General features: G+C 41.0%; 4 protein-coding genes across 4 annotated transcripts; all 4 read left to right on the plus strand.

Annotated features, from left to right (window-relative positions):
* Window positions 1–6,166: 6,166 nt before the first annotated feature.
* Window positions 6,167–11,190, plus strand: LOC149275794 (natterin-3-like). The gene is given in 4 exon segments (XM_089504302.1): window positions 6,167–6,187; window positions 7,401–7,524; window positions 9,932–10,036; window positions 10,039–11,190. Coding segments are annotated over 4 exon segments (1,182 nt in total). The 3' UTR covers window positions 10,971–11,190.
* Window positions 11,191–19,748: 8,558 nt separating this feature from the next.
* LOC149275795 (natterin-1-like) lies at window positions 19,749–21,981 on the plus strand. The gene is made up of 2 exons (XM_089504312.1): window positions 19,749–19,862; window positions 20,434–21,981. The coding sequence occupies exons 1-2, from the start codon at window positions 19,766–19,768 to the stop codon at window positions 21,483–21,485; spliced, it is 1,149 nt and encodes a 382-aa protein (XP_089360438.1). The 5' UTR covers window positions 19,749–19,765; the 3' UTR covers window positions 21,486–21,981.
* Window positions 20,567–35,547, plus strand: LOC149275796 (natterin-1-like). Its single transcript, XM_089504311.1, has 3 exons — window positions 20,567–20,593; window positions 33,613–33,736; window positions 34,293–35,547. Exons 2-3 carry the CDS (start codon window positions 33,613–33,615, stop codon window positions 35,324–35,326), a joined length of 1,158 nt encoding a protein of 385 aa, XP_089360437.1. The 5' UTR covers window positions 20,567–20,593; the 3' UTR covers window positions 35,327–35,547.
* Window positions 35,548–40,781: 5,234 nt separating this feature from the next.
* On the plus strand, window positions 40,782–48,557 carry LOC149275797 (natterin-4-like). The gene is given in 4 exon segments (XM_089504329.1): window positions 40,782–40,964; window positions 46,201–46,267; window positions 46,755–47,507; window positions 47,510–48,557. Coding segments are annotated over 3 exon segments (1,047 nt in total). The 5' UTR covers window positions 40,782–40,964; window positions 46,201–46,263; the 3' UTR covers window positions 47,800–48,557.
* Window positions 48,558–50,885: the final 2,328 nt, after the last annotated feature.

A 50,885-nucleotide genomic window follows, 5' to 3' on the forward strand; every position in this document is an offset into this window, starting at 1 on the left:
GCCCTGTGGCTATTATTTATGTATATAAAAAGCTATGATGTGTCGTTTCTATCCATATTGCTCTCTTTTCTAATGAAACAAACCCAGTTTGGATTTTGTCCAGTCTGTGTTAGGGTGCATCTGTACTGCAGAAATAATGCTGTTTGAAACCACTTTAATTGCCAGGGCTCTGTCCTACAGAATACTGTGATTTGTAGTTTTGTGACATACCCAAACTCTTTGGCAGAGAAGGCTAATACAAATCTCAGTATTCCATAGGATGGAGCTACAGCACTTAAAGTGTTGACCAACAGCATTATTTCTACATATAGAAATAATCATATATAAGAATCACTTAAAACAACATTGAAATCAATTTGTGAAGGAAGACAGAAAGTGTTTACATGTCTGTATGCATGTGTCAAAATAGGGACAACTGTTTGTTGGGAGGATTCATATACATATGGAACCCCCAGCATCTCCCATCAACACTGCATACAATCCTTCAACCAAAAAATGTTGTCACTGTTGGTCTAGATAATTCATCTTCTAGTTACTGTCTTATATATAATTCTTTTCTGCAAAGAATTTACATGGCACTCTGCAGATAAAGTTGCTCAGAACTGCTCCAACTTGGGTGCTACAGTTGATACAGTGCCAGTGGATGTAACCTTGGCACCTGTCTGTCCAGTGTTAATGGACACTTTTCAATTTGTGCAACCTGATGATGTAGATCCTTGGAGAGATGAAAGCCACTACTTCTTGGCTTATAAAACAAGCCAGTTGGGAACTTGCTGAATGAATGAAAGGGGTAGTCAATGCCTCCCTAAAATAAGGCAGCTTTCCAACTTGCCTAAAGGATGCAGTTATGAAATCTTTATTGAAAAAAAAATCTCTGAATCCCACTATAATGAATAATTATCTACCAGTGTCCAACCGACCATTTTTAGGCAAAGCATTGGAATGTATGGTGGCTTCCTAATTCCAAGGATTTCTGGATAAAACATATTATCTAGATCCATTTCAATCTGGTTTCAAGCCTGGCTATGGAACAGAGACAGCCATAGTCACCTTGGTGCATGACCTACACAAGGAACTGGACAGGGAGACTCAAGGCTGGGAAGACACCGGAGGAGCAAATGCTCCTTTTTCAAGCCTCTTCCCAGCCCGGTTGCTTCCAAAGGGGACAGCTGGGCTGGGAGGATACAACGTTCACTCCCCAAGCTTCTTCTCAGCCTGGTTACATGCCCTTCAGTTTTACCCTCAATTTATCCACAGGTCATAGTAAAATCCAGATTTGTGTCTTCAAAATCTACCCTTGATTTATACACCAGGTTGATCTATGCACAAGTATATACAGTACAGTACTTCCCTTGATGTAGACACTATACTTCTATTGATGCAGCCTTGAATTGCACCGGCCTTTTTAGCTGCTGCATCACACTATTGACTCATGTTCAACTTGTGGTCTACTAGGACTCCCAGATCCCTTTCACAAGTAGTCTCATTAAGCCAGGTGTCCCCCATACTATATTTATGCATTTCATTTTTCCACTCTGGGTGCAGTACCTTACATTTCTCCATGTTGAAATTCATTTTGTTAGCTTTAGCCCAGGTTTCTAGCTTACAAATCCATTTAGCCAGTTTACAAATCCATTTAACAGTTGCATTCCCAGGGAAGCCAGAATGGTCCCTTCCTTGTTGTTCTTCTGGCAGCAGGCCTTCCTGTTCAGACAGGCATTTAAAATAGAAAAATGTTAAAGAATGGGCTGGAGTGTTGTTTTGTTTTGAAGTGTTTTAACCATATGCAAGTGTTTTAATATTGTAATAATCTAATTCTGTTATAAAGTATCATTTTGTATGCTTTTAATTGTACTGTTTTTTAAATATTGTAAGCTGCCCTGAGTCCCAGTTTTTGGGAAAGGGTGGGAGATAGATAGATAGATAGATAGATAGATAGATAGATAGATAGATAGGTAGGTAGGTAGGTAGGTAGATAGATAGATAGATAGATAGATAGATAGATAGATAGATAGATAGATAGATATCATACCTTTACACAGATTGTCTGTACTGTATATGCAAAGGCATGTTCCTTTATCAAGCAGATGAATTGTAGAGTTATGTTAAATGGTGTAAGTATAAAAATCTAATCTTTTTTTAAAAAATTGTTCCTGTTGTTCTAGTTCATTGTGACATTGTTTATAAAACAGAAACCTCAACTCTTCTGTTCGGGATGTTTCACCTTATCAAGAAACAGTGTGGTCTCAAAACAATCCAATGCAAGAATTGCTCACTCTGAAATTAGTCTTTGCAAAAGCCAAATTCTAGCTTCTATTGAGACCTCAAGTCAGCAACTAGTCTCACCCAAATTCATGACCACAAACAGTTTATAAAAGCATTTCTAATATAATTCTTTAACTAGGCGCCAAAGTCCCCTTCAGTGCCCTCAAGTAATTTCTGATTTATGGGTATCCTAAAGAGAACAAAATTTTTCAGAGGCAGTTTGCCTTTGTATCCCAGTGAGGCTGAGAGAATGTAGCTTGCCCAAGGTTACCCAGTGCACTCCCATGGCCAAGCAGGGAATCAAACCCATGTCTCCCAGTGTCTTAGTCCAGCACTTAAATCATTACAACATGCTGGCTGGTTACATTACCTATGTTACACTACCACTTACATATTGAGAACAATCATAAAAGCAGTGCTTCCACAAGTTACTGTGTGCTGAGAGTGAACCATCAACAGTTAAAACAGGTGATCAAACTATGGCCATGGTGCCAAATGTGGCCATCAAGGCTCTTTTTGTGTGAAGTCGAAGGCTTTCATGGCCGGCATCCATAGTTTTTTGTGGATTTTTCGGGCTTCTAGAACATGGCCACATAGCCCGAAAAACCCACAAAAAAGCTCTTTTTGTGGTTCGTAATCTTCTTCAGACCCCAAAGACCACCCTTTGGCTAGCAAAAGGAGTGAAGTGCACCTCCTGGGAAACTTTTAAGTAGATGTCCCAGGGTCTCAGGACATAAAAATGTCCCCTAGGTTCACCCTTGATACTCACTATTGACACACAGCACTGCAGTGTGGCACTGACGATTACTCTGGGACGGTGGTATTAGTCAGAGCACACGCTACCAGTCTAGATGGACATTTGGTTGTTGTTGTTGTTGTTGTTTTGTATGCCTTTAAGTTGTTTCTGTCTCATCCCAACCCTAAGGTGAATCTATCATGGAGTTTTCTTGGCAAGATTTGTTCAGAGGAGGTTTGCTATTGCTCTCCCCTGAGGCTGAGAGCATGTGATTTGCCCAAGGTCACCCAGTGGGTTTCGTGGCCAAGCAGGGAATCAAACCATGGTCTCCAGAGTTGTAGTCCAGCACTCAAACAACTACACCACACTGGACATGAGGCAGGTTTATAAAATGATGCAGAGGATGACTAAATTAGATTGTCCAAAGTGCTGCTTTACTCCCTTCTCATACTCACACAGAATGGGGCAGTGAAACATACCAGGTTTTAATCCAACTCAGGGACATGCTGTGACATTGCTTGGCAATCCATTTATGTGAGAGAAAAGGAAACAACATTTTCTAGTGTGTTGTTTTTTTCACAGAATTCTCAGTCAGAAAATGTAATGATGGCCAAGTGTTTGAATTGGTTTGAGGAAAGATTAGACAAATGAACAGGTCTGTTTTAAGTATTGGCTGGTGGATCTGGTATCAGTGGGGCAGTGAAACATACCATGCTTTAATCCAAGCTATCAAAGCTGCTATGTCTACTTTGGGAGAGATGGTTCAGACCTTGGAAAGCTGTTTTAAAGTTTGGGCTAAAGATACCCCAGAGCAACCATATCTTCTCCACTTTAGAGCTGTCAACTACCATTGTTGTTAGTCAAGATGGGTTGTATGGAGCCTTCAGGATTGAGGTTATTGATCACTGAATATCTTTTTCCTAGGGAGCAATACATGGCCCTTTCATTTTGGCCTTGCCAGTAAAACCTGCTTAGTAACTGTGGGAAATGTGATACTGGAAAAACACCTGCAAATTATGCTCAAATATTAGCTTTAGATTGAGCATCTATTTGAAAGGCCTTCAATAAATCATTTCCAACATATTGCAAGAGGAGGGAGGCTTTCCTGGAACTGGGTGTACAGTCTGCCCTTGCCATATGTGGGGGATCCATTCCGGAACACACACACACACCCCTCATGTAAGGCAAAAAAACACGAGTCCCATTTGTATGAATAGGATACATTCTCGCGCACCACACAGCTCAGGCATACACCCCATTCATTCTATGGGGGCTTGCTGTCTGCATGAACTTGTGTCCACATATGGCAAGGCCATGTATGGTGTAGGCATGCTGTACTAGGCCTTCCCAGGAATTCTTTTGGTACCAAATACTGACACACGTTACTGCTATAAGATAAGCTTTATTGGTGGTAAATGATGCTGCAGATGGTTTACAGGAGAGAAGCATTCAAGCCCTTGTGTTCAGAACCTCTCACAGCCAATAGTAGAACTGAGCTCCTAAATTAATTCTACCTGGACTATCCAGGTAGACCATTGAAGGGATGTCATATTGAGGATGGAGCAAACTTGTTTTCTGCTGATCCAGAGACTAGGACACAGAGCAATGGACTCAAACCACAAGAAAAAAGATCCCACCTAAACATTAGGTAGAAATTCCTGACAGTAAGAACTGTTCAACAGTGGAATACACTGCCTCAAAGAGCAGTGGAGTCTCCTTCTTTGGAAGTTTTTAAACAGAGGCTGGATGGCAATCCGTCGGAAGTGCTTTGATTGTGTATTCCTGCATGGCAGAATGGGATTAGACTGGGTAATCCTTGTGGTCTCTTCCAACTCTGCGATAGTATCATTCCAAGATCCCCTGAGTTTGCAAGACCCAGAAGATGTCTAGAGAGAACACTTTGTGATTCATTTCAGGTTAAAAAATAGTGTTCCAGATTATACACAAAATTCGTTATACATAAATTGTCCTGGAACATATTCCTCATGTTATATTTACTGTAATGTCACTGATTTTGTCACAACCATGGCTAGAAACAAATAATTAAACTCATCCACTCTCCCCAAAGCTAGCAGTTCTTTGGGAGTCTACATACATATACACACACGCTTGTGTCCAGAGAACTGACATAATAAAAAACTGTGCAAGTGAATTGCTTTTAAGCAATTAATGGTCTGTTACAGACTGCCAAAATAAAGCTGCTTTAGGTCTCTTTGGAGGCATGCTGTTTAAATGATGCATGCATCCTAAGAATCCAAAAGCTGTACCAAAGCTGCACTCCAGTGCTTAGGAATGGAGTGTGGCATTGGTGCGACCTCCGGACTCTTAGGACCCAAGCATCATTTAAATAGCATACCTCCAAAGAGACCCGAAGCAGCTTTATTTTGGCAGTCTGTAACAGGCCAATGCCACATCACCTTCAGAGGATGCAAATAGAGATTTACAAATACATTTATCTTTCTGTACATATCATGTGTTCAGTGTGTTAATAATTTCATCAAAGAACAAAAGTGCACAACTCATAACACAGGATAAGAGTTCTGAGTACCCAAATTTCAATAGCCAGAACAAACAGGAAGTATGAGATTATCAAATAGTCCATGTTTGAGCATCTATAAATAGAACAGAGTCAAAGCAGTTGAGGTGAAGTAGTCAATAAACAGGCTGGGAGTCAAAACATCTGCACTTAGGAGAGCCAGGTGTTAAACTGAAAGTGAAAGTTTGGTTCCAGGAATTCGAGAGGAAGAACCAGTTTCTTGCAAGGGTAGCCCACCCAGCAAATCCCCACTTCACAAACAGTATTTAAGGAGAGCGTTTCACAGGTGTGCATGTGGTTTCTATCTTCAAGGAAGCGTTTGTGCCAGGCATCAAGACTTCACATTTCCCAAGGACTTGGAGATCTTTCTTCAACCTCTTCTTCCAGCTCTGAATCTTGTTGACTCGGCTGAGGCTGAGGCTATGGCTGCAGTATGTCTGTTTCATCTTCCAACTATCTCTCCATGCAGCGGGGGGGGGGGGGGGGGAGATAATAACAAGTAGATCTGATCAGAAATTTCCTAATGTCACATCTTGCTTTCAACCTTTAAGGCTAAATGGGAAACTGTGGCAGTGTCTGGGGGGGAGGCATGTCAGTGGGGTGGCAAATCTGCCCAGATTTTACCGTGAATGGTCAAGGAGCTATCCCAGGTGCTGAAGCCTATTCCCGAAAAAGGCCACTGACTTTCAGCCTTCCAGATTTTGTTGGGCTCCAGCTCCCATTAGTCCCTCCAAACATAGCCACTTGTCAGAGATAATGAGAGTTAGTGTCCAACAATATTTGGAAGACCATGGGTTGCTCACCTCCACTTTAAGCAAGGGAAGATAATATTTGGCAGAATAATTAATGAAGATAATGTGATTAGCAAAAGGATTAATGAAGATAATGTGATTAGCTGGCATATTGTTGGATAATCATGATGTTATAAGTCATAAGGTAGACTTGACAACTACTTATGGGGCCATCAATCATGCCATGACCAGTGCAGTGCAGCCAACACATATAGAGACACAGACAACCATTTCCACATTGCTGAAATGTGTGAGAATGAGCTGTTTCTAGTTCTCTTATTGTACCTTGGACCCACTGCTACAGACATCTGCAGGTACCATTGTGACCTAATCCTAAATTTTCATTGCTTACTTTCTAGACTTTATTATCTCTATCTACAAACATATTGATTGTTGACCTGCACTCTTGGCAGGCCTTTCACTTTTATAAATAATGTAGCTTAATTGATATTGCTATCCCAGCCAAAATGTATGCCAGGTTTTTAACCAAAAATTAGAGAGAAACAAAAGTCTATGATTTCAGAAGAATAGCCATGCTTTAGACAGGGAAGTTCTGCAATTAGCAACTGCTTTATTTTACTCAATTTTATAAAAAAAAATATACAGCTGGAGTCAGTCAGTTTGCTGCTTTTATTCATTTAAGTTCAGCATTTGATTCAATACATAGAAAAAAATTATAGAAAAAGCTGTAAAAAAGAAGCTTGCAGACTGCAACCTTCTTTTTCTTATAACGGCTTTTTATGTGACACAAGTGTAAAAGTCAGACCTGGTGGAAATAAGCTTGCCACAAATAAAGGATTGAGGCAGGGCTGTATTTTACCTCCATGTCTTTTTAATATTTGTATTAATGATTTCCCTGTGCATCCTGACATGGTAGTGGTTGGCATGGTAGCAGAACATGCCACAAACCATCCTGGGCATAAAATACTGTTTGAATACACTGAAATTCTGGGCCATGCCAAGTATATGGTAGGTGCATATTAAAAGTACCAGAACAAAGCTGCTGGAAATATGGCATATAATTTCTGATTTCCAAACTGTTTCTAAATTGCTTCCCTATTTTTTGTTCCAGATAGATCTTTTGTTCTGTGCTCTCTTCGTGTCTCTGATTATGGATGAGCATGGTGTCCATGGCAAGGAGATTGTCCTCACAGTCCTGGACAGAACCGTAGAAAAAGGCCCTCTAATGAACGTTGGTAGGTAATAAAGGATACATCCCTGGAAATGTTGGGCAAAATCTTGTGTCAGACACATAGTCATGATGAACTGTCCCCTGATCTGATCACTGAAACTTTAAAATCCAGCCAACTACCCCCAAGGGATGGAGTTCTGTGGCAGTGATGAGTGGGACACTGAAAGAGACACATCCAGCTAGTGACAGTAAACCAAGCAGAAGCACAGACTCCTATGGGGTCCTATCACAATTCATCAGAGCATCACTGAAGCAGGTGTAGGGTGCAGGTTGGGGGTCAAATGTTCGGCAAACCTCAGATTGTTGTTGTAAGTCATTTCTGACTTATGGCAACCCTAAATCAACCCTACTATCTGGTTTTCTTGGCAAGATTTCCTTGAAGGAGGTTTGCCATTACATTCCTCTGAGATTGAGAATATGTGACTTGTCCAAGGTCACCCAATGAGTTTCATGGCCAAGTAGGGAATCAAACCCTGATCTCCAGAGTCATAGTCCAACACTCAAACCAGTATGCCACACTGGCATGATTACCCATTATCCCCAGTGGTCATCAACAGACCTGAAAACTGGTGCACATGAAAAATAGTGACAAAGAAAAATAAACTAGAAGTGACCAGATATCCATTTCTAGTTTTCATACTGCTTTTGGTTTTGTTTCTGCAAAGGAGTTATCAGGCTCACCCCTCTGATCTGTATAAATTTAAAATCCTGCATCCAGAGCCCTTCAGCAGAATAAGCCAACTTGGTCGGGGGGGGGGGAATGGTGTGGGTGAGGTATTTGGGTTTCCAGAGGTCTCAACTCAGAATCATTTTTTAAAAAATCTTGGATTTTTAATATTTCTGTAAAGCAGGGCTCCTCCAGACAGGACAAATGTGTTGGGGGCTTGTAACATTTGTTACTGAAATTTTCAAACTTTTTTTTTAAATGTGCAAATGCTTGCCAGAATCCTGTATCATCAATTATGTTACACAACCTTATGCATATTTAGCTGCATAGCAGAGATGCTAGAAAGTCCTACTAGTGAATTATGAAGGTGCATCACTGAACATCAGCAAGAATGCCCGATATACACTGGTGCCCAATGCATATCAAGTCTGATGCACATTGGGACCAATGTGAGGCACATTCTGGTATGCATCAGCCCCATTGTGTAATGGTCACTGTGAAGGTGCATCACTGAAAAGATGCTAAAATGCAAAGATACACAACTGAGCACAAAAGTTAGAATCACACAAGCCATTCCATTTCCTATTATGATGTATGCATGTGAGAGCTTGACAATTTGGAAATAAGATAGGAAAGAAATCAATTCATTTGAAATGTTGTGCTGGGGAAGAGCATTGAGAATTCTGTGGATAGCCAAAAAGACAAACAAGTGGATCAGATCAAGCCAGAAATCTCTCTGAAAGCCAAGATGACAAAATTGAGGCTGTCATAATTTGGGCACATCATGAGAAGACATGAATCTCTGGGGGGAGGGACAATAATGCTAGGAAAGGTGGAGGGAAGTAGAAAGAGAGGAAGGCCACATGCAAGATGAATGTACTCTATTAGGGAGGTAATGGGTGTGAGTTTACAGGAATTAAGCAGAGCAGTGAAGGATAGGAAGTCTTGGAGATGTCTCATCCACCGTGTCGCCATGGGTCAAGATCAACTCAAAGACAGTTAACAAAAACAACATATCACTGAACACCAGCAATAGTGCCCAATGTGTACTGATGCCCAATGTACATCAGGACTAATGTGAAACCCATACTGTTATGCATTGGACCCATTGTTTAACAGTCACTTTGCTGACTGCTATGTAGTATTGTAACAGCAGCCCAATACTGAATACAGATATTACAGAACTGCCAGATTCTAAATCTCACAAACGTAAGCTAAGTTACAAAGACGTAACTTTTCAACAGCATCCAGCCAACATTTTTCTTGTCCTAGCCTACTTTCTGTCAAAGCCTAGCACCAATTTATTCCCACCCTTAAGGAAGTTTTCTTTTTAATTCCAAGACATATTGGAAAAATATGTTCCCTTATGGTCTCCTCCTTTCTTTCTTGGGTTATAGTGCTATAGTGGGTCAGTGCCTCAGTGAAGTGACACTTTTTTACTGTAGCTCTAGAATTTTTTTTAATTCAAAAAGGAGCAAATTTGCCTTTTAAATTATAGGAGGTCATCGGCAGGCCATACCTCAGTTTCGTTGGGTGTTTTTTAAAACAAAAACTTTAAAAGCACACTAGAACAAATGTAAGAAATCATTACAAAACAGGCCCAACAACTGCAAAAATCCAAGGAGCTGTGTTGAGGAACTCCTTGTTCCAGTTTAGACCAATATAGAAAATGGCTCAGTGAATTTTAGAGGGAAATTATTCTCAATGATTCCATTTTTTTTCCTGTCTTGTCTTGTACTTTCAATCCAAGGTGAAGACAGCAGTGCTTCAGTGAAACAGCCCAGAAACAAACAATATTTCAGTCGGAGTGGAAATGTTTTCTATGGAACAACCTTGAGCTGGGTTTTATTTGATGGATTATTCCCAATGGAGCTGTATCCATCTGGAATGACTATACTAACAGGCAGGACTATACTTGCATGGAAAGAGGCTGTGGTGCTGGTTACTACCATCCAAGCTATGGCCCTTATTGTTACTATCCAGAGAGCAATCGAGAACATGGCACCTCAGTATTCTGGCTGTTGGTGAACGAATACAACTTTGAATCCTTGACATGGAAACCGGGTTCCAACGGTTATGTTCCACACAATTCAATCAATACTTGTCCAGGTGTAGATGTCTATGTGGGGAAAAATCATTATGGTTTAGGAAAGGTAGTTACCAAACACAGTGCTTTCTTCCTTGGGCATGATGGAAAGGAATACTGGTATAAAAACTATGATGTCCTGACCATTAATAAAGATTATCTATCTCAGAAGATTAGCAATGTCAAGTATATAATAGAGCAGGGGACCTACAGCAACCAACAACTAACCTTGTTTTTCACAAAAGTCACCAACAATCACTGTGCCTCAGTAAAGAAGAGCACTACCTTATCAAAGACTGTATCTTTTGAACATAACTGGAAGTTCGACATTACCCTTTCAATGAGTGTGAGCACTACCGCAACACTGGGGATACCTGAAGTCATTGGGATGTCTTGGGGGGTTTCATCAGAAAAATCCTACAGCTGGACAAATGGTTTTACACAGACTGAAACTAATGAGTATTCTGAAACGGTAGAAGTTGAAGTTCCACCTAACCACAGCTGTGAAGTAGCAATGGAAGGCATAAAAATGACAGCCAAGATTCCCTTCACTGCCACAGTAACTCGTTACTACAACAATGGGGAACAGAAAAGTGCCACCACTCGAGGAGTCAGCAACAATGTGGTTGTGGCACAAGTACACACAGTAGTGAAGCGATGCGAACCCATTGAAAGTGCAGTCCCATGCCAATCATAGTTTAGTGGCACGTAATCACAATTCTCTATGCTACTCTTTAGCAATTCTCTATCCTGCAGCAGAAATCAAGAAGAGAAAAGGTTCTGATTGGTAACAGGAAGTGAGTTAAGGGCTTAGCTTTGATATGCAAAGACCTACTTCATCAGACAGAGGAAAGAGTGACCTGTCTGATGAAGTACCATCACACTAGAACACATGCATGTTACCTGGACCTAAATAAATTTACTTGGAAATAAATGTTGCTTATTTCAGTGAAGCTTGCATTGTGAGTATTTCTTTCACAAGATTGAAGCTGAAATTAACAAACTAAATCCAGAAATATCTGGACATAGCCAAACTTGCACATAGATCTCATTAAACTCAATGGGAGAAGTCTGTCAAGACTGAAGTCTTCCCGCTCCAATATCTCCTACAGCAAAAGTGATTGGTGAATCAACCAGCACAGGGACAATGGATCTACTCATCCTGTACATCTGTGTTGGCAAACCTATGGAACACGTGCCTTCTCTGACATGCGAAGCCATGTCAGAGGGCATGCAACAGCCACAGGAAGGAGGGGCAGGGAGCTGTGCATAGCTGGCCCAGCTCCTTGCCACACACTGGTTCTCCCATGGAAAATGGAACCGTGGCAAGGAGGGGTGGTGCTTGGCCCTTCTGACCAGAAGTACCACCCCTTCCAGCCTGAGGGACCACCTCCTCCACCTCCTCCCAGACTTGGGAGAGTGTGTGTGTTGTGTGCTTTCAAGTCGTTTCTGGCAACCTGATCACAGGGTTTTCTTGGCATGTTTCATCAGATTGCCATTGCCATCCTCTGAGGCTTAGAGAGAGTGTGACTTGCCCAAGGTTATCCTGTGGTTTTCTGTGACTTCATGGGGAGTTGAACCCTGATCTCCCAGAGGATTATTCCAACACTACACCCCACTGGTGTCCCAAACACAACACACCTGTTACAGGTTTTTGTTAGCAAAAGTTGTTCAGAGGGGTTTGCCATTTCCTTCTGAAGCTGAGAGAATGTGATTTGCCTATATCTGTATAGAAAAAAGGGGAACAACAAATGATACCTATTACTGCTTAAACATGTCTTATTTTCAAAATATACAATACTGTATACAAAATGACAAGACACAATGGTAAACTACAATCAACAATGTGCATATGACAAATCAGGGTAATCGAAGTCCATGTAAACAATGTCTACAGTGTTGGCAGTGAATATATTTCTACTGCATCAACACCATGAATAACTCACAGTCTAGAAAGCACTCATAGATGGTACTTGAAGAAACAACACATGAAGTTGGAACCTGTAGTTTTACTGGCAGCACAGTTCTTTACTGGTGGTATTCCAGTTGTATCCAGTATTCACAGTATTAAGACGGCTACCTTCGGAGTACTCTGTGGCCATTTCGACTCTACAGAAGTCTTCATCAGCATTTTTGAGTTATTTTGCCGGATTAATATTTTAAGTTATGCATTCCATTCTTCCACAACATTCAACAACTTGGCTTCAATAATAATAAGAATGCTGTATTGTATATTTTGAAAATAAGACATGTTTAAGCAGTAATAGATATCATTTGTTGTTCCCCTTTTTTCTATACTGTTGAAGTGTAAGCTTGCTGCTCGTTTTTTTGGATTTGCCTATATCTCCCATATGGCACTCTGAGTGGCTGAAAAGATGAGTGTTTTTGACTCAGGGTGACCAGACTTGGTCCTCCCTTTCCCAGACCTATCCTCCCTTTCCATTTTGGGCATGGCTGAGAAGGATGAATTTAATATTTATATGAATGGGGTTTTTTATGTTTTGTTTTGAACCTTTATTTGGCCATGTCTTCCATTTTTCCTTACGTGTTTTCTCCCAGAAGCCCAGTCCCCTGGAATTCCTACCCCTCTGGAAGTCCAACTCCCAGAAGTCCCGTCCATGGCAGCCGGTGACAGCCGGTGTGGGAATGCCACTGAGTTTGGGCACTCAGTCTCTAAAAGGTTCGCCATCACTGCAGTAGATACTCCCCATCAAAGAGGAGCTTTGTCAGTGCTGGACCTTAGTTTGGCACGAGTAGAGCCCCCTTTTAACTCTGAGTAACTGTAGAAGAAGAAGCAATGTAATCCAAAATTCTCCACCTTCATGGTGGCAGATGCACCAGCAGCCTCTGTCCTCCAGATTACCCCCTGAAAAAACCCCTCCTACCAAATGAATGCAGTATTTTCATATTAAAACCAGATCCAGGGTTTTGCCTTGTATCCTAAATATATAGTGCCCTAGTGCCAGGGTATTTGTTTGCTTTGAAAACATAACTTTACTGAAAATTAGTTGCACTGGATTTTTAGACTCAGTTAATAAGATACATAACATGTTCCAGTATGGTGTAGTAGTTTGAGTATTGGACTATGAGTCTGGAGACCAGAGTTTGAATCCCTTCTTGGCCATGGAAATCCACTGGGCCCCCTTGGGCAAGTCACACTTTCTCAGCTGCAGAGGAAGGCAATGGCAACCCCCTCTGAACAAACCTTGCAAAGAAAACCTCATGATAGGTTTGCCTCGGGGTTCTCATAAGTCAGAATTGATCTGAAGTTAAATAACAACAACAAGAACAAATATATGGTGGACCTTGATGATATCACCCCATGATATTTTGAAATTGAGGTTTGGGAATTCCATAACACATCTATTTTTTAAAGTGAATAGGATTTGCAGGTATGGACACACTAACATCCAGTAATAATATTTAATCATATGTATTCATACACATAATTTCAAGATTTAAAAAAATGCCAGTTCTTGATAGTTGAACTGTCTTGAGTCTGAAAAGATGGGGACTGGGCAATAAAGGACTGCTCCCCAGCAGGAGTTGGCAGAGGCTGCAGATGGCATGCCCCTATCCTTTGTTGAGTGATAACAAGTAGATCCAAAATTTCCTAACATCACGTCTACCTTTTAGCCTTTAAGGCAAGAAATGAGAAACTGTGGCAGTGACAGCTGTGGGGCCCATGCCAGTGGGGTGCAAATCTGCTCCAGATTTTGCTATGAACAGTCAAGGAGCTATCCAAGGTGCTGATGCCTATTCTCTAATTGCCCACTGACTTTCTGCCCTGCAGATTTTGTTGGACTCCAACTCCTATTAGGCTCTAAGCCACTTGCCAGAGATAACGGGAGTTAGAATCCAACAACATTTCGAAGGCCATGGGTTGCTCACCTCCACTTTAAGGAAGGAAAGATAATATTTGGCAGAATAATTATTAAAGATTATATGAATAATCAAAGGAGGACTTACTAAACTGTTATACTGTTGGGTAATTACAATGTCAGTAAGTCTATATTACGCCATAGCAACTATTTATGGGATCATTCATCATGCCATGACCAAAAATCCCTTCAAAATCTGCCTTTTCAGCAGAACAGACACACACACACACACACACACCTTTCCATGTTGCTAAAGAGTGTGAGGATGAATTTTGTTTAGTTCTATTCATGTAGCTGGTCCCAATATAGGCATCTGTAAGGACCATTGTGATCTAATCTTCATTTTTCATTGACTACTTTGTAGATTTATCTAGAACTTTTGGAGAAGAAATCTCTGGCTTTACCAACCATAAAAAAATTTAAAGTGTTTAGAACCATTTTTTTATGTTTGAGATTGAGAGTGTCATGAGTCTCCGAAGCTCATATAATTACATCTGAATTCGGAACAACAGTTGCTTCAGATCTAACAAATCTCAGATTGTTTATTTGTGTAAATTGGGGGGGGGGGGGGGAGGAGTAAAATGAGTGAACACAAGTTCCCTAAAAAATATTTAAATGAACAAATAATCAAAATTCTTGGCCTTCTTAAATTATCTAAAGTGTTATCAAATTATGGTTGGATTCAATTAATTTTTATCTCTCTATTTACAGTTGTAATTGAAATTATGAAAGGTCTAAAGCTTATTCTCCCAAACAGAAGAATGGAAAAAGAGGAGGTTTCTCAACCCCAATGTTAAAAACATCACAACTGAATTCATTATAGTTTACCTGACTTGCTTTAAATGCTTGCCACATCCCAATGACATACACGTATCACCTAGGAAAAATATCTGGGGTTGCTGTGTTGGCCATATAGCAAAGGACAAGAACATCCAAAATCCACAAAACAGTGATACCTTTTTGGTGCCATTCAAAATGCACAAAATACATGTTGCAAGCTTTCGAAGCTCCACTGGCTTCTTCATCAGGTGTTAAAAATCATACTCAGAACAACACTCACAACATCTTCACAAAGTGTAGGCCAACAGTTAATTATTTTCCCTCTCCAGTATGATTTTTAACACCTTTTGTAGATAGAAACCCACTCCTTCAAATACAGTACTGAGTGGTATTAAGGTCTCAGGTATAAAGTAGATTTATACAGCATATTTATAAAAGTGTTTTCATTATAATGAAGAGACTGTCAGGTACAAATTTTGTAAACCTTCATTATTACTATCACACTAATAGATGTCTTTGTCTAGACTACTTATAAATAATAATATAACACTTATCTTACAAGAGAACAAGCAGACAGCATATTCACTTGAAACATCTTTGCTAGATCAATTTAGAACTAGATAGGTAAACTAAGCCAACATGGTGTAGTGGTTTGAGCAATGGACTACAGGGTTCAAATTTCCTCTCAGCCATGGAAACCCACTGGGTGACCTTAAACAGTCACACTTTCTCAGCCTCAGAGGAAGGCAAAAAAGGCCCTTCTGAAAAAAACTTGCCAAGAAAACCCCATGGTAAGTTCACCTTAGGGCTGCCATAAATTGGAAACGACTTGAAGGCACACAACAACAAAAGGTTCACTGTTGGTCTAGATAATTCATCTTCCAGTTATTGTCTTTCTCATACACTATATATTTTTATTCAGATCCCTTCTTTACACATATTATCTGTGCATATTCCTTTATCAAGCAGCTGAATGGTAGAGCACCTATATTTCCACTAGAGCCTAGGTTCAGTCCTGAATATCCTTAGCATTCCCTTTTTTAATTAAAAAAAAAAAATCAGGTAATGGCAATGTACAGTAAAATTCAGCAGAGTTTGATAATATTTAGTAAAATTCAGTCAAATTCATAAAGAGCAAACTGAGTACAACGTGCCCTTCCCTTATGCAGGGGATCCGTTTTTAGCCCCAGTCTGCTATTGGCCAGCCTCAGGAAGCTTCAGTGGAGGAGGAAGTTTCAGATGAGGAGGAGGAGGAGGAGGAGCACTGAGAGCCTCTGGCTCTGAGCCAGGGGATGGGAAAGGGCCATTTCCTGGCGCCATTTGGTGCCCAAGATGAAGAGGAAGAGGGGAAGGAGGAGGAAGTGGAGGTGGGTGGCCATTTCTACAATGTATGTTTTTGCCATGTGTTTTTCTTGTGTGTTTTGTGTGGTTTTAATGCCAACAAGTCTGGCTTGTTTTAACAATAATAGTGGTGATGATGATGATGATGATGATGATGATGATGATGATGATGATGGTGATGATGATATCAGCAAGCCTCTGAGGCATGCGCTCACTCTTTCTGAAGCTGAGACAGTGTGACTTCCCAAAGTGCATTTTTGTGGTTTTAATGCCTACAAGTCTGCCTTGTTTTAACAATGATGGTGATGATGATGATGATGATGGTGATATTGATATCAGTCAGCTTCTGAGGCTTGCGCTCACTCTTTATGAAGCTGAGACAGTGTGACTTTCCAAAGTGCGTTTTTGTGTGTTTTTTATGGTTTTAATGCCGACAAGTCTGCCTTGTTGTGACAATGATGTTGATGATGATGATGATACCGATACTCTCTGAGGCATGGACAATTTAAGTTGCTCTCATTTTTACAAACTCATGCACAGTGAAGAAAAATCAAAATGCCTTGAGCAAGTACACACTTCTGAGAAGTACAGTAAGAAACCTGAAACTGAGGGCAAATCCACTTCTTGTTAAACCACCTTGACATGTCCAATATGCATGGCCATGTTTGTCCTACATTTGTCTTACATTTTTTCATTTGTCCTGGTTTGGAGGTTGACAGTTATGGCAACCCTATCCGCTCTGGACCCCCTGAATAAGGGAAATTCTGTGAATGCTCAAACCCATTGAAAACAATGGGGTTCATGCACACAGTGTGCATGCCATTGTTGTTTCCTGCATGTGGCTTCCCTCTGGAGGAAAAAAGGCCGCCAGCAGGCCGCCCTTTTCAGACAGTCTGTCCCAGGCCATACTGCAGAAGCACACAAAGAAACCCCCCTTCTGTCAGGATTGTGCAAGCAAGTTGCTAAAAGAGCAAATTCCCGACCCCTAGTTCAACTTTTCCAAGCCTCAAATTGCCAGGCTCATGCCAAAAGTATCAAACACTGTCACTAATATAAGTAACCTTTTCTATACCATTGGACAACTGTTAATACTTGTCTGTGATACCAACAAGGCCTCCAAAGCCTTGTTTCAGTGGCTGATGCCCAACACTACAGGGGGCATCCAATAACCTATATGCAACAGTCCAAAAAGGCAAACCATGCACCTACCCTCTAGTTGCCCTACAGATTGTAAAATTACCAAAAAATCCTTAGTAGGAACAAAACCAGCTTGTTTCCCTTCAAAGGTTGTTTCATTTACAAACAGGGACAAGTCTCCAATTTCTCCTTTTATAGAGTTACCCCACCTTTGCTGAGAAGTACCCCCATTTGCAGAGAACACCCAAACACAAAGTGTCTGATTGTGCTAAAGTAAATAGTAAGGAGATATGGTTCTGCCAAAGCATACAGAGGTGATGAAAAAGGAACTGCTGTTTTTTTCCCCTTACTAACAGAGAGGTGGGAAAGTGCCAGAAGCCAGGACATATCAACAAGAAGCCACAATGGATTTCAATTTAAGTTGCTTCCATTTAGGGTTGCCATACCTGAGGACCTCCAAACCGGGAAAAATGTAGGACAAGGTTTAAAAATGTAGGACCTTCCCCCCCCCCCCGGCCAGGAAATTAAAAAAAAAGGTCTTACATTTTTAAACCTTGTCCTCCTTCCCGGCTTAGGAGGAAGCCTTGGCCTCCTCTCAGGCCGGGAAGGGGCGCGGGGGCCACCCGTCATCGCGGCCACCACCGCGGTGGCAAGCAGCCTCCTCCTCCTCCCAGGCCCCGGCGAGGCCTTGGAGGACTCCGCGATTGCGGAGCCGCCTCCAGGGCCTCGCTGGGGGGGAATCCTGGGGGCAGGGCCAAACCGGGCGGGACTGTGCGGACCCACCCCAAACCGGGAAAGTCCCGCCCTCAGGCGGGATATGGCAACCCTACTTCCATTGTAACTATTTGAGTGTCCTACTGTGTGACCATATTTGCACCAAGATAAAGCTAATGCATGAGCTAAAGAATCATAGCTTTTGGGAAGACAAGAGGCAAAGTGATGATTTCTGATCATTACTCTTTGTCTTTTGGTCAGCACTTTTCACCAAGCAGTCTCTATTTCATCTCTGTTAATAGAAGACACAATATTAGAAATTAGATTAAATATTATATACTAGATTGGGGCAGAGTGATTTGTCTAAAGCCAGGGAGTCACATGGCTTTCCCACTATCTAACCCAAATGCTAAACTTGATCAGCATCACAGCCTGGCTACAACGAGCAACTACTACTAGCAACTAGCAGCTAGTAACAACTAGAAACTACAGTATTCAAGGTTACTAATTAACCAGTAGTAGGTGTGCCTGCCTAAGGTTTAGTCTTCATAAGATGGTTGCAGCACATGCTCACACCTTGGAGACAGTAGAGTTGTTTCTCCATAGCTTACTGGTAGAGCACATATTTTGCATTCAAAAGGTCCAAGTTTTAATACCCAGTATCTCCAGTCAAAGAAAATCAAGCTGCAGGTGATAGAAAATATCTGTCTTTTCAAAAGAACTACTGCTAAAGTAGACAATACAGGACTTCATGAACAAAGAGTCAAACAAGGTACTTTCTCATTTTTTTTCCTATTTATTTAAAGTACATATCACTTTATTCTGTTTTGTTTTGTTGTGCTATGATGTTAATGTTTGCAATCTCACCTGAGAACCGTAGCTGGGCAGAAGGGACAAGTTACAAATTATTATATCAGTACATTAGTTAACAAGATATAACAATGGGACTCAAACTAATATACAATGCATAATGTTATGAAATGCCCAAGATTAACAAACAAGCTACACCAACACTTTAGGATTCAATTATTTTAAACCAGCATATGGTCTAAATTATCTCTGAAAATACCAATTTAGCTTGCAATCCTATGCAAAACTATCTCAACATAGACAATCTCCCATAAATATCTGGCTTCCTCCATTTCTGTAAGTCAAGTAAATAATAAAGCTATAAGAGCAAAGCTGGAAAAAAAGATGCTATGGTTTCTGATTATGGGGCGAAACAGACCGGCCCAAAGGAGCAGCTTGCTGCCATCCCTTAGAGCACTGGATTGGGGCCATGGCAACTGCAAACCACAGCCCCAATCCGGCATTTTTCCGGGCCAAAAAGAAGTGGCAAAATGCTGCTTCTTTTTGGCCTGGAAAAAGAGGGGCCTTGCCGCCACCATGGCACTTTTCTGCACCCCTTTTGGCATGTGGCGTGTCAACTCAGCACCAAAGGGATGCCATAATGCTGCCTGCCATGTGGTCAAGTGGGCGCTGTGACACCGACTTGAGGTGGCAATGGGGCGTGCAGCATCCAAATGCCACATCCCCACATCATCACCAAGGCAGCGCTTACTGTACAGCCTGTAAGATTCTAAACGAAACACTTTCCTTCATTTTGTTCCAGATGTATTCTTTGCTCTGCATTCTTGTCATGTTCCTGACTGTGGGTAATCCCTGGACCATTGGGAAAGAGATCAGTCTCACAATTCTTAAGCAAACAGTAGAAAAAGGCCCTCTAATGACAGTTGGTAAGTAACACCATACCACCATTAAATGCCTATTTTGAACCAGTAGCTCTCTTCTGCATTCAGAACATACCTTTATGAAGAAATGATTGGGATGCACATGTCAGCCCCAACTTCTCCAGCTCCCCTCTGTCCCCTCCAGTAACCCAGGGTTGACATGAAAGTATAAAGAACAGTAAAAATGCTTGGCGTTCAGGTGAGTCTTTCCCCTCCATCACTGGTTTGAACTTCCAGTTAAAAAAACAGGAATACAAGAAATTTCCTTTTAAAACAATCTTGATTTAAAAGTGTTTTAAAATAAAACTGATATTGTTGATTTGTTGCTAAAACTCAGCATTACAGATAACATGTGGGGTCAGTATCATGATTCAAAAGGATTTCAAGATTGCCATAAGCCACACTGTGAAGACTTCTCACGTTATCTGGAGATTCTTGAGGTTAACAAAATTGTCTTGGGATGGGCACATGTTTAAGCAGATCTCATGCTGTTAAAGCAACTATTAAAAAGGCTCGTGTCTTTCCATCAAACTTCTAACTATTGCTTTTTTCTTCCTTTTTTCTTTTGTCCTCTTAGTGCCAGATAGTGACAGAAGAGCAGCAGTGAATCTGACTGAAAACAAACAACCTTCTGGTAGAAACAGTGATGCTTTCTATGAAACCACCTTGAGCTGGGTTCCTTTCCAAGACGTTGTCCCCAGTGGAGCTGTGTCCTTTTGGAACAATTATACTAATAGGTTAGAATATCCTTGTAAAGAACCAGGCTGTTCAGCAGGCTACTACAGCCCAAGCCTTGGCCCATACTGTTTCTTTCCTTATAGAAGCAAAGAATACAAGAGCTCTCAGTTCTGGCTTTTGGTAAATGAATATAACTTTGAATCATTCATCTGGGAATATGGTAGAAAAAGTAATATTCCACCCAATTCTGTCTATACTTGTCCAGGTGCTAAATTATATGTAGGAAGAAATGACTATGGGTTGGGGAAAGTAGATGGTGAAAGTAAAGTGTTGTACATTGGTATTGATGGTAAAGAATACAAGTATATTTACAGGGACGTGTTGACTGTTAAGAAAGACTATAAATCTCAGAGCATCAAGATCATCCAATACATGCAAGAACAGGGGTCATATAATGATAATGAGCCTGTAGTCTTAGTCTCCAGCCAAGTCACTAACAATGGCTGTAAAACAATGAAGAAGAATACCACCTTATCAGGGATAATACTATCTGAACATCAATGGGATGTTGGCATTTCCCTCCCACAGAGTATGAGTACTACTTTAACAGCAGGGATACCAGAAGTTATTGGAATGTCCTGGAATATTTCATCAGAGAACACCTTCAGGTGGTGTAAAGATTCTGTGCAGATTGAATCTATCAAACGTACTGAAACAGTTGTGGTTGATGTCCCACCCAACCACAGCTGTGACGTGGCAATGGAGGGCATAAGAATGGGAGCAACAATTCCCTTCACTGCCATAGCGATTCGCAACTACCACGAAGATGTACCACCAATGTACCCACTGCCCACTGTTCAAGGAATGAGCCACAATTTGGTTGTGACACAGGTTCAAACAGTAGTAAAGCAGTGCCAGCCTATCCCAAATGCAAGTCCATGTCATCCATAACCTAGTGACACATATGTCATTCTCTAGCCATGTTAGCCTACAGCAGAAATCAAGAAGAGAAAAGGTTGTTGCAGACAGCACTTGAAGAACTGTGAGCTTGTTGAAGGTCAAGCTTTCTATGCAAGAACCTATTTCATCAGACACATGGACTGGAATTCACTAAGGTGGATACAACTGTTTCATAGTCACAAACCCTAATCTAGAGGGAAATGCCACATGGTCCCCAACAAAGTCGCCCACCTCAATTAAGCTAATTCCCATTGATTCAAGGTTCTTCTCTAGTTGGGGCTAAAATAGGATTTAGACCTATGCTTAGGTTTTAATCCATAATTTAGAAAAAATTCCCATTTAGGATTGCATGTTCAGATTCCTCCAGCTAGCATGGCCAGTTTTCCAAGTTCTGTTCCAGCATTTGAAAGCTACTTTTCTCTTCTTACATCCAGCTAGCATTTTGCTGTAGGCTTTTTCATCTTCTCATCCTGCTTTGTCTCACAGATTTCAGTCACTCTTGAATTGTGTCTTCCCAGTATGTCCACATACCTTTTGTGGCTATTTTGGAATATGGAGTGAAAAAGAATGATTAAAGATGAAGATTATTGCTCATGACCATGAGTTATTACTATTCTTTGTTGTTGTTTGGCACATTGCTCTAAAAAAAAACCTGTAGAGCTCTGGGAATTAAGACTTTCATCATTTTAAGTAATTAGAATGTCATAAGCCAGATCTACAACATAGAGGGCCCTCCAAATTCACTGGATTTAGGGACACAGATTAATCTAATCTGCAAAAAATCAAATCAAATCTGCAAATGTGGAGGGCCCAATGTATTGTAATGACTAATTTGTTTTTATAGTTATTGCACCCTTGCAATGGCTGAAAGTGCCCCAAAACCTACCTTTCAAGATAGTCAAACCACTACGCATATATACACACACACACAGGCCTTTCTCGGGCCCTGGGTGTTGGGCAATCTAGTCCTGTTCTGGTAGCAGGGCATGCTGTGACAGTTAGTGGCATTGCTGCTACCAGGAGAAGGCTGGATATTCTCTCACCACCACCACACTCTCCAGTGCCTCAGTAATTCTTCTGGTGGAGAAACTGTATGGTTTACAAGGTAGAGATTATGGACAGCAGCATCAGGAGATGGAACTACATTGTTGTAGCTACATTGCCATAGTGAAACAGGTTACAGGTATGACTCCCTACTTACCCCTATGTCTTTAGACTGAAAGATTGAGGGCCCTTTGCCATTTGTCAGCTAATTTATTTCAGCTGAATGCAGCAGAAGCTGCTATTGCTAGCAGACACCTGGGACAGAGAACCATGGTAGAAAAATTGATTGTTTACTAGGCACATGTTGGGAAGGCAGGAAAGAGCCAAAGAAAATTGATTCCTTTCCTGATGGGTTCATTTTTTTATTCCTAATTACCTCTGCCACTTATCAACTTTGTTTCTTAATCATCAAAGCATGTGCCATTCTCCCCAGCCCAGACGAAAAGAGATAGGGAAAAGAGAGCACTGGCTTCTACCGTATACACTTGACTATAAGTTGAGAATGTATGCCCAAAAATTGACCCTAAAATCTGGGGTCAACTTATATATGGATCAACACAGTCACCATGGGATAAAGATCGACTGAAGGGCAGTTAACAACAACAAACAGTAATATTGCTCCTTTAAAAAGCAGCCCCAGTGCCCCATTCTCCATGCTTCAGCAGTGATTTCTGAAAGAGCTGTGAGGCACATGTGTGTGTGGTGATTCTCATCTCACTCTGATCTCCAAACCTTTGCTTTTCCTCCAACTCCTCCATGCATTTCCCCATTTTCCCTCCACTTGCAGCCCAATCTCCAAACCTTTGCTTTTCATCCTCATACTCCTAGCATTTCCTCTGACAACCAAGCTTCTCTATTTTTCCCTCCACTTCCAACCAGATCTTAAAACGTTCTGTCTCTTAAATTCTACTCTCAACTAATACACATGTCATATCAAAATCCATGATTTTGGCCCTAAAACCTTCCCTCAACTTATACATAAGGTTGACTTGTACATGAGTATATACGGTAGATACAGATGACTGTGGCTGAAGAGTGAGGAAAATGTGACTCGTGGAGAATGAGTTGTAAGAGAAAATATTGTGCAAGACTATTGACAAAACGGGTTGACATGGCACGAAGGTTAATATGGGTATATTTATTTACCATTCCATGTTTTTGTCTTGCATAAGGGATTTTGGGGGGTGTTTTAACCTGTTTAAATTGAAGGATTTTGCTTTGTTTCCTAAAAGTATTGTGCCCCGGTGAGGCCAGGATATTTGCTTTGAAAACATAACTTTACTGAAAATTAGTGGCACTAGATTTTTAGACTCATTTAATAAGATACATAACATGCTCCAGTATTGTGTAATAATTTGAGTATTGGACTATGAGTCTGGAGACCAGAGTTGGGATCCTTCTTGGCCATGGAAATCCACTGGGCCTCCTTGGGCAAGTCACACCTTCTCAGCTGCAGAGGAAGGCAATGGCAATCCCCTCTGAACAAACCTTATTATTATTATTATTATTATTATTATTATTATTAACTTTTATTTATAAAGCACTGTAAATTTACACAGCGCTGTACATACAATCTTTTAGTTAGACGGTTCCCTGCCTTAAGGGTTGTCATAAGCCAGAAATGATTTGAAGTTACACAACAACAGCAATAACAAAGATATATCACCCCATGACATTTTAAAAGTGAGGTTTGAGAAATCCATAATAGATCTATTTTTTAAAGTGAACAGGATTTGCAAGCATGCACACATTAACATCCAGTAACATTCATGTTTAATGGTATATATTCATACACATAATTTTAAGATTAAAAGAATGCCAAAAATTAACTAATCAATTAATTAATTGGTTTTATATCCTGCTTTTCTCCCATATGTAACCCAAATCAGTTTATCCTGTAGATAATAAAAGTACACCCTCCTAGCCTTAAATACTCACTAGCACCAACAGGACTTGGAGCAAACAAACAGAGGGATAAAATATACACCTAAATGACATATCTGTCCCCATGCCTATTATGACAACAGCATTAAAGGCCCCAACAATCTCATCCACAACAGGGATTCATGCACTTACTCATCTTCCAATATGATATATATTTCCTTCTGTCAGCAATGCCCCTCTTAATTGTATATAGGACAAATAGGTCAACCTCTATGCCAAAAAATAATCAAATGAATATCTGACATTAAAGATGACAATCTTTTTAAAAAAACGGTAGGAGAGCAACCTCACAGCAGCTGCTTTGTCGTATAGAAAACTTCAAAGAGAGAGAGAAATAATGTTTACAATTCATTAGCAATTTGTAGTCTAATAAATAAAATGAATAATAAATAAATGAAATAAAGCCCTCCCTTCAGCTACCATCTTGGGGGGAGAGAGGCAGGCTAGCTCCAACTGCCTGCCTGAAAGAAGAAAAAGCCCTCCTTCCGACCAACATCTTGAGGGGGAGAGAGGCCTGGCCTGAAAGACTAAGAGCCCTCCTTCTGACCACCATCTTGAGGGGGAGAGAGGCCTGTTATGTTTTATTTTGACTATGTATTGTACTTGCTGTTGTACACCGCTTTGATCTAATTAGGAAAAGCGGTATATAAATAAACATTATTATTATTATTATTATTATTATTATTATTATTAATGGCAGAGGTCTGACTTAGGATATTACACATGTTCATTTGGTTACCTAGGACCATGGTCTGTTTGCTACTCATAAGAGCAGTATTGTGAAACAATCAGTAATTTTGGTCAGAATCCTGTTGAGCAATTATTAATACATAACCTACAGTTAAACATTCACAACTGCTATGTATTCACTATCCCTACACAGTTGCAAATTTACGGGCGACCTAGGAATCATGAAAGCTCCCTAAACCCCACTTAGCATTGCGATCAACAGAAGACAATAGCCAATGGTCAGAGACAGTGGGTTTCAAAATAGGGGAATGACTCAGACGAGGAGAAGGTGTTGGCAGCCGATTGCCAGGAAGCTGCAGTTCCAGATAGTTGAATTGTCTCTGAGTCTGAAGTGATGGAGAGTGCATCAGTAATGGACTGCTCCCCAGCAGGAATTGGCAGAGGCTGCAAATTACATGCCCCTATCCTTTGTTGAGTGATGGAGACAGAAACACTGAACCCAGCACCTGTTGAGTAATAGACACTGACCAAATTAGGCACTAATTAGACATCTATAGCCTTGAAGGACCTGCCCATAAATATCCCAGCAGTTGTTTCTCAGTCATAGTGCTGATAACTACCTTATCTGCTAGACTGGCAATACTCTCTTGCGCTCCTGTTTTCATGAACCTGGACTGGCTACATTTTGGAGTACCATATGCTCGACTATAAGTTGACCTCATCTATGGGTCAAAGGCAGGTCTGGGGCCAAAATTGTGGATTTTGATGCAACATGTGGATAAGTCAAGGGTAAAACCTAGGGTCATGTAACAAAGGAATCAAAGCATAAACCGAAGGGGAAAAAATGCCAAGGCATTTACAAAATTCCAGCAGGCATAACAGTTTGTGCTCACCCTTAAGGCTGGATGGATTAGAGGGGGGGGACAGGACAGATCACAGTCTTGCTTTTCACCAGGGGATGGTTCCTTTTTAAATAAGAGTTAAAATACAGTACTTACATTGACCTGTGGATAAGTCAACTGAGGTCTTTTGGTTCAATTTCTAGACTAAGGTGCGTTACAGACTGCCAAAAAGCGGCGGCCTGCACCCGCCCCTTTCCCCGCCGGATCGGGGCCTCAGCGGCTAGAGTGGCAGCAGCTGAGCCCCCAATCCGCTGCTTTCCAGGCCGTGGGGAAGCGGCAAAAGACTTGGCCCAGCGACACAAGACCAGGAAGGAGCTCCGTTTTGGAGCTCCTTCCTACGCCGACAAAAGGGCGCACTAAACGCCCTCGTGCAGCACGACGGCGTCACATCCGCGCCGCCTCATTTGGAGGCGGCACGTTCGTGACGCCATCATGGCGGCCCCCATGTAGATGGGGCACCGCCATCTTGTATGTCCTCAGGACATATTAGGCTTGGGGGCGTCAAGAAGTGACGCCCCTTTTTAAACCTAGGACGTCCTGAGGACGTCCCTTATGCCTGTCTGTAACGCGCCTAAAATTTGTAGGCTTATACATGAGTAGATAAAGTATTCAGTTTACTCTTTGCTGGCTCATGTGTCTAGACTCCTGATCTGCCATAGTGACTTTTGGAACAGCTCATGACCACCCTTGTCTTTCTCCCTACACCTTGTTCAGATAATCCATGATTGATCTGGACTGGACTGACTACCCTACAGCTCTTTCACACCAATCACTTGCTGACTCTCTCAGCCTAAAGGGAAGGCAATGACAAACCCCTTCTGAGACACTTGGCAAAACTTAGCCAGAAGGGTTTGGCATTGCCTTCCCTTTAGGCTGAGAGTATGCTTGCCCTAAGTCATCCAGTTGGTTTTCCTGGCTTACAGGATTTTTAAACCCAAAATCCCAGAATCCTAGTCCAGCATTCAAGCTGCTATACCATGCTGTGTATCTTGTTGCTGTGGTGTTGTATTTTGCTTGTGAATCAATAGTAAAAAGGTTTCTGTATCCTTCAAACATGAAGTGCATGGAGAACATGCACCTTGTATTAAAACAGGTTTGTGCTTGTAAAAGTATTTTTCAATCTCAAAGTTTTGTAGGGGTGCTGTTGTATTTCCAACATTGCATATTTTCCCCCATGTGTTGGTATGGATCCCTCATATCATGCACCCATCCTCAGGGAAGTGAACACCCTTGACCTAGTTGATAAACATCAAGCCTTAGTAAAGAATGGTGTTTCAGACATTCATTAAGCCTAGTAATTCAGTGGTCAGGTTCAGCCAGTAGTTGCTAAAATATAGGTCACATAGTATTTTAATATTCAATTTTAAAGGAAAGTGTAGCCTTTAGGGGGTGGCTAACCATGCAGCTGTGCCACCAACATTTCAGTATTGCTACTTGAGACCAGTGTTAGTATGCACTGGAACCCCAGAAACAACAGATTTCACGATTACCAAAATCATTATATCAACAGTAGTGTGGAAATAACCACTCTTACTTCATCTGGCACTGCAAATCCCTTTCAGTTTAGATATTTCACCTAATTCAGGCATGGGCCACCATGGTATGCCGAGAGTCATTTTTTCTCCCTCAAGGACATTTAGAAGGGGGGATGCTGACTGTCCAAAATTCCCCACTGCATGTACTGCCCCAGTACCTGAAATTCTGGACCATGCACCGTGAAACTGATAAAGTGAGCTAAAGTCTACAAAGGCTTACACTTTAATAAACTCTATATTGGTTTTGCTACAACAGGATAACTTTGGCCCAGAACAGATGGGCCTTTGAGGCGCCCTCATCACATGCGAGGGCTGCCTAGTAGGTGGACTGCCCACACGCCTGGCAGCTCTTGCACGTGACGAGGGCGCCACAGCTGCAGTGCACCTACCAGACATGGCACATAACAGTTACGTTGCAACTGCGCAGCCTCCAAATGGGGCTGTGCAGCTGCAACGCAACTGCGCCGTCTCTGGCGCTTTGCAGTGCCGCAAAAAGGAGTAATTTTCGGGGTTCCTTTTTTCCTGCGCAGCAGCACCGCACAATTTGTATGCTGCGGCGCTCTTGTGCAGGAAAGAGAGGCGCCGAGGAGGTGCCTCTTTTTGGCGGTCTGTATCCCGCCATGATCACCCTTTTAGAAAACAAAAGGACAGTTCCTGCTTAGTAGATTTATATTTGCAGAGCAGGTTTTCTTGTTGTGTAGCTTCAAGTTGTTTCCAACTTATGGCAACCCTAAGAGGTTTTCTTGGCAAGAGTTGTTCAGAGGAGGATTTGTCTGTGGCCTCCTTTAAGGCTGTAAGAGTGTAACTTTCCCAGGGTTACCCACTGGGTTTCCAGGGCTAAGTACGGATTTGAACCCTGGTCTTCAGAGTCGTGGTCTAATGCTCAAACGACAACACCATGCTGGCTCTCAGAGCAGGATTATAGTTTGGAAATACTACTGAAAACAGCATTGCTCTGATAGTTAAGCTGTGGCTCAGAGTACTTTGATTAATTTGGCTGACCTGCTAACCACTACATATGCTACAAGAAGACAAAAATCAGGACTCTGTGGTCAACGTCTGGCAGAAGCATGCCATAGAATTATGTTGGAGGGCCTTGAAGATATGTAGAGAGATATGTGATTCATCCACTCTCTCCAACACCAGCAGTTCTTCATTTGTCTACATACTTACACACAAATGCCCAGATTTTTTACATAATAAAAATTGAGCAAGAATTGCCTTTAAGCTATTAATGCCGCATCACCTTCAGAAAATGCAAATAGAGATTTATATTAAAAATTGTCTTTCTGTATATATTATGTGATCCTGTGTTAATAATTTAATCAAAGAACAAAAGTGTCCCACTCTTAAATGAGTTCTGAGGACCCAAATTTCACTAGCCAGAACAAACAAAAAGTATCTGATTCGCAAACAGTCCAAGTTCAAGCATCTGTAAACAGAACAGGGTCCAATCAAGTAAGTCGAAACAAACCAGGATTCAAAACTTCTGTACTTAGGAGAGCCAAATCAGTTATCAAACTGAAAGTGAAAGTTTGCTTCCAAGAATTCAACAGGAGGGTGCCAGTTTCTTATAAGGGTAGTTAAACCCCACTTTGTGAACAGTATTTCATGAGAGTGTTTCACAGCTGTGTGAGTGCTTTTGGTCTGCAAGGAAGAGTTTGTGCCAGGCATCGAAGCTTTCACCTTTCCCAGGGGCTTGGAGGTCTTTCTTCCATCTCTTCTTCCTGCTCTGAATCTTGTTGACCTGGAGAAGGACTCGGCTGGCTATCAGGCAATGGCTGCTGTATGTCTGCTTCATCTTCCAACTCTTTCTCAGAGGGAGGCATAACAAGTAGATCTGATCAGAAATTTCCTAATGTCACATCTCGCTTTCAGCCTTTAAGGCAGGAGATATGACAGCTGTGGGGCCCATGTTAGTAGGGTGGCAAATCTGCTCCAGATTTTACTGTGAACAGTCAAGTAGCTATCCAAGGTGGTGAAGCATGTTCTCTAATTGCTCACTGACTTTCTGCCCTCCAGATTTTGTTGGACTCCAGCTCCCATTTGTCCCTGCAAACATAGCCACTTGCCAGAGATAATGGGAGTTAGAGTTCAACAACATTTGGAAGGCCATGGGTCACTCACCTCCACTTTAAGTAAGGAAAGATAATATTTGGCAGAATAATTAATAAAGATAATGTGAATAATGAAGGGAGGACTTACTAAACTGTTACTGTGAATATTTTTGCTGGCATACTGTTGGGTAATTACAATGTCATTAAGTCTAAGTTATGACATTGCATCTATTTATGAGATTATTTATCATGCCACGACCAAAAATTCCTTCAAAAATCTGCCTTTTCAGCAGCACAGCCATACAGCCCTTTTGATGCTGCTGAAGAGTATGAGGAAGAGATTAGTTTTGTTCAGTTCTATTCTTGTAGCTGGTCCCAATACAACAGACATCTGCAAGGACCATTGTGAGCTAATCCTCATTTTTCATTGATTGCTTTCTAGACTTATCTCTGTCTGCAATCATATTGATAGGTGATGAGCACTATTGGCAGGCCTATTCGCTTATAGAAACAAAGCAGGCTGTACTAATTGTTGGGAGTTTAGCATTATAACCCCTCTGTTTTAAAAGGCAAATTGAAGGTCCCCCCACAAACTACAAGCCAATCAGCTTAATTGATACTGCTATCCCAGCAAAAAATTATGCCAAATTTCTCTACCAAAAATTAAAGGAGCAGGAGAAGCAAAAATCAATGACTTCAGAAGAGCAACCACGTTAATAATAATAATAATAATAATAATAAAATTGATTTATATCCCGCCTCTCTGTGCAACACAACCAGTGTGGCTTAACGTTAAAATATACAATCCTGTATCCCAATAACCCATCCCTTCGTTCTATAATGGGCAACTGCTTCATTTTACTCAGTTTCATAAGACAATAAATGTCTTATGAAATAATGGAGTCAGCTTGCTACTTTTATTCATTTAGGCCTAGCATTTGATTCAATAGAAAATATTTATGGGGAAGGCTGTCAAAAAGAAGCTTGCAGATTGCAATCTTCTCTTTCTTATAAAGGCTTTTCATATGGACATAAGTGTAAAAGTCAGAACTTGTGTAAATAAGTGTAAATAAGCTTGCCACAAATAAGGGGCTGAGGTAGGGCTGTATTTTACCTCCCGTTCTTTTTAATATTTATATTAATGAAATTGTTTTAGCAATTTGTACTCATGGATTTCATATGCCCAAGGTTTGGATAGATCGATAGATAATCTTTTGTACATAGAGGATATGATTTGGTTTGCGTAGAATACTGGGAAAATTTAGTGCACATTGTCAGAAGAAAAAATTAGTAATGAATAGTACAAAATCAGTTGTAATTTTGTTGTAATCTTTGACAAGAAAAGGAATTATAGAAATGTTTTTAAAGTCTAATAAAATTGAGCAGATCACTTATTTTTACCTATTTAGATATAGCATTGTTATTATTCTTCTACAGGGTTTTGGATTCCGCAAATAAAAAGTATCCCACATGGTTGGGGTTCAAGCTCAAACCTGGAGATACTGAGCATTTATTCATTGTCGTACAGAGGCTGAACTGTGGATTGCATGCAGAATGTCCAAAGTTCAGTATTTAAGGAGATGTATGTTCACTTACTTTACTGTTCGACAGGAACGTGAAAAATCTCAAAAGTGCCCTCTCTACTAGGCAAGATCCCTCAAAGTTTGAATATTTTAGGCTTTGACTCAAAAACATTCCTTTTTGCACAAAAATGTTTTTTTACACATAAGCATTTTTGTCCAAACTCCCACTTCACCCTTGTTTTTGTGAGAAATGGAACTCTGTCAAAAAAAATGCCCCAGAATGCTGACTCTCACAGTGGTTGGTAATCCTTTTGCTGGGATGTCTTCATGCATCACGATATCCTTTCTCATCAAGACTGAGAATAATTATGACTATTCTCAGGTACCTGCAGTTTAAAAAGAATAAAATAACCATGATGACAAAGATTTCTCTCTTCCATTAGAAAGACTGCTGCTCAGAAAAGGTAACAGTGGGCTCTATGGACAAATAGTTTTGACCAATTATAAGGCAGTTTCCTATTTTCATATTGAATTAAAATATGCAAGGTTTAGCCTGTGTTGTTAGGATATGATTAGAGGTGGATGAGACTTTTGTTACAGTTTCATTTTTATAAAAAATTATCAAAATCCTTGAATGTTTTCACATCTGAGAAGGAAAGAACTTCATCCATCCAAAGTGGCTCTGAATATTTAGCTCATGAAAGTCTGGGTTTAGATTGCTTGTTGGTCTTGATTAGGGTTTCCATCCCTTTTTTTTTCTTGGAGACTCCTTATCGTGAACACCTATATACAGTAACAAGAAAGTACAGCATGGTCCTCTCAGTGCTGAGAACACTTGATGTATTTATTTAACTTGGTATGTGGAGAGGCTACTGTCAGAACAGAACATAGAGAAACAGAATGGTTCCCAATTGACAAAGGAGTCCGACAAGGCTACATCCTGACATCCTGCTCAACTTGTATGCAGAACATATTATAAGAAAAGCAGGACTGGACACAGAAAAAGAAGGAGTGAAAATAGGAGGAAGGAACATCAAAATTCTAACATGTGCAGACGACACCATAGTGCTAGCAGAAAACCTCACAGACTTGGAACACCTACTAAGGAAGATCAAGGAAAAAAGTGCCTACTGTTGAACATAAAGAAAACAAAAATAATGACCATGGAAAATCTACACAAATTTATCCTAGACAATGAGGAAATTGAAATAGCAAAAGAATGCTCATACCTGGGATCAAACATTGATAGGAACAGGGACTGCAGCCAGGAAATCAGAAGAAGAATGGGGAGAGCAGCTATGAAAGAACTAGAAAAGATTCTAAAATGCAAAGATATGCAACTGAGCAGAAAGTTAGAATCATACAGTGGATCCTTGTTATATGCTGGGGTTTAGTTTCAAGATCCCCCGTGTATAACAAAATCCATGGATGTGCAATTCCCATTAAATGTAATGACATAGCAAAATGGTGTCCCTTATAAAAAATGGAAAATCCATGTTTGATATTTGAGATTTATACTTTTTTTGAACATTTTCAAACTGTGGATGCTTGAATCCGTGAATAAAAAATCCATGTATAAGAAGGGCCGACTGTACAAGCCATTGTATTTCCTATTACCATGTATGGATGTTAATGCTGGATAGTTAAAAAAGAAGATAAGAAGAAAATCAATGCATTTGAGATGTGGTACTAAAGGATCCCATGGACAGCAAAATGGACAAACAAATGGGTCCTAGAGCAGATCATGCTGTAAATCTCCCTGAAAGCCAAGATGACAAAACTGAGGTTGTCGTATTTTGCACACATCATGAGAAGGGAGGACTCATTGGAAAAAACAATAATGCTAGGAATGGTGGGGGGAAGCAGAAAGAGAGGAAGTCTGCATGCTAGATAGATGGACTCTATTAAAGAGGACACAGGCTTGGGCTTACAGGAATGAAGCAGAGCAGTGGAGGACAGGGGGTCTTGGAGATGTCTCATCAATAGAGTTGCCATGGGTCAAGATTGACTTGAGGGCAGTTAACAACAACATATGGAGATAGTGGAGAAATATGTTTCAATTTGTTTTGTTGTGTGTCCTACAACACAGATGGGGAGGTGGGTACAACAATGCTCTTCAGCACTCTATGTTGGGCAAAAAGGCCAGTCTCCATGCCAGAGGGTAAATGGAAATAAAGCAGACATTAGGAATGAGAATACAAAATAAAAACCAGTTGCAGAATACTTCAATGGCCCAAACAAACATAGCCATGTTTTTTAATTCTTCCTGTTTAACAATAGCTAGACACAGTTTTATTACCTTTCCATCCATATGGTAGATGTATGTTAAAAGTACCAGAACAAAGCTGTGGGGAGAGGAGGGACTGCACATGATTTCTTGTTTCCAGGCTGTTTCTAAAATGCTCTCTTACTTTTTATTCCAGATGCATCTTTTGTTCTGTGCTCTCTTCATGACTCTGATTATGGATAAGCATGGTGTCAATGGCAAGGAGATCGTCCTCACAGTACTGAACAGAACTGTAGAAAAAGGTCCTCTAATGACAATTGGTAGGTAATAAAGGACACCTCCCTGGTATGTTGGTCAAGGTCCTGTGTCAGACACATAGCCACAATGTCATGGCTATGAACTGTCCCCTGATCTGATCACTGAAAACAACCTTAAAACCCAGCCAGCTGCCCCAAGGGATGGAGGTCTATGGCAGTGGTGAGTGGGGCTTTGAAAGATGATACTTCCAGCCAGTGATTGGCAGCATGCCAAGCAGAACCAGGGATCACTGTAGGGTCCAGTCACAACTTCTCAATGCATATTTGGAGCAGGTGTGGGGTGCAGGGCTGGGGATCAAATGTTCAGCAACCTCCAGTTTGTTCTTGTTGTATGCCTCTAAGTTATTTCTAACTTATGGCGAACCTAAGGTGAACCTATCATGGAATTTTCTAGGTAAGATTTCTTCTGAGGAGGTTTGTCATTGCCTTTTCCTGAAACTGAGTGCATGTGAATTGCCCTTGTTCCTTTAGACCAGTATGGAAAACGCTTCAATGAATTTTAGAGGGGGGAAATTCTCAATTATTCCATTTTTTTCTCTCTCTTGTCTTGTACTTTCAGTCCAGGATGAAGACCGCAGTGCTGCCGTGAAACAGTCCAGAAAGAGACGATACTCCAGTGAAGATGTTTTCGATGGAACAACCTTGAGATGGGTTTTATTTGATGGATCTATTCCCAATGGAGCTGAATCGTTCTGGAATGGCTATTCTGAAAGGTGGGAATATCCTTGCAGGGAAAGTAACTGTGCAGCTGGTTACTACAGCCCAAGCCGTGGCCCTTACTGTTACTATCCTTACGGTGATCAAGAAAAAGGTATCTCTCGGTTCTGGGTGTTGGTGAACGAACACAACTTTGAGACCTTGACATGGAAACCAGAGTCCTTCGGTGATGTTCCACCCAATTCAATCAATACTTGCCCAGGGGTACATCTCTATGTGGGCAGAAATCGATATGGTTTAGGAAAGGTAGATCCCGAAAACACTGCTTTCTTCCTTGGGTATGGTGGTAAAGAATACTGGTATAAATACTATGATGTTCTGACGGTTGATAAAGATTATCGATCTCAGAAGATCACCAATGTGAGGTATAGAAAAGAGGAAGGGACGTACAGCGAGCAAGACCTAACCTTGTATTCCACAAAAGTCACAAACTATCACTGTGCCTCAGTAAAGAAGACCACTACCTTATCAAAAACTGTATCTTTTGAACATAGCTGGGAGTTCGACATTTCCCTTTCAATGAGTGTGAGCACTACTGTAACATTACAAATACCTCAAGTCTTCGGGCTATCTTGGGGGTTTTCATTAGAGAAATCTTACAGTTGGAGAAATGGTTTCAGGAAGACTGAAACTAATGAGTATTCTGAAACAGTAGAAGTTGAAGTCCTACCTAATCACAGCTGTGAAGTAGCAATGGAAGGCACAAAAATGATAGCCAAGATTCCCTTCACCGCCACAGTAACTCGTTACTACAACAATGGCAAGTGGAAACGTGCCACCACCCGAGGAATCAGTGACAATGTGGTTGTGGCACAAGTACACACAGTAGTTAAACAGTGCCAACCCATTAAAAGAGCACTTCCATGCCCTTCATAGCTTAGTGGCACATAATCGCAATTCTCTATGCTACTCTTTAGCCATTCTCTATCCTGCAGCAGAAATCAAGAAGAGAAAAGTTTCCCATGGGTAACATGAAGTGAGTTGAGGGCTCAGCTTTGATATGCAGATTTACTTCGTCAGACAGAGGAAATGGTGATCTGTTGCTGTGTACCATCATACTACAACACAAGCATGCTACCTGGACCTAAATAAATTTACTTGGAAATAAACGTTGCTTATTTCAATGAGGCTTACATCGCAGGTATTTCTTTCACAAGACTGAAGCTGAAATTAACAAATTAAATCCAGAAATATCTGGATATAGCCAAACGTGCCCATCAATCTCATTAAAACTCAGTGGGAAAAGTCTGTAAGGACTGAAGTCTTCCCGCTCCAATATCTCCTACAGCAAAAGTGACTGGTCAATTGACAAGCACAGGGACAATGAATCTACTCATTCTGTAGATACTCCCCATCAAACAGGAGGTCTGTCAGTGCTGGAACCAGTAGAGCTCCTGTTTAACTCTGAGTAACAGTGGAAGGAGAAGCAATGTAATCCAGATGATGGCAGCTCCACCAGCTGCCCCTGTCCTCCAATTTACTCCCCAGAAAAAAACCAAATGAAAAAACCAGGCAAATGAATGCCACATTTTTATGTTAAAACTAGATCCTTATCCCATATTATCTCTGCAGTGGTGCTGAGATGCCCTTAAGAGAAGTGTTTCACAAATCAAATTTTAAACAAATGGAATAAATAGATAGAATTAATCTGGCACATTCATGGTCCAAAGAATTAATGCCAAACCTCATCTCTCAAGAGTAAATGAAGTTAGTGTCAAGACTTCAGCACTGTCTTGGGATGCCTACATTCTGCTCTGCTTCAGAAGCAATACAGGAGATTAAATGTATGGCATTTGTCCCCCTTGATTTTAGCCCCAGTTCCAGGAAACGTGCTATTAGCTGATAGGAGCTTGATAATCTCTCACCACCTTGGATCCCATTGTAGGAGAAAAGTGGGATATAGATGCAATAAATAGATAAATAAATCTCTCATGGCCACTTCCCTCTCAACAGAAACCCTCACTTTCCATGTCTCAGCATAATAGTCCAGCAAATCCACTGTCCCTGCTGGATGTGTGTGTGTGTATGTGTGTGCCTTCAATTTGCCTGTCATTTTATGGTGACCCCATGACTTTCATGTGGTTTTCTTAAGCAAGGAACACTCAAGAGGTGGTTTTGCCAGCTCCTTCTTCTGAAATACAGCCTCTAGCACCTGGTATTTATTGACAGTCTCCCATCAAAATACTAACCAGGTCTGAACTTGCTTGGCTTCCAAGATCAAACAATATCTGGTGCCTTTACAGTATTTAGTATAATACTGTATAAACTGGTGGTTTTTTTCCCTTTCTAATTTACAGTCAAATAACCCTCTTGATACTAGAGGAGTCCCACTGCACGCAAAGTTCCTAGGAATCACTGATTTGACACAAGCTCAAGTTAGAACCAAACAAGTGGTGGTTGGGTGACTGGAAAGAGAAACAGCAGAATTGGAATTCATCCACAAACTACAATCCCTCAGCAATGGATTGAACAAAGACAATGGTTTCCTTATTCACTACACACACTTCAACACTGTCTGACCCTATCCCCTGGAGATGGTCTACATTCATCTATTCTCCTCACCACAGTCTAGTCCCATTGCAAAACTGGATCTGCCAGTTCATCTCCATGCACAAAAACCAGTTTCCTATGCTTTTGTGCACTAATGACCATTGTTAAAACTGGACCTGCAACTTCATTTCCATACACACAGAATTTGAACTGACATCAGAGCTTCTCGCTCAGCATTTTAAACCAGCTCCAGCCACCCAGGCTGAAGCCGGAACGTGGGATAGAGGCGGGGATTATTTCATACTAAATCGAAGCCAGCCACCATCAGCCCAGGTCTCAGCCGCTTCTAAAAAGTGCTGGCAGAGTACAGCTTGGACCTGATGGCAGCCGGCAGTTTGGTGGCAATTGAGTGTGTGCAATAATCCCCACCTCCATCCTGTGTCCCGGCTTCAGACTGGGAGGCTGGCGCCGCTTCAAAATGCTGAGCGTTAATCTCCTTTCTCACATACCAATGGCATATATATGTCTGTGCCTGGCTTCCACTCTGCCAAATGCATCTGAGGATGTAGACTGAAGTCTATGAAAGCTCATGCTGCAAATTTATTTATTTCAGTTAGTCTCAAAGGTGCTACAAGATCTCTCCACACAGCCTATGTAGGTGGACACATGAATCTCCACAGCACTGGCAGTTGGTACAAGGTAGATGCTCTTGCCACTTGTGTGTGGACAGATGCCACAAGAAAGCCATGGAGGGCTGGAGCAAAGAAAGGCATGCTTTGTCCAGCACCCACTGTTCCAGGAAGGAAGGGAGGGAGGGAGGGGCTTGTGAAGGGTATATTGGAGTGGTTCAGGAATAAGGGCCCATTTGAGCATGAGAGGGTGCTTAGCTTTGTTAAACTCCAGGGCCAACCTTCTAGCTCCTGGTTGGCAGGTGTCAAATGGTGTTGCAGAAGGTCTGCGATCAGGAGACAGAAGAGTGGTTGTTTTCCCATAGACAGGAGTCTTCGATCCTACCTTCTTCACTCTTTAGAAGCTTCAGAATGATCAAAACAAGGTAGAGGAGAATCTAAGCCCAGCTGGTAGGGAGGAGAGGGGGAGAGGGTGGGAGGAGGAACAATTTATTCCTAATCCAGTATCCCTGGTCTGCTCTGCCCTTTCTTCTTTCACGATCTGAAGTGGATCTTTTTCTTCCCACTTCAATTCCTCCTTGAAATAAATCATAGTAACATGCCTTTCATTCTGTCTTCTAGCAATTTATAACTGTAGCTGTGAGGGAATCTCAAGATATAGATAGGGTGTGTCTCAGATGATTACTTATGGATAACTAAAAAAGAGAACACAAATATCCATGGTATTTGCATACATTCATTTATATGTCAAGTTGCAAATATAGAAATAATATGATTGGAGGGAAAGAAAAATATCATATAGTTCATTATAATGGAGACTGTTGCCAGCTGACTTGTATGCCTGCTCATTTTTGCTGTGCTCTGCTCTGTCTTCTTACAGTTCTTTCTCTTTTTAACTAAATTTAAACAGGGCAGCTCTTCAAACTAAGAACATTTTCAAGCCATACTGTCCTCTGACACACCTTCTGCCCTAGGTCAGCTTTAAAGATTACAGTACATTCTTAACTCTTGCATTGATTTCAAAATCCTGTGGTGACCAGTGGTTGCTTAATAATGGTGGGAGTGACGCAGTGACCTTTGAATTTCCAGTTTTGCTTGAAACATGCAGTACAATGCTATGGAAAAACCCATCTCTAAGCTAGTGACACCAACTTCTGTATTCTTGAAAATCAATCACACTCAGACTAAATGCTGAGTTCTGTCACTTATGAAAGCAAGATTGCACCATCCTCCCATGCAAGCAAAAGTAATCACCAGACTAAAGAAAATTCAGCAGCTTGGAAAAGTTAAAAATAATGTTAAGAAGAAAGTCCTCAGGGGAAATATCCCAGAATTATGATAATGATATTATTACTATTACTATTATATTTATTTATGCATCACTTTCCCCTCAAAATTGGGATTCAAAATGGCTCACAATTTAAAAGAACCATACAAAATCCAATACAAAAACTAAGCATTAAAATAGGATTAAACTATTATTACAGTATTAAAATAAACTGCACAACAAAAGAATAGCATGCTATTTTAAAAGATAAAAGCTCATAAAAATATTTCAGTTCAAACAATGCAAGCCCACTAACTTCTTCTTTCAAAACTTTGTTTTGAAAGCCTGAATAAAATCTGAATAAAAATCTTTTGGCCTCCCAACAGAAGAACTACAAGAAAGCTGCCGTTCTGGCCTCTCTGGGAAGGGAGTTGCAGTGTCTAGGGGCTGTGCTTTGTGATGGTGGTAGGACTATGGAGATTATCAGACAGGGAAAAGAAATGGGAGAAAAAGAAATGCTCCTGAAATAATCACAAAATTGTGCTGAAGATTTTCAGATGATACCGCTCTCATCCAGTACTTCTCCCCTGCAGACACTGGAATGCTCCTGCAACTTCTCATTCAAGGGGAAGTGCCATGAATGGCTTACCAATAGTGCGAATGAAGCACGATTGTGAAGGTGTAGAAGTTCATAGCGTTTCCTTCACACTATGGGGAAAGCAATCTGGGACCTTCACCCAGACTGCATTTTGGTGCAGGCAATTCGTTCTCAGTGCTAGGATCGGTTTTGTGATGAATTTCAGTCTTGTTTTGATTTATAGGGCACAATTTTGTTTGCACTGGATAAAAATAATGTTGTGAACTATATAATTTTCATTTTATTCAGTGCGGGAAAGAAACATAACTTTCAAACATGCACAGTAGCACCAAAACAGTGCATGTGTGCAATGTTCAACCACAATTTAATACTGATACACTAATGGATGTATGCGGAACTCAATAGCGATTATCTTTCAGTTTTATGTTGTCATTAAAGAGCAATTGCATGACTGTGCAAAAATATCAATCACTATAGCGCTATTTTTCTGTTATCTTCCAATAGTGCTATTGTTGTGGAATTGGCCCTGTCAAGATAATCTACTGAGAGAAGGGCCTCTCCTGTTGACAAATAGCCTGGATTTGAGCAATTTAGGGTTTTATAGGTCATAACCAGCATTTTCAATTGTGCCTGGAAACAAACTAGCAGCCAGTGGAACTGTTTAAACAGGGGCACCGTATGGTCTCTGTAACATGTGCCAGCTTTGGATGCAGCCCTTTGGACCAGCTGAAGTTTCTGAACACTCTTCAAAGGCAGCCCAGGTAGAACACTTTACAGTAGTCCAAACAACGTGGCAACTAAGGCATGTACCACAATGGCCAGATCTGGCCAGATTAGCAAGGACAGCCAAAGTCTTCCATGTCAGTGAATCACTACACTAACCCTGGTGAAATCCCTTGATCACCCATGTATGACCTGGACTAGTTTGACTCACTTGTAACTGGTTCTTCCTACTATAGCTTGTCTCTCTTTACATTGGCTGCCTTTAGATACAGAACAAGAAGCATCCATGAGAACCAGAGGGATTTTCCCATGGGCTGTTAATAACAGAATTCCCTCTTCCCCCCCCACCCACCCAAAAAAACCCCTATGCATTTTTCACAAAAGCACACATACTTTAAGCTTGGCTTTCATTTAGTATGCTGCTATATATTGCATGAACATTCCTTAAAATACACTCATGATACTTTACTGTTAAATAGAACACCAAATTTCTTCAAGGACTACTCAAATATTTGCTGCAAACATTGGGTCAGGATGGTGTTGTTTCATTTGGTGCACATTTACCATTTAGCTTTGATATATCCCCTTTGAGCAGCATCCAGAAAGAGTTTGCAAAATCTTTGTTCTAAAAGCAAAGCAAGCCGCTGATCCCATGGACACTGAACCTTCTCCTCATTACCACAACCAGCACAACATCCCTCATAGCTATGAGATCTACATGCAGAAAAACACATCCCACTGCGTTGGCTATATAATTTAAAAGGTAGGAAGGCAGTCCATGGGTACAGAGCAACTCTGGATTAAAAGGTAAGCTGCTGATGCTGTTGTTGTTGTTGTTATCATCCCATCTTTCAGTTGTGAGACTCAATGACGCTAAAACCATATTTAAAAACAATACAGATTAAAACTGTACAAAAGCTTCAATATAAATATAAACAACAAGGTAAAAGCATTTGACATTAATAACTTTAGAATTCATTTAATGACAACATACAAATATTAAACAGTACCATACAGCATTAAAAGTCCACACCAATTAGTTTTCCAAAGCCTCACAGCATAAAAATGTTTTTACTGACAGGAGGAGAGCAAGGATAGGGCCATCAAGGATGTTTATCACACTATACTCTTAAAGTGCTACAATTCCACTTTGACTGCTCTAGCTGCCTCCTGTTGCATTCTGGGATTGGCAGTTTTAAGGAGGGGTATTCTCTGCCTGAGAATTCTAAATACCCCTCCTTAAAACTGCCAATCCCAGAATGCAACAGGAGGCAGCTAGAGCAGTCAAAGTGGAATTGTAGCACTTTAAGAGTATAGTGTGATAGACATCGGAGGGAGTTCTTGGAACAGTAACTAAGAAGACCTTCTCCCTTGTTGCCTCTAAATAAGCTTAAGGAGATAGTGGGACAGAGAGAAAAGACTCTCCAGATAATCTTAATAATAATAATAATAGGATTTATTTATATGGCACTTGATTCCTAAGACACTTGCTGACCAGAGAATAGAATAGATCCATTCCAACTCTACAACTCTCTAGAGTTACATGATAAGGCATAATAATAATAATAATAATAATAATAATAATAGGATTTGTTTATATGCCGCCCAATCACTGGGAATCTGGGTGGCTTACAACAGAGGAGATAATACAGGGCAATAACAATAAACATGAATTAAAAAAACAAATGTAACATAGCAATGCGTTAAACAACAATAATAAAATGAGATAGCGATTAACAATACCAATAAATAACAAAAATACAGAGCAATTATAGCAACAAAAATACATAATAATTATAGCAACAATAAAATTAACAAAGCAAATTACATAACAATTAACAGAGCAAAACAAGTAAAAAGAAATTATATAATAATAGCAAATGCAACTCTAATGGAATGCAATACATTAATACAATACACCTATAACTCTAATACAATATAACACAATACACATAATTCCTCCTTCCCCCCCATTTCAAATATACAACAAAAACTCCAAATATAACAACGACAAAAACTAAAATAAATCATTAAAACCATTAGTCAAACAATCAAAACAATCAACCTCCAGCTGAGTCCTCCATTGCCTTCTAAGGCTCTGGGATGATGGTGGGTGGAGTGAGGCAGTCCTCTCCAGCTGAGTTCTCCATTGTGGTTCAAATCTCAGTTTCCTCATAAAGCTCATTCAGTCACAATGAGCAGCTTCTCTCTTTAACTCGCTTCACAGAATTGATGTTAGGAAATGTAGAGGTGAAGAAAAATAATGTACAACATCTTTGGCTCCAATAGAATTATACTAATTAAAATACATATAGGGCCCATTCCCACTGGTGGCATGACCCGCATTTGATCCTGGGTCTGCCACGGGCAAAACCTCAATTCCAAAAGGCCCCCCTGTTCACACTACGGAAAGGGAGCCTGTTTGGAATCGGGGTTTTCCCTTGGGATGCTTGTCGTTCCTATTGGGGAAGACAACCAGCCATCCCTTTCCTTCTACCTCTCCCCCTTCCAGTGATCCAAGGTGCCATTGCATTCCGCTGAGAGAGTGCAACTTGCCCAAGGTCACCTAATGAGTTTCATGGCTGAGCTGGGAATCGAGCCCTGGTTTCCAGAGTCATAGTCCAAGACTCAAACCACTATACTACAAAGAGAGTCCAAGAAACAATAATAAATTCCTCCACGGAGAAAGCTGAGGAAATGTGAAATAAATAAATAAATAAATAAATAAATAAATAAATAAATAAATAAATGATGGCCGCAAGTTGACCAGAGAAAGAGAAAATGAGAAATAAAAATAGGAAGAAACAGAATAAATTGAAATGGGGGAAATTTACAATTGCATTAAAAAATGTTTCAACAGTCGAGTTTGGACTAAAACTTAAATTCTTCACCCCATTGAATTAGATGCTTAGGGCCACCACTGCAATCTTGAGCAAAATGGTGGAACAAGTTGATCTAGTATAAGGCATTCATAGTCAACATCTGTCCTGCCTAAATGGTGGTACAGTTTGGCCAAGGTATATTCAAGGAGCGTGAATTTGGCCTGCAGGAGTTCACATGGAGTATTTACTTGTTCCAGCTGTACGCTTGGTACTTGTGACCACTTCCAGCTGTCAATTCTCAATAGTGTGGTATTCCTGCCGTGTTTGTAATAAATGACATGCAATATTCTTTCATTGCAAAGTATGGTAATTACAGAAAAATTGGGGGGATGGGGTAGTATAGAAGCATCCTCAGAGACATTTGAAAATCAGGATTTATAACTGAGAACTTACCTCTGAAAGATATAGCAACCATATTTCAAAGAGAGCCCTCAAATTATGAAAGAAAAGTGCCCTCAAACAGTTTGTCTTTTTCATTTTAGATGCATCTTTTGCTCTTCGTTCTCATCATTCCTCTGATCGCCTCTGAGCAAGAGAACACCAGTGTGAACGTCAATCTTACAATTCTAAGCAGAACTGTGTAAAAAAGCTTGCCAAACATATCAGGTGCTATATAAAAATTGCTTCAAGTTGACTAAAGTCTGTGGTGGCTGGCATCTGCCACATCAGGATGTTTCTGGATCTACTATGGTATGAACTTTAAAAAAAAAGTTACGCTATCTGCTGGATCTATTTTAGAGGACTAAGGCTTGGCATCTTGAACAGGTCCTTTAAACTCAGAGCAGATTGACTATCTCTCTTGACATGGTAAAAACTACCTCTTGTGGCTACCCTCCTCTCTGGATTAGAGCCCTGTGTTGGCACCAAGTTTGTCAGGCCCCTGAGACATCCAAAAGAGTGGTTGACAATGGAGAGCTGTAGCTTAAGTCCTTTCATCAAAATAACGTTATGTGATCCACCACTGACATTCTAGTGCAAGAGTAAGCAACTGCAGTAGGTCAGGAGGGCAGTTTTCTGCCATGGGATCTTCTGAGAGCATGTGGGCTACCAAAATTGCTTTCCTCCCGCTCCAGAAAAAAATCCAAGTGGCCCAGTAGCATCACTAGGGGTATGGTGGGTGCACACCACCGTAAGTGAAAGCACAGAAGGGGGTGAACACCCAGGGAGATGGTTGCCAATCAGCCACCAGCCAGGGGCCCTCTGCAAAAGAGATGGGGATGCCCCTGTTGGGAGGGAGGGCAGAGCAAGGCAGGCAGGGACATAGCTAAGATTTTGGGAAGGGGAGGGGTCCAGACTAAGTGCCATTACACCATTCATTGTACCTAACAGAAGGGGGGTCCGGACCCCACGGACCCACCCACCCCCTTGGCTATGTCCCTGGGGCAGTGCAGTCTTCTAAGATCTTCAGGGGACTCCAAGGCAGTCCTAGAAAATGACTTTATCATTCTAGCTACAGAAGATAACTAGAGGTTTTTCCAATGCCTCCCACTCTCCACCAGCCACTAAAAAGTTGTGGAAGGAGCTGGCTTCTACAGAAAGAAGGTGATTTAGGTTTAGATGAGGGAGAAAGAGAATTCTAATTTCTGCAATGAACAAAGGCATAGACAAGTGTATGTTGGACCTAGTTTGCTTATAGCACTAACTGGGTGGACCTTATCACACTAGCAAGAAACGGAATGTAAAGTATATTTAAATTAGGGGGGGGGAACCACAAATGTGGGAAGTTTATCACACGTTTCGCCAGACCAGAAATAACGCGAAAATAAATCAAATGTAAAGGGGACAAAAATGGCAGCTTTTTATTTTTGGAACTTCCCAAAAGTAAAAAGCTGCCTTTTTTGTCCCTTTTGCCTTCACTTTATCTTCGCATTAATTCACTTTGACAGTAACGTCGTGTGAAAATCTTCCTGCATTTGTGGGGTTTCTTTCTAATTTAGTTCTAATTTAAATCCCGTTTCTGTTTGAGATTCCACTAGTGTGATAAGGTCTGGTATTGGATGATATTTTTGCTTGTTTGTTCATTTTTTGTTTTGTTTTTAAAAGTTGAACAGTACAGGATGACCCTCCTACTTATTTAAAAGGTGAACTTTCATTCCTGCAGTCATCCAGGAGAGGTCAGTTACTCTTTTCTGTTGACCAGACATACAGTCCAGGGATAAAAAGCCATAAAAACAGATGTGTTGCAACATGGGCAATTCCAAGGCCATTCACCTAAGGTCTGAGAGAGAAAACTGAGCCCTTGCCAATGTGCTTTTCAAAAGAGATTGAAAATCAAAACTGACACAAAACATTGATCTAATTCAACTATATTTCAACTCTGCCCTGCTTTGGTCTAATGTTCTGGTTTCCTTGATCATTTTTTTCACCAGCTCCAGCTGCCCTTTCTGATGGGATAAAGGATGCAGAAAAGAGTCTCTGGATAATAAATATACAGTGGGTCCTTATTATCTGCTGGGGTTCGGTTCCAGGACCACCACCCCCTGTGGATACCAAAATCCATGGCTGCTTAAGTCCCATTAAATATAATGGCATAGCCCCTTATATAAAATCAAGGTTTCCTATTTGAAATTTATACTTTTTTTGAGTATTTTCAAACCGTGGATGCTTGAATCCGTGGATAAAAAATCCGTGGATGAGGGGGACTGACTGTACTTCTGGTTGTGAGAAATGGGTATCTTCTAATGTTAAACAAGGCAGAGTGGCTTAGGCCCTGTTTAAAAGGGGGTGCAGTGCTCTGGGAAGCCTCCAAGAGAGAGTGTTCACCCTTTTTCAAGCCATTAAGAGGGGATCAAGAAAGTTAGGGACTGCAAAAAACAGCCTTGTGACCCCAAGACCACACTTTGCCCATCCCTGTCCTAGGCAAAGCAGTGTCTACTACAGAATGTGGCCCCTACCATGCATGTTAAATGCTTAGTGTGTAATTTAAATGTTAAATGTTATGCCCATGTTTTCTCAGGCAGTGAAGTGTTCACACCCATTGACCAGGTTTGGCTCTACCAGGAGACAAAGTTAGGCAGCTGCTTTGGATAGCAGATGCTGCAAGTTACAGGAGAAACCATGATGGCCTTCACCACAATGCTGATTTATACTAATCAAATATTATGTTTATATTTAATTAAATATGAAATAAATTAATTAAATAATATTTATTAATTTCCAAGCTCTTTCCCTAGCTGCATCTACCACTGAAGATAACCACCTTGCTTTGTAGAACTGGGCCTCAAATGGGTAAGAATCCCAATTCTGGGAAAGGCAGCTCATTGCATTGATTTCGTCTCCCAGGGTAGCTGGTCTCATCATCTGACTTGCATGGTTAAGGCAGGGGCACATTTTTAATAGATTCCCCTTTGAATCGGTTCTTATAAATCTGAGGAAGAGAATCAGACTACCCCCAAACTACAGGCAAGAGAAACTCTGTGTGTGTGTGTGTGTGTGTGTGTGTGTGTGCGCGCGCGCGCCTCCAAAGTTGCCTGTCAACAGGGTGATGCCATAAATTTCATTAGGTTTTCTTAGACAAGGACTACTCAGAGGTGGTTATGCCAGTTCCTTCCTCAGAAATATAGTCTACAGCACCTGTTGGTCTCCCATCCAAGTCTAACCAGGGCTGGCCTGATCAGATGAGATCAGGTGCCTTTGGGGTATTTAGGCACTCACAACTGAAGCTACTTCCCTGCCATTCTCATTCTCTTTTACCTCTTTCAATTTGTATTCTCAGGGAAAGATGGAAGGCAAGCACCAGTGACACTGAAAAGAAATAAGCGACAGGCTGATCGGGGAAATGAGGCTTTTCAGAATACAAGTATGAAGTGGGTGGCATTTCAGGGAACTATCCCACAAGAAACTGTCTCACTGTGGAACAATTATGCCCAGAGGAAAGAATATACTTGTGCTATTGAGGATTGTCAAGCTGGATTCTACAGTCCAAATGAGGGTTCATTCTGTTTCTACCCTTTCGCTGGGAAACAAGGTCAAAGTGCCAGGTTCTGGCTTTTGGTGAATGAAAATGACCTAGAACTGTTGGAATGGCAAAGCGGATATGCTGGGGGTGTTCCATCCAATTCTATTGGTACTTGCTGAGGAGACAGATTTTACATTGCAAAAAATAAATATGGGCTAGGGGAGGTTGACCGACAGAATACAGCTTTTTTTATAGGAATAGATGGTTCAGAGTACTGGTACAAATCCTCTGATGTCCTCACTGTTAATAAAGACTACGTATCTCAGAAAATCTACAACGTCAAATACTTTAAGGAGCGTGGGGAGTATGAAAATGAGGCTGTGGCTTTAAAAACCAGCAAAATCAGAAATTACGACTGTAAGGCAATCAAGAAGAAAGCTTCCTTATCCAAAGAAATAGCTCATGAGCATCACTGGGATCTTAGCAACTCTTTGTCATTTGGTATGAGCTTTACTCTAACTGCAGGAATCCCTAGAATCATAGGAATGTGTTGGTCTATTTCTGTAGAAAAAACATCACCCAGAGTGAGGGTTCTTCAGTGTCTGAGAAGGAGGTGCATACCGTAGAAGTGGAACTGGAGGTCCAACCCAACCACGAGTGTGAAGTGGAAATGGAAGGTATTAAAATGAAAGCAGAGATTCCCTTCAGTGCCTCGGTGATTCGCCAGTACAAAACTGGGGTGAAGCGAAGGGCAACTGTGCAAGGAGTCAGCCAAAATTTGGTTGTGGAAGAAGTCAGTGCCATTGTAAAACGATGTCATCCTATCCCAGACGCGGAACCCTGTAATGAATCTCATGCCTAGAAGAGAAGTCAAGTTTGCCTGCAGAAAAAATGAGTAATGAAGAAATGCTCTGGTAGTAATTTGAAGACCCATTGATTCTGTGGGATGGTCCTTTGAAGGAAAGAACCTATGTCAACAGATACATGCTGGCAGGAAAGGGCTCTATATTTCTGTCTTTAAATATGAACTTTGTAGGAGTTATCCAAGGGGCTGAACTTCATCTCCAAAGTAGGTTCAGAAGCTTGGATAGCTCCATTAAATTTCTGCTGAAAAACTGGAGCAGATTCACCATCCCACCAAATATGGGAGGCAACAGCTGCCTCTTTAACTACATTGGTGGACATCTTGTGGTAGCAAATTCCAAAATGTATATACACACACACACACACACACACACACACACACACACACACATTAGGTTAATCAGGAGGTTACAATCTGTTACCAAATACTTGAATCAAAATTAAGTTTTCTTATTACACTACACATGGTTATTAGTTAATCTACTTTCGGGATGTTTCTGTTATCAGGAACGACTGGTGTGTGTGTGTGTGTGTGTGTGTGTGTGTGTGTGTGTGTGTGTGTGTATGGCTGCTGTTAATACTGTAATTGTCATAGTCAGTACATTCAGCGTTCAACTCCTCTCTGGCTTCATTGTCTAATTAATACCTCACCCCTGAAGACACGTACTGCGCTTTAATCCTGTAATTCTGGGGGGCACACCATGTCTCTGATGCAGCGGACTATACTCCACATGATTTTATGATATAATAAATTTTATAGCCTTTAAGCTGCCATGTGACTTTTTATTATTTCTGAGAAAAGAGGTGAGAAAACCAAATTTCCTGTAAAGATTCAAAACCCAATTTCCTGTAAGACCTGTTATATCTTCCAGAGAGGGCCAGAGGAAGATGGTTTGAGCTCTGGAGCAGTTCCAAAAATAAAGAGCCTCTTTTGTAAATGTGTGTGAGTTCCCCTGTCAGAGCCAACATACCTGCCAACCTTTCAGGGATGGCAACAAAGATGTATGCAGCCAAGCAACTTCAGAACATGGTCAAGATGACAAGTGTTATTCATATTGTAGAATGCACAAGCTAAGAGAAGTTATTGCAGTTTACTTTTCTCTGAGTATAAAGGGAAGGGTACACCTCTGCCTCCTCCTCTTCTCCCTGATGAGCTGAGTGCGAACTACTTTTTGCCCTTCATTCTCAGTTTGTAGTAACTGAAGTAAGCTGAGAGAGAAACTGAGACACTTAGGGATTGATTGAGAGGTGTTGGGGGTGCTGCGTGCCTCACTGTACTTAGGAAAGTTTGGTTGTAGCTGAACAAACAGGCCCAGACTTTGAACATCTCAAAGACCCAGAACACCAACTATCTCAGGAAATACATTGTCAGAGGCAAGGACACTGTCACCACTATTGTCATTGATGGGGCTACCATCCTTCTTTGTCCTGAGGTGAAGGCCCATCAAGAAGGAAGATGGTGGAGAAATGTGCCCCATTGCCATCACCAGGATGTTACCTGGCCAAAAGACAGGTCTGTCATGTCTGTTGTACTGATTCAACTGAGAAGTGGTGGCTTCTCTTACAACTGCCTGGAGTTTATAGGATATGTAAAGTGAGAGTTGTAATAGCCATATGTGGTTTTAGGTATTCATTTGGTAAATATGCCTTCTTCTTTGCTTTTCAAAATATGGTCACCCAGACAAGGACTCCCAAACCCATCTGCCTAGTAGAAGAGGCCCAGTCATTACATGTGTCAGTACAGAAATCTGTAAAAACAACTAGGTTAAATATCCTGAAGGTGAAGAAGAGATAAACCCACTCATTAAAACCAAACAGTAAATAAGGCCAGTGTGCTTTAGTGGTTTGAGCGTTGGACTACAACTCTGGAGACCAGGGTCCGATTCCCAGCTCAGCCGTGAAACTCACTGGGTCACCTTGGGCAAGTCACATTCTCTCAGCCTCAGGGGAAGAAAATGGCAAACCTCCTCTGAACAAATCTTGCCAAGAAAACTCCTTGATAGGTTCACCTTAGAGTCAGAAATTACTAGAAGACACACAAAAATACAGTAAGGCAATTTTTACTTAACCACGAGAGGGAGCTGCAACTCCATATTTTTAAAAAATCACATTCTTTCTGAATTGTCTCACCTCAGCTAAAGCAAGGCAAAGGAGATTTTTTTCATCCCAGGGTCAGTAGATCGGATCATAAGGGCAGTGAAAACATCATGCTTTTATATAACGGACAAGCTACTAGCAAATTATAGCAGCCAGGTTGTGTCAGTCTCCGTGTCTCCCTGCTGTTTTTCTTTCCTACTGTTTTCCAGAGACAAAAAGTTGGCCAGGGTGCTTCCAAAGAGGATGTGATGTCTACTGTAAGAAAATTCAGGTTTCTGAATCAATTTCAGAATTCATTTTCGCTCTTTTATTATCTTTTTGTTGTTGTGTTATGCCACTGTGTTTCTTTATTCTTTAATTAAGAATTAGACATTTCATTGCATGCACATGTTTGTACTAATCTGTTTATTGAAAAGTATTATCTAATACTCTACTGATCTAATACATCCACAAAACGTGAACATAGTGTGAAGTCCTAATATTATCAATTTTAATATTAGTTAGATTTACATCTTCCCTGCAATGAGCTCAAAACTTTCTTCTTCTCCATTTTATCCTCACAACAACCCCATGAGGTAGGTCAGTAACTGATCCAGAGTCACCTAGGTCCTACATTTTAAGGGACTTGAAATCAATGAGACAAGTGTTCAGCGGACACTCACACCTGGATCTCCCAAGTCTGTTTCAAAATCTCTAACTGCTACACCATACTGTCTCTCCATTCCTTTCACATGACATACAGAAGTTACTGTTCATTACACCCTTACCTGAGACTAACTTCCATTATATTCAGTGTGACTCTGTTCTCAGCTGACATGGACAGGTTTTGCTGTCAGAGATCTGGTACGCCCACACACGGTTTACCAAGCAAATCTCTCCCTGTACTGACCAAGATACAATCCCATTACATACCCAAACACCCAACTAATGACCGACAAAAAGAAACACAAGCAGTTTGCATACAGCAGGGGTAGGCAACCTGCGGCC

Source organism: Sceloporus occidentalis, unplaced genomic scaffold (genome assembly GCF_023333645.1).
Source record: "Sceloporus occidentalis isolate IW3139 unplaced genomic scaffold, rSceOcc1.0.p SCAF_265, whole genome shotgun sequence".
Taxonomy (NCBI): domain Eukaryota; kingdom Metazoa; phylum Chordata; class Lepidosauria; order Squamata; family Phrynosomatidae; genus Sceloporus; species Sceloporus occidentalis.

Coding starts and splice junctions, on each gene's coding strand:
- LOC149275795 (XM_089504312.1), top strand. CDS start 19,766: ATGTTCCTGACTGTGGGTAATCCCTGGACCATTGGGAAAGAGATCAGT. Junction 19,863..20,433: donor AGGCCCTCTAATGACAGTTG/GTAAGTAACACC, acceptor TTGTCCTCTTAG/TGCCAGATAGTGACAGAAGA.
- LOC149275796 (XM_089504311.1), top strand. CDS start 33,613: ATGCATCTTTTGTTCTGTGCTCTCTTCATGACTCTGATTATGGATAAG. Junction 33,737..34,292: donor AGGTCCTCTAATGACAATTG/GTAGGTAATAAA, acceptor TTGTACTTTCAG/TCCAGGATGAAGACCGCAGT.